We start from the raw sequence: 72089 nt of genomic DNA, 5'->3' as shown, positions 1-72089 counted from the left end.
GATTTCCTTATCATATGTGACTCACGATGACTAATTTTTTGGAGATAAATTCATTTTAGTCAAACATGTCACTCAATTGCCATTAATTTAATTGATTTCCAATTGACAACTTAAATACTGTAATTATTGTCAAATTCTGTTTTCTATTTTACATGATGTTCTTTTCTTAACTCAGACTATTTAAAAAGGCATACAAGTGGTGCTACTTCACCGACCTCACTCGTCCAACCTTCCTTCATACTCTTTGTAAAAAAATTATGGCTTAACTACACATTTGGTCCCTTACGTTTATTTTAGGTTTCAATTTGGTCCCTTACGTTTAAAAAGTATCAATTTGGTCCCTTACGTTTATTTTATGTTTCAAGTTAGTCCTTTCCGTTAGTTTTGTCACTAACACCGTTTGAACAGTACACGTGTCAGCGTGTCCAAGTGCCACGTGTCAGTCCACATATGCAAATTGACTGCCACATGTGACAAAATTGACGGAAAGGACTAACTTGAAACCTAAAATAAATGTAAGAGACCAAATTGATACTTTTTAAACGTAAGGGACCAAATTAAAACCTAAAATAAACGTATGAGACCAAATGTATAGTTAAGCCAAAAATTAAATAAATATATTTTAGTACTCACCCATAACCTGTACAACTGAGAAATATCAACCTTTCTAGTTCCCTTACATTTTCGGATACATTTAAGTGTTAAACCGTTCTTTGTACAAGTGATGCGTCGTTTCCTCCATACAATTAATATGCATGAATTTGGTTGTATTGAAATATTGTATGATGATAGCCATGTGTGTGTTTTTTTTTACAAATATTTATGAATACATGATTTTTGGAATATTTGTGATGGTGTGAGTAGACATGGCATGAACATTCATTTTTGTATGTGGTGCTTCAGCCTTGTGCGTAAGGGGTACGTGATTATCTTATTTTTGTGGTGCTCCAGCCTTGTGCGTAAGGGGGTACGTGATTATCTTATTTTTGTGGTGGTCCAGCCTTGTGCGTAAGGGGGTACGTGACTTTCCCCATTGGTATGGGTGACTATATCCGGATCATTTAGAATAAGACCATGCATTGTGTTATCCTATTCAACGGTGTTTATGTGTGCTTTGATTTATGCTCTATTTTATACGGCTAAGTTGTGTTTGGTTTTCTTGATATGGGCGATGGGAAAAGAATACTGACCCTTACCACTACAGGTACAAAGCTTGAAGATGAGTATTGTTGGTGTGATGAATCGTTGCGTGCGCGGGGAAACTAAAGAGGGTTTTTATTTAAATGTAATCTAAATATTTGACGTCGATGGCTTATAATATTTTTGGATCCAATAAATATTCTTTAGTTTTAATTCAATAATTTTGATATCTCGAAATTTTTAATAAAATATTACTGCTTTGTTTTGTGATAAATTATAAATATGTTTAAAAGAAAAGTTTATTTTCTAGAAATAATATAATTAGACGTAATGTCTTGGATCAAAATCCGGGGCGTTACATAGATGTTGTTATTACCAACTCTGCTCCTGAATCACCCCAGCATTCCACAATTCCCTATATCTCTACCACATCATCTGACCCTTTTGGTAACCTATCCAATCAGCTTTATGATGATCTTCTTAGGTTGTCTGAAATTAAGAACAGGTTCTTGGTCTGTCCTTCTGATGTGGATGTTGAAGTATCTGCTATCAAGGCCAAGTTTTGTAATGCTCTGGATTTGGTTGGTAAGGACATCAAGGCTGTGATTGGTAAGAGGGATTTGGAGGTCGTCAATCTTATGAGGGAAGCTCTTGCAAGGGTAAGTCTGAAGCGGTTAACCATGTTCAATCATGAAGAAGCTGAGAATGCTAGAGTTTCAGCTATATCTGCAAGAGAAGCTGTTGATGATATGCTACTCAAGATGTTCAAGAACTGCGGGATGGACTCCAAGTTGTTCAAGAGCTTAGAAGATCAGAGGATTGAATCTGAACGGATTGCTCAAGAAACTGAGAGGATTGCTCAAGAGGCTGCTTTGCTGAATCAGAAAGAAGTTCTTATGCTTGGTTTTTCAGAGGATGGTGGATCTTCCTCTGATAAAGGAAAGGCTCCTTTGGAAGCAGATGTGGATCATCTGAGTGTCTTGCAGCAAGCTATTGAAAAACAGAGGTCTGATCACCAAGTTCTTGAAACCAATGTGGATAAGCTGGACTCCAAAGTGGACACTCTGAACGACAAATTTGATGTCATCATAGCCCTCCTTAAGAAACCCTAGGATTCTATGCACTTTATTTGTCTTTCTTGTTTTACGGTTTTATGTTTAACTTTGTTAACTCTCGTACACTTGGTTTGTTATTTATTTTGTTCTTGATTTTTTTTGTGCTCGTCGTGATTTGTTTTTTCGTTTACATTTTTTCGTTTACAATTTTCTTTTCAACTATCACAAGAAAGAGACAAGGAAACATAAAGCAGAGTTTATTTAATTTTTTTTAAAATTGACTGAATACATTAGCAAAAGAAAAAGAACATCTAATCCTATTCAGATGGATTCTCAGAGGAAATCTCTGATTTCGCCTCAGAATCATCTGAAGAAATTTCTATAGGCTCTGGGTCTTGTTCTTCTTCTTCTTCTTGTTCCTCTTCAGGAACATATCCTGCTAAAAATTCAGCATAATCAGCATCAATCTCATCTTCTTCAGATTCAGACTCTGAAGATATGATGATTATCTCTGGCTCTTGTGGTTTCTTGTCTTCTTCTTTCTTTTTCTCTTCTCTTTCACGTTCCTCGTCTTTTCTTCTACGGAACTCTGCGATGCGAGCACTGAATCTCTTCATTCCTTCTTGCGTTCTTTTCTTTGTATATTGCGTTTAATTTTTTTTGTGAAGAATGTTGTTCAACCATAACCTTTTTATAGCCACTTTGGCGCTTGGTTTTATCTTTTGAAAATTAATTTCACCTCCGTAACAACCAACTCCTATCTTTGACTGTCTTGGTTTTCTCATTTTTGACTACTACTTTTTTATAATGGCAAAAGGGGGAGTAGTTACGCATTAATTGATATGTTTCAAAAAGCTGAAACCACGCTTAATGTTTGTTATGTTATTAAAGTTGTTTAGCAAATATTTGTTTTATTTGTTTTGATGTGGAGACTGAGTATTTTAAACTGAAAATAAATTTCATAAGTAAGGATAAGTTAAAAGTGCAATTTTAACTTAACCTTATGAGACTTAGGGGGAGAGCTTGCAAACCTCTCGTTCTGAAGAAAAATATGGAATTTAGTTTTATTCTAAACTACTTAATCTTATACTAAATTAAAATATCATGGATAAAACTTAAAGCTTAGACTTTATGGAGTATCAATCTTAGGGGGAACTTGCAAACCTCACAAACCTAAGGGAAACATGATAAGTTAATTTAACAACAATTGTCAATTAATACTTATGTGTGTCATCATCAAAAAGGGGGAGATTGTTGGAACAAAATTGATTTAAAAATGTTTGCCCCTAAATCTATTAAGGTTTTGATGATAACAAAGTATTAATAAACAATTGGAAGGACTAAAAATTTAATTTAAGTGTGCAGAACTTAGTCTCGGATAAGCTCTGAATGTAACGACCCATTTTTCATATTCGTATATTTTATTAAATGTTATTTTATTTATTAATTGGCTTTTATTATTTTAGTGAGCGACGAATAATTATTTAGCGCGAAAGTAAGTTATTAGACGCGAGAACCTTTGTTTTGGGCTTAATGGGCGTGAGAGGCCATATGGGCCTAAGCCAATTGGGCTTGGTTCATGACTTTAGAGAGTAGTATAAGTAGCAAGTCAAACCCATGAATAGTATCACAATTCATTTTCTTTGAGTTTTGAGTGAGCAAGAGCAAGAACAAGCTAAGCTAGGGTTTTGGCTAGGAGATTTACGAGAAAGAGAGAAGAGAGAAGGCTTGGATCATCACCAAACTTAAGGTAAGAGATTAGAATTCATGATTCTTGAGTGGCAAGGAGAGGGGAGATTGTCTATGTCTCCATTCCCGAACTCTCCCACTCAATTTCTTTTTAGACTTTTGATTAAGCTTTTGTATGTGAGTGTGATGTTCTTCATCATCACTTTGTATGTGTTAATCACTAGCTTGATTTCATGAAAAATATGTATGTGTTTGAATCATGTTTGAAAAGTTTATGAAAGTTGCTTAAAATCCAAGAAAAGGGCATGATTATGATTTTGTGAGGTATTTGGAGGTTTGTAAGAGATGATTAATGTTCCTTGATACCATATATGTTTGAAATTGCTGTTTATAAGAATTTATAACATGTTTGAATGAATTTTTAAGCTGATTCAATGTTAAACCGCCTTAGAAAACTCAAGAACAGATGTTCTTCTGGTGTGGTTCGCTACCTGCTCGCTACAGCGAACACGCTCGCTAACAGCTCGCCAGTTGAGGTGTTGGCTCTGTTTCCGTTCGCTACCTGCTCGCTATAGCGAACATGTTCGCCAGTTGCTCGCTACCTGCTCGCTATAGCGAACATGCTCGCCAGTTGCTCGCTACCTGCTCGCTAATTGGTTTTTGGCTCTGTGTCTGTTCGCCACCTGCTCGCTATAGCGAACAGCACTGTGACAACAACTTTTTGTTAATAGTTGTAAGTGTAATTAGGCACTTGTAACATGGTTTAAGGGTATCCTTACATGATTGTTGATACATGTTGATACTGTTAATGCTTATTGTTAATCGTTATATGATTGATAAACGTGTATGCAATAAGTTGTAGTTTAAAGTGAGTAATGTGATGTTTTGGCATTAATTTGTAATGTTAAAGTGAATGTGTTAGGATTGTGCTCCCGCATTCATAAAAAGAGTAGCTTCGAGCTAAGGAATATCATATGGTTGATATGTGCATACATACATGCATTCATGATTGTATGTGAACATTGGAAACTTGGGTTCCAATAACGAAAATGGATTATGTGTCAATAATGAAGCCGAGGATCGGATTAGATGAATCCATGAATCCAGAGTTGCTATCCAACAGGATATAAAACTGTGTTGGCTTATCCAAGGGAGATAAGATGGTTCGGTAAGTTCCGACATATCCAGCAAGATATAAAACTGTTCTTGGTCCACCGTTGGTGAGACACCTTGGTACCACATGCATTTAGTCATGTCTAGGGATGGCATGACAGTGAATTAATTGGCATTAGATTGCATCAGGGTATATGCACATTTACTTGGTAATTGTTATGTGACATTACTTGACTGGTTTTGACGTGTTTGCTGTAAGTAGCATACTAGTTAAATTCCTATGTATTTAATACTGTAATTGTATGGCGTGAGTTAGAATATGTATGATAGTTCGAAAGTGTAAGGTCTTTCTTATACTCATATGATATGCGATTATGTTTTTCTAACTCTCTGCTTTGTGTTATTTGCTGGACCTTTGGGGGTTCAGATATTCAGGCTGAGGACTGTGCCGACGATTAGACTGTTGTTTTAGCTTGGTGTTGAAGTATCTTTTGGTGAGGAGACTTAGCATAGATTTCTCCTTTTAGTACTAGCTTTTGGTTAGAGTTTGTAAATAGTAAATGCTCTGGTAATGTAACATCGAGTCGGGGATTACGCTTGGCTTTCATCGTATATCGGTGTTACCTTTTTGATATGCTAGTTCTTGTATAAATGACATCCTTAGGGATGAATATGGCTTATGTATATATATGTATATATATGCATGCTTGGTTTGATTGAATCCGCTGTTGCTTTTCATGTTAAACTTCATGACGCTCTGTGTATATGCTTGTGTTTTAATTACCGCGTGGCACTCTGCCTTTACACTTGTTGAAAAGTTTTTAAAATTACGTCTTTTAAGGGTAGTATGGGTTAGGGTGTTACACTGAAGAAAGCTCAGAAGACAAGTCCTCAGAGTTTCGCAAAATCTCAGAAGTTACATGCATCAGAGGATGAAGACATCAGCACTTCCTAAAAGACTGAAGTACATCTTGGAGTGTGTGAAGATTCGCTTTTGAAGGTCAACTCTCCTTCCAATGAAGAAAAGGACTTTTCAATCTTGATCAGAACAGCTACTTGCATTTTGTCTGTCCACAATGGAGAACGTGAGTTATCAGACTTCTTAGCTGAATAAGGAAAGTCTTCTCTGCACATGGTCAAAGTTACTGAAACTCTTACTCTGTTTTGGAAACGACCAAACTGCATCAAGACAAGCTGCTTGAAGACAAAAGGTTATCTTCATCAACGGTCATCTTTGCAACGACTCTTTCTTAGTCCTTTATATACTAGAAGAATCAGCTTGCAAAGAATCAATCAATTATTTACACGCGCTCGAACAATTCATATTTGCGAATACAAGCTCTGAACCTCTGAACTAGTGTTTTTAACTCTTAGTCCAAATACTTTGTGCTCACTGTATTTGTTTATTAAGGTTCTCTTAAGAGCAGTTATATTCATTCAACAACTTTATTATCTCTGTTAGTTTGAGAAGTCTTAAGCATGTGTGCTTAAGTGAGAAGTCTTAAGCTTGTGTGCTTAAGCATAGTTGTGAAGTCTCTTGCTTGTGTGCTTGAGCATTTGTAATCTTGTGTGATTATAGTGAAATCCCTTGGAAGTGCAAGGGGACTGGACTACTCTCGTTTTGTGAGAGGAACCAGTATAAATTGCTTGTGTGCTTTCTCTCTCTCTGATCTCGTTATTTTTTGTGTTGTTTATCCGCTGCTATCATAGCTAAGTTAAGAACTTGGAAAAAGTTTTAACTTGGCTAAAACACAATTCAACCCCCCCTTCTTGTGTTTTCACACCTTCAATCTCTCCTGACATTAACAATACGGCAAGGCATATAACATTAAAAAAATGGATACTGAGAAATAATGTTTGATCAGATGTTCCAACATTCAACTTAAAGAGAATGTCGTACTTAATGTTGAAACATCTTACGAAACATAATAAAATCAACAAGTAAATAAACTGCACAGGAAATTGTTAACCCACTTCAGCCAACCTGCCTACTCTAGGGGATACCAATCCAGGAAGGAAATCCACTAATATATCTAGTCACTAAGACCTCCAGCAAACCCTCGGATTTACGTCTTACACTAAGACCTCCAGCAAACCCTCGGTTTACGTCTTATAACCTCGACACTACTCATGCAACTTCTACCTAGGAACTCCTAGACATGAGATCCCATCTCACTTCCACTCAACCAACACAACATGTGTTGTTACTTGTTTATACAATGTTGAATGCAATGTGGTGACAATCACTGTGACAATATTTTACTCTTGCTTAAAAGCTTCGAGTAAATCACACACAGTTAACTCCGTACTTCAAAGCTTAGGAGTAACCTTAAAACATTACGACTCAATAAAACACCGTCCTACTCAAGTATTAAACCAATACGTGAGAGGCTCACAAACACTATCTCCTTGCTTAAAAGCTTCAGAGATAATACAATACTATACTCATTACCTAAAAGTTTCTGAGTGAGGACATAGTGACCATCTCACAACCCGAGTGGTTCACTTACACCAACTCTCCTAGAGAGTGGCTCAAAGACACAAAACCCTAAAGACTACATCTTTGATGAACAATGGTTTCGGTTAATAAAATCTTGGTCTTGAGTCTTCTTTATATAGACAGAGCTAGCACGCTCTTGATCTTCCAAGATAAGCTTCAGAACACAGTTGGTCTTTGAGTCACGTCCAGCTAAGCAAATCAGACCTTAATAAAAACTTTCCTAAAATGGTTGATCCTCTTTAGGAAATAAACAATGTGTTGAATTATTCCATTAAGTCTTGATAAGAACATATCTTCACTAATAACATCTTGAGCAGATCAAATCTTGATATACACGTTTGTAGAGTGGATTTCCATATATAGCAGATACGTGTAATAAATGCGCGAGATTTGGGCAATCTGACTGTCGTACCCAAACATGTTTAAACATCTGGTCCAACATCTTTTGTACCCAACATGTTGAAACATTTGCTCCAACATCTTGCTTGTATATTTGTTTTAGCAAAATGAGGCCAACACACAAATATCTAACAATCCCCCCCTTTGGTAATTTTTGGCTAAAACAACTTCAGCCCATTAATTATCATAGAGAGATTTAAAAATCTTACAATCCTTCAACTCAACGTGAGCACACAAATATGAAGGAAGGTAGAACATCTTCTATGTTACTTCCAAAAGAATTCCTCAAGTGAAAATAACGTACAAGGTAAAGAAATAAACTTTACCATAAACCATCAGAGGCATACACAACAGCGGAATCATAACCAACTTAGCTTCATCCTTCAGTAGAGAGAAATAAACTCTCACAAGCACACTTGGGAAAAATAAATTCCCACATCAGCATCAAGATGTTTCAACATTTTGTAGCGCATCATAACATCCATACATTAAGCACACATAGGCAGAGAACTTGATATTGCATTACTCCCCCTTAATATCAGATCAGAGAAAAAAAATACTTTTGCTCCCCCTGAAGACATCAGCTCATGCATTTTATCAGTCCATCGAAAAAAAATGGTTCTTACTCCCCCTGAATTCATGCATGTCACAGCACACACTACTACTTCTTCATAGACAGGCTAGACTAGCATGTCACAACATCAGATACAACATTGTAAAGTAGCAGACAAACACAAACATACTACTCCCCCTTTTTAGCCACAAAATGTGCCAAATCAGTGAAATAGAAATCTAGAGTACAAAATAACAAATTAAAGACCATGCACACAGTTGCCTCAGTGTTGTATCAGAGCATTTTGCACATGCATCAATCTTTGTAGGACAAGGAACCCACAAAACCAAATAAAAGTGCATGCAAACAAATAAAGTTATTACACAATCATTCTTCATCACTACTACTAGTGACATCATCCTCATCATTTTGCTCACCCTTATTAGCAACATCTTTCCTGGTCATAGGAGCAGCAGCAGAAGCAGACTTGCTAGATATTCCAACAATGTCTGACACATGTGCTTCACCAAACAGCTTGTGATGGAGTGTAAGGGCAGACTTTCTTACTATAGGGACATCACAGATCACCACTCCTTAAGCAAACCACGAAATAGCAGTTGGGAAGAGTAAATTCCCACATAGCTGAGAAAAATAAGTTCTCATGCATCCAGGATGTTTCAACATATGGTCGGACATTGCTCCACACTCAAGTACAGAATCTTCCAAAGCAATCAAGCAGAGCATTGCACAACAGAATAGTACCTGATTATTAGATTATGCTACTTCCCCTCAATTTTATCATCCATATCAGCACATAAGCATACAACAGCACAGATTCAATACTACACCACTCAGATTAGCAGATGTCTAAGCATCAGACACCACATCATATAGTAGAACACATCCAACCATTAAAAGAGCATGCATATGTTTCAACATCAGGTAGCACAACAGACATTAGCAGCAAAACATATCATGCCTACCAACTACTAAACTACTTCCCTTTTTAGTCAGAAGTTTAGACAAAATAGGGTCTTCATGCATTAATCAAAGAGTAGAATGGTAGAAATATTCAGGAACATAGTGCACAGAGCTACTACAACCGAAGACAACACCACGGGATACATACCTCATCAGATATAAATCAGCAGTGGAGTCATCATCAAATAGCCTAAACCAGATCACACTTCATCAGCACAAAATTTTCAACATGATGACCAAGATGTTTCACCATCTAGTAGCACATCAGATAGCACAGGTTCCTCCGGTATGGTATCAGAGCATTGATAACAAAGATGTTTCAACACATGTTAGCACAACACATAGCACATGTTAGCAAAGATGTTGCAACACATCTTAACACAACACACAGCACAAGTTCTTCCAGTATGGTATCAGAGTAAAAACAAATAAGTCACATGTTTAGCAAAGATGCTGCAACACATGGTAGCTCAACTTATATCACATGGTATTAGAGCATGTGGTCGTCCAATCAGAGCATTGAGCATCCATCTAGCAAAACTCCTCTTGTACACATGATCCCATCTTTGTGAAAAGGAAACACGATGAAAGGAAACATTGTCACAAATAGCAACAAACACATTCTGAAGGATCTTTTTCCCACCAGACTTTTTCTTTGAGGCAGAGGGTGTGATGTCTGGCACATCCTCCTCAACATCATACTTTGAGTCACTTGAAGGTGCTTCCTTTCTTTTCAGACTCTATCTCTTCTTACTAGCAGGCACAGTAACCTCATACATATTCTTTTCAGAATCAACCACTTCTTCATTAAGTGGCATAGTTTGATGACTTGCTTTAGACAGAGAGACCCTTCTTCAACCTCAGTAGAATTCTCTTCATCAGACCCTGTTTCTTCATCAGATGAGTCAGATGGGTCACCAGATGTCCCAACATCTTTCACCACATCAGTTTCTTGAACAGGTTTCTGGACAATTGTAACATCAGCCTTAGGTCGGTTCACAGATGTGTCAACGTCTGACACATCATCCTTTTCAGGAACAGTTTGTTTTTGGTTTATCAACAATAGAACCAATAACATCTTTTGTTTGAGATGCAGCAGCAGCAAGAACATTAACATCTACAATTGTGTTTGTGGAATCAGCAACATACACACCAGCAGAGATAATAATGTTAGGAACTAGTAATACTTCTCATAGCTTCTTTTTCCTTTAAAGCACAAAGGGAGAAATAAACTCTCATATACTGAAGAAAATAAATTCTCAAACATTAGAGAAAAATCAATTCTCAAAAATCAGATCAGGATGTGTAGACTTCATGGGTGACATCATAGCATAACATATTTTATGAGAACATAAAGCTAGAGGTTTTAAAAGAAGATCTGAAACTGTCACATATAGTAGTAGTAATCACATTTCTGACCATTATCACATCTGATCACAACACATTTGAACACATATAGTACTTCTCAGCAGAATTCCACACAAACAGTCATAGCATGACCAGTTCTCTTTCAATCATACTTTGATCAATAACTTGGTCACGTGGAAGATCATCAAGATCAGTTTCTTCCACCACAGTCTAAACTTCAATGCTCCAAACCACCATCCGGTTTAAGACTCTCAGAACCATATTAGCATCAGTTTGGGGAATTGTAGAACAAGTTTCAACACCACGAACATGTTGGTCCAAGATGTTTCAACATCTGATGTGACATCAGACTCAGGTTAGGTTTCTTTGGGGGACACAACCACAACTTTAGTGGGGGATAACAAAGTGACGGAATCAACAACTTTGAAAGATGAACCCACTTGGGGTTGGTCGAGTGGTGTTGGCTTGGGCCCTTGGAGTATGCTCCTCTCAAGGTCTCAGGTTCGATTCTCACTGGTGCCAATTTCGGTGGGCTAAGTTCATACAGAGCAAAAAAAACTCTGGCTTTAAATGGGCCCCCCGTAAGTGGGCGGTGGGATTGGTCCCCTTGGATTAGTCGGTCCTAAGGCCGGATACCAAGTTTTCAAAAAAAAAAAAACAACTTTGAAAGATGACACATGAAAAATTTCAAAAAAAATGTCATCAACAACCACAACATTCATACTAGACTGACCTATGGTTTTAAGAGATCTTGGTTTATCTAGAATTACAATTTCAGAGGCAGATCTCACAGATGTTTCAACACTACCCACAACATTTAAACTGACAAAAACCTTTAACAGAGGTAACAACATTTGATTCAACATTAGAGGTGACAACTGAATTAATGAGGTTATCAAAACGAGTTTGGTAGGTTCATTAACATCATCAACAAACAAAGATAGACTTTTCTAGGATCTGTTGAGAGATAAGATTAACCTGGATAATGGATTTAGAAATAGGTTTCCTAGATGATGCACATTTTGTTGACCAAGCATAATAGAAGTAGATTCAGATGGATTCAAAGTATTCACAGACCTTTTATGCATTCCCTTCTGACACGTGGTTGATCACACTGTCCATTTCACTTCCTTGTTGATCTTACAGGAAACATGTCTCGAATAATGTTCTAACATTCAGTCAGCCATTGTCTTCTTTTACTTGCATTGATCAACACATCTTCAAACATACTCCACTTGATTCTAAGTGTTCTCCTTTCACTTAGACTTAGTGACACATACCAAGACATCTGAATATCACATTTGTGGAATCTCTCAATAATGAAGACTCTTGGAAAGTCCTTCCAAAAAATCTGTAGAGAAAAATAAATTCTCCCAGACTCAACCATTTAACCACTCGAGAGATATGTGAATAACTGATATAATTATTCAGCTTTACATGACTAGAATCAACCATGCCTTGTTAATAATTTCATAATGTCACAACATGTTGTCTGAAATCATATTCTCATATGAGGCAAAGATCTCCAAAAGCTTGTACAACACTCTAGACAATATATATGTACCAATGCAATCCACATATAAACACATGACTCTACCTGTCATAGATAATCAGGGCTCCAGCTGAATATAATAATCCTGTCGAGGCACATATTCACATTCTCCCCCTTTTTGATGATGACAAACATCTCAAGGAGAATTGTGCTTAAATGGAAGGTTAGAGTAAAAAATATATAATCAGAGTTAAGCGCATACAACTCCCCCTCACTGTTTGCAAACAACTAAAATTACTCCCCCTAAATTTATGCAATCATAAAATATCTCCCCCTTTTGGCATTATCAAAAAGCGGGAAAAGCATTAGGCATAATACAAGTTTGATATGTGGAATTAGTCAAATGATTTATAGATAGAAAATATTCAAGGCACATAGATTAAGCTCATATACAGATGATCAGTGCATTTTAATGCACATTCTTCTACTATTGTACTAGTGTATTCCTATGGTTTAATTTACTATTTTCACTATTTTAAGGTGTTTTTATATTTAAGTTTATTTCTAACTCTATTTTATTTTCGCACTTAATTTATGAATAAATAGCACTTTGACACCCTTCCGGTCCGCAGGTCATAACTGGAGTTACAAATATCGGATTGAGGCGCGGGAAGATGCGTTCGAAAGCTGAGATCAAGAGCTACGACTTTCATGTTGAGGCCAAAACCCAGTTCGGAGCGCAAGTGTGTCAAATAATTGCGTTTATGTTCCAGACGAATTTAATTCAGCACAACTTTATATTTTTCGGCCCAATTGTTTTAAGGCCCGTTCCATGTATTATTTAAACCGAAAAAAAGGCAGCTAGGGTTATTCATTCACTGTTCACGAAATATTCAAACCCTAGAGCAGCCGTCATCTTCCATGGAGAACTAAACTTCTATTGATCCATTGGTGTAAGGAACTTTGTTCTCGAATCTTGAGGTTCGGTTTTAATAGCAAATCGTTATGTTTATGCTTATCATATATCAATTTTCTTGTCTCTCTTTTGTGTATGAGTTGATGCAATTGATGCTTAATTATTTTGTTTCACGTTCATAACATTGAGACTATTCAAATTAATTCACGCTTGTTCAAATTAATCTGAATAGGAAATTATTATATTATTTTCGCTTGCAAAATAGGGCTGCCGAATTATTGTTATGATTTTTAACTGTATTATTGGTGACGCTTGATCATCGCCATAGTTAGTCGAACACGCTGGTGCTTAATCAACGAATTCGTTATAAAACTGATTTTCGCTTGTTAAATTAGTTCTATAATCAGCCGAAGCATAAACTGTATGAATATTCATATAAGAACCTATGATAGATGATAAACAAAGTTGCCTAAAACCAATGGATTGATTGCTTTTATATTAATTAAATTCGTAATCTTTGTTATTGCTTCCACAAACAAAAACCCCAGATTTTATAGCTTTTGAATTGTGCCTAATATTGTTAAACTGATTGTGAGTCTTTGGGAAACGACCAAGGTTAACTACCTTGTACTACTTTTTATTTTAAAATTATTTTGATCACGAAACGACGGTGATCAAATTGGCGCCGTTGCCGGGGACTCTCAATTGATTTTAGCTAATATTAGACTCAGTTTCTGTGTGGTTGCGTTCTAGCCTTTGCTTTCTCGTGTTTTCTGGATTTTACGTGCCCTAATAATCAGTTTTCGTAAAAAAAACAGTTTTCTGGAAAATCTTTTCTAAATCGAGTTTTTCCTGTACCTGTTCATCAGAAAAAAATCAGAGTTTAAAATCCCCTATTTTGAAACAAAATAGGTGACGGCAACCTAAAAAGTCCAAATTCCGTGTTTTACTATTTTATTTTAATTTATTTCTGTTTTTATAGTTTCAGAAAATTCCAAACTAATTTCCAAAATTCTTATTTTACTTAATTAGACTAAATTTCGTGTTTTTATATTTTTTTTTTAATCTATTTTAACCATATCTCTTCTTTCTATTTGTTTCATTAACGAGTCTGATTCTGATTCTTACATAGTTTCTCTTTGCATACTTTATTTGATTCTAAACTTGCTTTTGATAACATGGCTGAACAAAGAACACTAAGGCAGCTTGCTGCTCCTGATGTCAATTACAATGGTCTATGCATTCAATATACCGACGTTGATATTCCTTTTGAATTGAAATCTGGTTTGATACATTTGTTGCCCAAGTTTCATGGTCTTGCAGGTGAGGATCCGCATAAGCATTTGAAGGAATTTCAGGTAGTTTGTTCTACACCATTGAGGCCTGAAGGTATAACAGAGGATCATATCAAGCTTAGAGCCTTTCCATTCTCGCTCCAAGGTGCTGCCAAAGATTGGTTGTACTATCTTGAGCCGAATTCTATCACAACTTGGAATGATTTGAAGAAGGTCTTTCTAGAGAGATACTTTCCCGCTTCTAGAGCTGCGTTAATCAGAAAAGAAATATGCGGCATTAGGCAGGGAAACGAATCATTGGCAGAATACTGGGAAAGATTCAAGCAGCTAGTTTCTAGTTGTCCCCAACACCAGATCACCGAGCAATTACTCATCCAATATTTCTATGAAGGGTTGCTACCAATGGATCGAAACATTTTGGATGCTGCAAGTGGTGGAGCACTTGTTGATAAAACTCCAGCTGCTGCAAAGGCCTTGATCGAGAACATGTCACTCAACTCGCAACAGTTTACAACCAGAAATAATTCTGCAAGTGTAAATGAGATTCAGTCTTCCTCTTCCTCCATCAAGGCGTTCGAAACCAAGTTTGATGCTAGAATTGATGAACTTACTTCCTTGGTGAAAAAGTTGGCAGTTAGCAAAGCTCAACCAGCAAAAGTGTGTGGTATTTGTACTTCTTCTGAGCACCCGACTGATACATGCCCCATTCTACAAGATGAAACAATAACTGAGCTTCCTCAAGCATATGCAGCAGCAGCAACCCTTTACAATCAAAACAGGTACAACAATCCTGACCTCTCCACCAACAAATATCACCCTAGTTGGAGGAATCATCAAAACCTCCAATATGGGAATCAGTCACAAGCTGCAGCCCCTGCTGCCCCACCAGCCACTTCTTCACTGGAAGACCTTGTCAAGCAACTGGCACAACGAACAGATGCTAGCATTCAGAACCTGACAACGCAGATGGGACAAATGGCCAATGCAATAGGCCAACTACAAGCCCAAGGCTCTGGTAACCTTCCTGCACAAACAGTGCCGAATCCGAATGTGAATGTGAGTGCAATTACTTTGAGATCTGGAAGAGTGTTAGAACCAGCTCCAGAGAAAAAGAAGAAGAAAACCGTTGCATCATCATTTGCTCCTGAACCTCCTTCTGTTACAACTGAGACCGAACCCGAAAAAGAAGGAGTATATGTGCCACCAATTCCTTTTCCTCAAAGGGTGCAGAAAAATATCAAGAAGACAGTTGAGGAAGACAAGGAGATTTTAGATGTATTCAGAAAATGTGCGGTTAACATTCCTCTCCTTGATGCAATTAAACAAATTCCTAAATATGCAAAATTCCTGAAAGACTTGTGCACACACAAGAGGAAGTTGAAGGGAAATGAGAGAGTCAGTTTGGGACGAAATGTTTCTGCTTTCATTCAGCCCAAAACTGGTTCCTCAGCTAATGTCTCAGTTCTCAGTCAGACCATGCCAGAAAAGTGTGATGATCCAGGAGTTTTTGGTATTCCCTGTTCCATTGGGGATCACAAGTTTGAAAATTGTATGCTTGATCTGGGAGCAGGTATTAATGTTATGCCTACTTCTATTTATAATAACCTTGATCTTGGTCCTTTGCAGCCTACAGGTTTAATCGTGCAATTAGCAAACAGGAGCAATGCCCGCCCTGCTGGGAAGGTAGAAGATGTCCTGGTGCAAGTTAATGACTTGATTCTTCCTGCAGATTTCTACATTCTAGACATGGAGGGAGAAACTAATTCCAGCAGGGCACCCATCATTCTAGGCCGACCATTCATGAGAACGGCAAGAACAAAAGTTGATGTTTATGATGGAACCATGTCCATGGAGTTTGGCGACATTGTCTCTAAGTTTAACATTTTTGATGCCATGAAACATCCCGTGGAAGAACATTCTGTTTTTTATATGGATTTAGTTACTAACACTAACCTTTGCTCTGTTTGTGCTAAGATTGAATCTGATTTGCAGGATAATAACATTCATACAGGTGAAGTTGTTGTCAATGAGGCAGTCTGTACGGTTAAAGTTCTTGACATTCCGGCTGCCCCAACCAAACACTCCCATGATAAAGAAAAGACTACGCACTTCCATGATAAGACGATTTCCAAAAAGAAATTTTCTGTTGGCCAAAAAGTCTTGCTGTTTAAGTCTCGCCTGAAAGATATGGTTGGTAAGTTTCGATCCAAGTGGATTGGCCCCTTTGTCGTGACTAATGTTTTTCCTTCTGGTGCTATAGAAATTAAAAGTACAGGTACTGGCAAGGTTTTCAAAGCAAAAGGACAGCGGTTGAAGCTGCTCCATAAAAGTGTGGAAGGGCTTCCACCAAAACCACCAGACATAGAAGCACCAGCACCAGCCGCTACACCTTAGCCCCTCGGGTGTGTTCCTTCCTTTACTCTCACTTTATGTTTAGATTACATTGCGGACACTGTCTGGTTTAAGTGTGGGGGAGGGACATTTTACATTTACATTTACATTTTTGTGTTTTTAAAAAAAATAAAAAATAATAATAATAATAAAATAAATCATCATGAGTAGTCACATGTTCTAAGGCTAGGGCAGATAGCTGTAGGGTCAGTGAAATTTTTGGAGTTTTTTGTTTTGATACTTGACATGATAGTCTTTGCAACTTAATGCACAACTGCTTGAACACTGTCAAACTTAGTAATGTCTAGATAAATCTCTGAAATATTTATTCTTTAGACTAAGTTCTCTAATTTGAATATAATGGAGGTATGATTAGAACTAAGTGTGGGGGAAAGGCTAGAGTAACAGATAGACCGATCATTGCTATTAATTGAGAAAAAGGGAAACTGTTTAAGAGCTAAAACTAATGAATATAATAAGTTCCTGTGCCCGAAACTGGAGGAACAAGTTCCTGTGCTCGAAACTGGAGGAACAAGTGCTGTGTAGGATGCTCTACTCTGAGTAACAGGTTGGACTTATTACAAGTAAGATCCCGTCAGGTGAAAAGGTGGAGTAGTACCTAAAGCTTAAAAACAATAAATAATAATAAACTATAATAAAGCTTGAAGGTAGTTGCCCCTGAGTTGATGTTGAAAAGCTTTTGATCTCTTGAAAAGAAATAGCCCCCCCTAGTCTGAAATTCTGGTTAAATCCAAAATTATAGGAAAAGAATGACAACTTAGCATCTAGAATGGTAGTTTCAGAGAGGGATCTTGACATTACTTTGGTTGACAGTGGGAGACAGTACACACACACACGCAAGATTATTATTGAAAGTTGATAGATAAGAATTGTGCCAATCTTTGAATTTTGACTCAAGGTTTGAAGCTTGAAACCTGGAATATGTTGACTGCTTGTGATTTGTTTTTAAATTTTTCATTTGAGTTTTGCTCGGAGTACAAAAGTTCAAGTGTGGGGGAATTTGATCAGTGCATTTTAATGCACATTCTTCTACTATTGTACTAGTGTATTCCTATGGTTTAATTTACTATTTTCACTATTTTAAGGTGTTTTTATATTTAAGTTTATTTCTAACTCTATTTTATTTTCGCACTTAATTTATGAATAAATAGCACTTTGACACCCTTCCGGTCCGCAGGTCATAACTGGAGTTACAAATATCGGATTGAGGCGCGGGAAGATGCGTTGGAAAGCTGAGATCAAGAGCTACGACTTTCATGTTGAGGCCAAAACCCAGTTCGGAGCGCAAGTGTGTCAAATAATTGCGTTTATGTTCCAGACGAATTTAATTCAGCACAACTTTATATTTTTCGGCCCAATTGTTTTAAGGCCCGTTCCATGTATTATTTAAACCGAAAAAAAGGCAGCTAGGGTTATTCATTCACTGTTCACGAAATATTCAAACCCTAGAGCAGCCGTCATCTTCCATGGAGAACTAAACTTCTATTGATCCATTGGTGTAAGGAACTTTGTTCTCGAATCTTGAGGTTCGGTTTTAATAGCAAATCGTTATGTTTATGCTTATCATATATCAATTTTCTTGTCTCTCTTTTGTGTATGAGTTGATGCAATTGATGCTTAATTATTTTGTTTCACGTTCATAACATTGAGACTATTCAAATTAATTCACGCTTGTTCAAATTAATCTGAATAGGAAATTATTATATTATTTTCGCTTGCAAAATAGGGCTGCCAAATTATTGTTATGATTTTTAACTGTATTATTGGTGACGCTTGATCATCGCCATAGTTAGTCGAACACGCTGGTGCTTAATCAACGAATTCGTTATAAAACTGATTTTCGCTTGTTAAATTAGTTCTATAATCAGCCGAAGCATAAACTGTATGAATATTCATATAAGAACCTATGATAGATGATAAACAAAGTTGCCTAAAACCAATGGATTGATTGCTTTTATATTAATTAAATTCGTAATCTTTGTTATTGCTTCCACAAACAAAAACCCCAGATTTTATAGCTTTTGAATTGTGCCTAATATTGTTAAACTGATTGTGAGTCTTTGGGAAACGACCAAGGTTAACTACCTTGTACTACTTTTTATTTTAAAATTATTTTGATCACGAAACGACGGTGATCAAATTGGCGCCGTTGCCGGGGACTCTCAATTGATTTTAGCTAATATTAGACTCAGTTTCTGTGTGGTTGCGTTCTAGCCTTTGCTTTCTCGTGTTTTCTGGATTTTACGTGCCCTAATAATCAGTTTTCGTAAAAAAAACAGTTTTCTGGAAAATCTTTTCTAAATCGAGTTTTTCCTGTACCTGTTCATCAGAAAAAAATCAGAGTTTAAAATCCCCTATTTTGAAACAAAATAGGTGACGGCAACCTAAAAAGTCCAAATTCCGTGTTTTACTATTTTATTTTAATTTATTTCTGTTTTTATAGTTTCAGAAAATTCCAAACTAATTTCCAAAATTCTTATTTTACTTAATTAGACTAAATTTCGTGTTTTTATATTTTTTTTTAAATCTATTTTAACCATATCTCTTCTTTCTATTTGTTTCATTAACGAGTCTGATTCTGATTCTTACATAGTTTCTCTTTGCATACTTTATTTGATTCTAAACTTGCTTTTGATAACATGGCTGAACAAAGAACACTAAGGCAGCTTGCTGCTCCTGATGTCAATTACAATGGTCTATGCATTCAATATACCGACGTTGATATTCCTTTTGAATTGAAATCTGGTTTGATACATTTGTTGCCCAAGTTTCATGGTCTTGCAGGTGAGGATCCGCATAAGCATTTGAAGGAATTTCAGGTAGTTTGTTCTACACCATTGAGGCCTGAAGGTATAACAGAGGATCATATCAAGCTTAGAGCCTTTCCATTCTCGCTCCAAGGTGCTGCCAAAGATTGGTTGTACTATCTTGAGCCGAATTCTATCACAACTTGGAATGATTTGAAGAAGGTCTTTCTAGAGAGATACTTTCCCGCTTCTAGAGCTGCGTTAATCAGAAAAGAAATATGCGGCATTAGGCAGGGAAACGAATCATTGGCAGAATACTGGGAAAGATTCAAGCAGCTAGTTTCTAGTTGTCCCCAACACCAGATCACCGAGCAATTACTCATCCAATATTTCTATGAAGGGTTGCTACCAATGGATCGAAACATTTTGGATGCTGCAAGTGGTGGAGCACTTGTTGATAAAACTCCAGCTGCTGCAAAGGCCTTGATCGAGAACATGTCACTCAACTCGCAACAGTTTACAACCAGAAATAATTCTGCAAGTGTAAATGAGATTCAGTCTTCCTCTTCCTCCATCAAGGCGTTCGAAACCAAGTTTGATGCTAGAATTGATGAACTTACTTCCTTGGTGAAAAAGTTGGCAGTTAGCAAAGCTCAACCAGCAAAAGTGTGTGGTATTTGTACTTCTTCTGAGCACCCGACTGATACATGCCCCATTCTACAAGATGAAACAATAACTGAGCTTCCTCAAGCATATGCAGCAGCAGCAACCCTTTACAATCAAAACAGGTACAACAATCCTGACCTCTCCACCAACAAATATCACCCTAGTTGGAGGAATCATCAAAACCTCCAATATGGGAATCAGTCACAAGCTGCAGCCCCTGCTGCCCCACCAGCCACTTCTTCACTGGAAGACCTTGTCAAGCAACTGGCACAACGAACAGATGCTAGCATTCAGAACCTGACAACGCAGATGGGACAAATGGCCAATGCAATAGGCCAACTACAAGCCCAAGGCTCTGGTAACCTTCCTGCACAAACAGTGCCGAATCCGAATGTGAATGTGAGTGCAATTACTTTGAGATCTGGAAGAGTGTTAGAACCAGCTCCAGAGAAAAAGAAGAAGAAAACCGTTGCATCATCATTTGCTCCTGAACCTCCTTCTGTTACAACTGAGACCGAACCCGAAAAAGAAGGAGTATATGTGCCACCAATTCCTTTTCCTCAAAGGGTGCAGAAAAATATCAAGAAGACAGTTGAGGAAGACAAGGAGATTTTAGATGTATTCAGAAAATGTGCGGTTAACATTCCTCTCCTTGATGCAATTAAACAAATTCCTAAATATGCAAAATTCCTGAAAGACTTGTGCACACACAAGAGGAAGTTGAAGGGAAATGAGAGAGTCAGTTTGGGACGAAATGTTTCTGCTTTCATTCAGCCCAAAACTGGTTCCTCAGCTAATGTCTCAGTTCTCAGTCAGACCATGCCAGAAAAGTGTGATGATCCAGGAGTTTTTGGTATTCCCTGTTCCATTGGGGATCACAAGTTTGAAAATTGTATGCTTGATCTGGGAGCAGGTATTAATGTTATGCCTACTTCTATTTATAATAACCTTGATCTTGGTCCTTTGCAGCCTACAGGTTTAATCGTGCAATTAGCAAACAGGAGCAATGCCCGCCCTGCTGGGAAGGTAGAAGATGTCCTGGTGCAAGTTAATGACTTGATTCTTCCTGCAGATTTCTACATTCTAGACATGGAGGGAGAAACTAATTCCAGCAGGGCACCCATCATTCTAGGCCGACCATTCATGAGAACGGCAAGAACAAAAGTTGATGTTTATGATGGAACCATGTCCATGGAGTTTGGCGACATTGTCTCTAAGTTTAACATTTTTGATGCCATGAAACATCCCGTGGAAGAACATTCTGTTTTTTATATGGATTTAGTTACTAACACTAACCTTTGCTCTGTTTGTGCTAAGATTGAATCTGATTTGCAGGATAATAACATTCATACAGGTGAAGTTGTTGTCAATGAGGCAGTCTGTACGGTTAAAGTTCTTGACATTCCGGCTGCCCCAACCAAACACTCCCATGATAAAGAAAAGACTACGCACTTCCATGATAAGACGATTTCCAAAAAGAAATTTTCTGTTGGCCAAAAAGTCTTGCTGTTTAAGTCTCGCCTGAAAGATATGGTTGGTAAGTTTCGATCCAAGTGGATTGGCCCCTTTGTCGTGACTAATGTTTTTCCTTCTGGTGCTATAGAAATTAAAAGTACAGGTACTGGCAAGGTTTTCAAAGCAAAAGGACAGCGGTTGAAGCTGCTCCATAAAAGTGTGGAAGGGCTTCCACCAAAACCACCAGACATAGAAGCACCAGCACCAGCCGCTACACCTTAGCCCCTCGGGTGTGTTCCTTCCTTTACTCTCACTTTATGTTTAGATTACATTGCGGACACTGTCTGGTTTAAGTGTGGGGGAGGGACATTTTACATTTACATTTACATTTTTGTGTTTTTAAAAAAAATAAAAAATAATAATAATAATAAAATAAATCATCATGAGTAGTCACATGTTCTAAGGCTAGGGCAGATAGCTGTAGGGTCAGTGAAATTTTTGGAGTTTTTTGTTTTGATACTTGACATGATAGTCTTTGCAACTTAATGCACAACTGCTTGAACACTGTCAAACTTAGTAATGTCTAGATAAATCTCTGAAATATTTATTCTTTAGACTAAGTTCTCTAATTTGAATATAATGGAGGTATGATTAGAACTAAGTGTGGGGGAAAGGCTAGAGTAACAGATAGACCGATCATTGCTATTAATTGAGAAAAAGGGAAACTGTTTAAGAGCTAAAACTAATGAATATAATAAGTTCCTGTGCCCGAAACTGGAGGAACAAGTTCCTGTGCTCGAAACTGGAGGAACAAGTGCTGTGTAGGATGCTCTACTCTGAGTAACAGGTTGGACTTATTACAAGTAAGATCCCGTCAGGTGAAAAGGTGGAGTAGTACCTAAAGCTTAAAAACAATAAATAATAATAAACTATAATAAAGCTTGAAGGTAGTTGCCCCTGAGTTGATGTTGAAAAGCTTTTGATCTCTTGAAAAGAAATAGCCCCCCCTAGTCTGAAATTCTGGTTAAATCCAAAATTATAGGAAAAGAATGACAACTTAGCATCTAGAATGGTAGTTTCAGAGAGGGATCTTGACATTACTTTGGTTGACAGTGGGAGACAGTACACACACACACGCAAGATTATTATTGAAAGTTGATAGATAAGAATTGTGCCAATCTTTGAATTTTGACTCAAGGTTTGAAGCTTGAAACCTGGAATATGTTGACTGCTTGTGATTTGTTTTTAAATTTTTCATTTGAGTTTTGCTCGGAGTACAAAAGTTCAAGTGTGGGGGAATTTGATCAGTGCATTTTAATGCACATTCTTCTACTATTGTACTAGTGTATTCCTATGGTTTAATTTACTATTTTCACTATTTTAAGGTGTTTTTATATTTAAGTTTATTTCTAACTCTATTTTATTTTCGCACTTAATTTATGAATAAATAGCACTTTGACACCCTTCCGGTCCGCAGGTCATAACTGGAGTTACAAATATCGGATTGAGGCGCGGGAAGATGCGTTGGAAAGCTGAGATCAAGAGCTACGACTTTCATGTTGAGGCCAAAACCCAGTTCGGAGCGCAAGTGTGTCAAATAATTGCGTTTATGTTCCAGACGAATTTAATTCAGCACAACTTTATATTTTTCGGCCCAATTGTTTTAAGGCCCGTTCCATGTATTATTTAAACCGAAAAAAAGGCAGCTAGGGTTATTCATTCACTGTTCACGAAATATTCAAACCCTAGAGCAGCCGTCATCTTCCATGGAGAACTAAACTTCTATTGATCCATTGGTGTAAGGAACTTTGTTCTCGAATCTTGAGGTTCGGTTTTAATAGCAAATCGTTATGTTTATGCTTATCATATATCAATTTTCTTGTCTCTCTTTTGTGTATGAGTTGATGCAATTGATGCTTAATTATTTTGTTTCACGTTCATAACATTGAGACTATTCAAATTAATTCACGCTTGTTCAAATTAATCTGAATAGGAAATTATTATATTATTTTCGCTTGCAAAATAGGGCTGCCGAATTATTGTTATGATTTTTAACTGTGTTATTGGTGACGCTTGATCATCGCCATAGTTAGTCGAACACGCTGGTGCTTAATCAACGAATTCGTTATAAAACTGATTTTCGCTTGTTAAATTAGTTCTATAATCAGCCGAAGCATAAACTGTATGAATATTCATATAAGAACCTATGATAGATGATAAACAAAGTTGCCTAAAACCAATGGATTGATTGCTTTTATATTAATTAAATTCGTAATCTTTGTTATTGCTTCCACAAACAAAAACCCCAGATTTTATAGCTTTTGAATTGTGCCTAATATTGTTAAACTGATTGTGAGTCTTTGGGAAACGACCAAGGTTAACTACCTTGTACTACTTTTTATTTTAAAATTATTTTGATCACGAAACGACGGTGATCAACAGACCAAAAGAAATGAACATGATGCATAAAGAGTGTTTGTTGTACATATATAAATCAACACAACATAGATGAGAAAAAGTAAAGAAAAGTAATCGTACCTGACCTTTTATACATGACCATAATCAATTATATAAGGCCTTGTTTTTCAAAGAGAAATATATATAGGCCTTGTAATCAGTTCTTTTCTTATGTTTGAAAACTGGGACAATGCGGCAGTATTCAATTACAGTATGTTGCAACGCTTATAACACTTATAATCAACTTGTGCAGAGCCTTTCAGATCTTGAGAGTCTTATTGATCAGCTGACCTTTCAAGGAATATATTCTGTGCAATGCCAATATCCTATCTTTTATACTTGTATTTTATTTGGGAACAGAACCTGCATAAACTTGTTAGCACACTCCACAAAAGGAATCAGTGATAATTCAATAAGAAAATGCAGTTACTCAATGCATGACTGATTTAATATTCCTAATTCAGTTCTTATGAAAAAGAAATTTTCTTTGGGCAAGGGTTTAGTAAAAATATCTGCTAGTTGTTTAGATGTTTCTACAAACTCAATCAAGCAATCCCCTTTTTGAACATGATCCCTAATAAAATGGTGTCTAATCTCAATGTGTTTAGTCCGAGAGTGAAGGATCGGATTTTTCGTGAGGTTTATGGCGCTAATGTTGTCACATTTTATTAGGACAATTTTTAAATTAATTCCAAAATCACTTAATTGTTGTTTCATCCAAATAATTTGCGCGCAACAACTACCTGCAGCTACGTATTCCGCTTCGGCGGTGGACAATGCTACACTTGCTTGTTTTTTGCTATGCCAAGAGACTAGAGAGTTTCCAAGCAAGTGGCATGTTCCACTGGTGCTTTTTCTATCCATTTTGCAGCCTGTAAAATCAGAGTCCGAGTACCCAACCAAAGTGCAATTTGTACCTCTAGGATACCATAAACCCATTTTTTGTGTGCCAATGAGATATCTCATTATGCGTTTGACCGCAGAGAGATGTGATTCTTTGGGATTAGCTTGAAACCTAGCACACATGCACACACTAAACATAATATCAGGACGACTAGCAGTGAGATAGAGAAGAGATCTGATCATACCTCTATACTTACTTTCATCTACCGACTTACCTCCCTCATCTTTGTCGAGATAGCATGAGGTGCTCATTGGTGTTGAAATTTCTTTGGCATTTTGCATACCAAATTTTTTGAGAAGCTCCTTACAGTATTTGGATTGATTTATAAATATCCCTTCCTTTGATTGATGAATTTGTAGACCAAGGAAGTAACGAAGCTCACCCATCATAGACATTTCAAATTCACTTTGGATAATATTAGAGAAATCCTTACACAAAGATTCATTAGTTGCACCAAATATAATACCATCGACATATATTTGAACAAGTAAAATGTCATGCTTTGATTTTTTGATAAAAAGTGTTGTATCAACTTTTCCTCTTTCAAAACTATTTTCAAGTAAAAATTTGCTTAAGCGGTCATACCAAGCTCGAGGTGCTTGTTTTAAACCATATAAAGCCTTTTTTAATTTATAAACATGATTTGGAAATTCAAAGTTTGTGAAACCGGGCGGTTGATCAACATACACCTCTTCTTGAATGTAACCGTTAAGAAAGACACTTTTGACATCCATTTGAAAGAGTTTAAAATCCATTATGCATGAAAAAGCAAGAAGCATTCAAATGGCTTCTAATCTAGCTACAGGAGCATAGGTTTCATCAAAATCTATGCCCTCTTGTTGATTGTAACCTTTTGCAACAAGTCTTGCTTTATTTCTTATAATAACACCATTTTCATCAAGCTTGTTACGAAAGACCCATTTGGTTCCAATCACTAGATTATCTTTGGGTTTAGGAACAAGTTCCCACACACAATTTCTTTCAAATTGATTCAACTCCTCTTGCATAGCAAGAGTCCAATGTTCATCAATGATAGCTTCTTTGATGTTATTGGGTTCAATTTGAGAGACAAAAGCCATATGATTGCATACTTGATTTAAAGAGTTTCGAGTAGTTACCCCTTTTGAAATATCACCTATGACGTTGTCAAGAGGGTGGTTCTTTGAGGTTCTCCATTCTTTTGGTAGATCGTGAACAGGTGTTTGAATTTCTTCTTCCTCACCTTTATCTTCTTCAAGACTATTTCCCCAAATTTCTGCAATGTCATCAACATTTTCTACAACATTTTTGGGGTTAGTTTCATCAAAGGTAACATGTACAGATTCTTCTATGGTCATGGTTTCTTTTATTATAGATTCGAAAAGCTTTACTAGAAGAGGAATAACCAAGAAAAATACCTTCATCAGCTTTAGCATCAAACTTACCAAGATTATCTTTACCATTATTTAAAATAAAGCATTTACATCCGAATACGTGAAAGTAAGATATATTGGGCTTCCTTCCCTTATAAATTTCATAGGGCGTTTGTTTTAGAATAGGTCTTATAAGAACTCTATTCATAACATGGCATGCGGTGCTTACCGCGTCCGCCCAGAAATACTTAGGAAGGTTGGTCTCATTTAGCATCGTCCTCGCTAGCTCTTCAAGAGACCTATTTTTCCTTTTCACTACTCCATTTTGTTGTGGAGTTCGCGGTGAGGAAAAAGTATGCTCAATTCCATTTTCATTACAAAAGTTTTCAAAAGCTTCATTTTGAAATTCACCACCATGATCACTTCGGATAGATGCTATATTTAAACCTTTTTGGTTTTGAATAATTTTGGCAAGTTTCCGAAAGGCAACAAAAGCGTCATTTTTATGAGAAATAAACAAGGTCCATGTATAGCGAGAGTAATCATCCACGATAACTAGTGCATAGTAATTGCCACCAAAGCTTTTAGTTCTAGGTGGACCAAATAAATCCATATGTAAAAGTTGTAAAGGCCGATTTGTGGAAATAATATTTTTAGATTTAAAAGAGGCCTGTACTTGTTTTCCTTTTTGATAAGCATCGCATAATTTATTTTTTTCAAAATTGATCTTTGGTAGACCAATTACTAATTCCTTACGATTTAGTTTATTTAAAAGATCCATGTGGATGTGAGCTACTCTCCTATGTCATAACCAAGTTTCATCCTCTTTACTAATAAGACAGCATACATCATTTGAAGGTAGATCATTTAGATCTAAAATATAGGTGTTTCCAATTCTTTGACCAATAAAAATAGTTTGTTTGTTAAAAGAGCTCACGACGCTGCATATAGAAGAATCAAATACAACTTCGTTACCTTTGTCACACAATTGACTAATACTTAACAAATTATGTTTTAATCCTTCAACAAGCAAGACATTTTCAATAATAGGATTAGGACTCTTACCAATTGTGCCAATGCCAATAATTTTACCCTTATTATTATCATCATAGGACACATACCCACCATTTTTGGGAGTTAATAAGGAGAATTTGCTTTTGTCTCCTGTCATGTGCTTTGAACAGCCACTATCAAGATACCAATTTGAGTTCTTGGCTTTCAAGCACACCTACATCACAAGATCAAGTCTTAATTTTTGGTACCCAAATCATTTTGGGTCCTTTTGTGTTAGTTATAGAAAAAGTGCAATTTGACATTCTTTCCCATCTATTATTTAAATATTGGTTCTTTCTCAAATTACAAATAGAGGAAGTATGACCATTTTTATTGCAATAGAAGCATTTAACAAAAGGGCTACTAGAAGTCTTGTTTGGACTAAAAAAATTTTTAAAGGGTAAAATGTGTCTTTTTGGTTGATAGCCCAAACCAGTTTTATTGTAGTTTCCCTTTTGATTGCCCAAAATCATGTCTAGTTTGTCTCTACCCATTGTGAATTTAGCAAGAACATTATTTAAATCTTCAACTTTATTTTTCAAAGTGTTGCATTCGTTACATTCAATATTTTCTTTCTCGCTTTCACAAGGAGTGCTTACAAAAATTTGTTTCTCTTTAAGATCATCTATTTCCTTAGTTAAAACATTTATTTTTGATCCAAGATCTGAAATAGTTTTCTTAGAAGTAGAAACAATTTTTTTAAACTTCCTAGACTCATTATTTAATTCTTCACAAATAAAGAGCAACTCATCATAAGTAAAGTTGGGTTTTACCTCGTTTTCTTCATGATGAGCCATGAGACATAAGTTTGCTTCCTCATTTTCAAGTTCGTCGGATGAGTCCATGTCATTGTCATCCCAAGCAATGAAAGCCCTTCTTCCTTTTGAATCCATTTGGAATCTTTTGTCCGATTTCTCATGTTTCTTTTGATATTGCGGACAATCTGGTTTTATATGACCTTTCCTACCGTAGTTATAGCATGTTGGATTGAAAGAGGATCCTTCGTCACTTTTCTTTTGGGAATTTCGAAATTGTTTCGGTTTACCTTGGTGTCGCATGAATTTTTTGAAATTTCGAACCATTAAGGCCATGTCCTCATCATCTTCATCGGAACTGTCACCACCTTCAAAGTCATTATTTTTGGTAGTTGCAGCTAAAGCAAGCCCTTTCTTTTTCTTTTCTCCTTCACTTTCTTTGAGTCGATTTAGTTGCATCTCGTGTTCCTGCAGTTTTCCAAAAAGAGTAGCCAAGTCCATAGATGCTAAATCTCTGGATTCGAAAATAGCGGTCACTTTGGGTTGCCAACTCCGATTTAGACATCCAAGAACTTTGTTAATTAAATCCTCATTATTGAAAGTTTTTCCAAGTGCTCGGAGATGATTAACTATGTGGATGAATCGTGTTTGCATATCTTTTATACTTTCTTCCGATTTCATCATAAATAGTTCAAAGTCACGAGTTAATGTGTTCATTCTTTCCCTTTTGACCTCTGGAGTTCCCTCATGGGTCACTTGAAGGGTGTCCCACATTTCCTTGGTGGTAGTACAATTTGAAACTCGGTAAAACTCATCCATGCTTAAAGCAATACTTATAATTGTTTTAGCCTTCAAATTGTATTGTACCTTTTCTTTATCTTCTTTGGTCCAAAGATTTCTAGGTTTGTTTGCCACTACATCATTAACGAGATGTGTGGGAACAAATGGACCATTAACAACAACATCCCAAACATCACAATCAATTCCCTCGATGAAAATTTTCATCTTCTCTTTCCAATAACCATACCCATCACCATCGAAATGTGGGGGGTTTGTTTAAGGAATCATTGTTTGAAGTTATCTTGGCTCTTGAGACGATTAGTCTGTAAACAAGAGTTCAAGCTCTGAGACCACTTGTTACACAAGTGACTCCAAACACACAAGAGGGGGTGAATTGAGTGATTAAAAAATTAATTAAAAAGCACTTTAAAATTTTTTTTGTTTTGTTTTTGTTTTGATCAAAAATAATTTAGGTGTAAACAAGATATAATGCAATAATTAAAAGAGCAGAAAGATAAAGACAAAAGAAAATAAGTTGCGGGAAATAAAGAGATGAAATGTATGTTCTTGATACAAATTGTATGCCTCGTCCTTATTATTCACAACTTGACCAAGAAAAATTTATTTATATCCATCAATTTCCATATTTTTCCTACAAATAATATAAATGTATTTTAAATGGTGTGAAAGAAAATAGATGTATAATTCTATGATGAAATAATATATGTACGGTTTATAACAATAATAAAGAAGAAAAAGAATTAATATGGACATTCAACCATGTAAATTGAAAGAAACATATAGAAACAAATATAGATGATGTATAAAGAAGAGAAGTATCCTAAGGAAAACGGTTCAGTTTTCTTCTTGTTTTGGTTTTGACGGCAACATGACAATTTAGAGGGAATAAAACTGCTAATAACAACCTAGTACTTAAGTTTTATTATTTCCTTATTTTTCAAGATATGTTAAGATTTGCTCTTATTAATACTCTATTAGTTATTTAGAATTATTTAATATATTAATGAGTTGTAATTTTATAATTGGTTGTGCCTAATAATTAATGCTTAGGTGAGGATTCACCTAAGAATTTCTCTTTTTAGAATAGGATTATTTTGAGAAACAAGTTATGGCAGTGATATAGCTTATTAAGAATAGATAAGATGTATGATCACATAGTCTACATATAGTCTTAATTGCCATATATACACTTACTTGCAAATCGGTGATACAACACATGATAAGATCAAAAAAACTTTCCTTTAATTCTTTTGACACATTGAAGAAAATCTTTCCACCGTAACCTTTAAAAAGATTTTAAAATAATTTTCTCACCACTTTTCAAAAATAATTTTATAGTAGAAAAATATATTTGTAAAAACTATTTTGTGAGTGTGTGATTTATTTTGATGAGAGCTTTTTCTACTTTACACAAAGTCCCTAAAAAATATATGGATCATAAAATTAATTTTATGGTCCGCATCTTTAAGCGCCGGGAATCCTTTGACTGATTTGTAATTTTATAATTCACGTCTTTGAGTGTCGGAAATCCTTTGACCGCTTTTTGCGTATAACATTTTTGCTTTGTCCATCATCAAAATATAATAATCCTGTCGAGGCACATATTCACACCGAAGACCCTGTTGTTGTTGTTGGTTCATTGGCGGTGAAAAGTTGTTGAAATTTTTGATGATTGACACGATTCACTTGAGTAACATTAGAGTTTTGGTGGTGGTGGTGGTGACCCATATTATCGATAGAGTTAGAGTCAAAGACAATGGTGTGATCTAGCATCGACCATGGCGGGATAACATTGGAAACAGGAACACGATCGTTCACCATCAACGGATGATTCACTGCCACCCTTCTTGTTGATGATCGTGAAGAAGACATCATGTTGTTGCCGACGAAAGAATCAAGGACCAAAGCATCATCAACCATTGTTGAACGCTGAATCATAGTACTGTCTCTGGTATTCAAACCCCTAACCACTTGATTCATCATTCTTCTGTTCTTACTGCAAAAATTTAGTTCACAATGTAGATGAATATTGAGAGAGAGAGAGAGAGACAGAGAGAGAGAGAGAGAGAGAGAGAAGACTGCAGTGATAAAAGAACAATTCATTCGTTAATGATTTATATAGAAGGGGATTTTATGACCGTTATATATGATGCGTGATTCTCAAGTTTATCTCACATAATTAACCGACACTACTAACTAAGCTGTCAAACAATTAAATGTCAAATCCTGAAAAGATTTAGTTTTTTTTCACAAAAGATTTAATTGTTTCCCGTAAACCGTAAAACATCTAATTAACAAATAATTAAATACTGTAAAAATCTCATTAATGTACCCAAAAAAACTCTCATTAATAAATACGGTAAATGTTTAGTTTTTTTCTTACAATTTTAATTGTTAACAAAAAAAATCTTATAAACCAATAGGTTTGGTCTAGTAGTGAGGAGTTTGGGTAGTACTCTATAGGTCATGTGTTCGATCCCCAGCTCATTGTAAACAAAAAAACAACAAAAAAATTTCTTATTATTATTTTTTTCGACACACTCGATATTTTTTTTACCAGCTTATTATTATTATTATTATTATTATTATTATTATTATTATTATTATTATTACTTACAGCCGTTTCGCGCATGTCTGTATGATTAATATTTTTCATTAAGCAAACTTATGTAAAAAAAAGAAGACATGTTTGTATTACGATGAGTTTGTTAATAAAAGATTTTTGCTACTAAAAAAAGACATATTTTATGATATGGTGAATTTGTTAATAACAGATTTTTGCTGCTAAAAAAAAATCAAGGGTATTTTTTTTTTTTTTTTTGAAATAATCAAGGGTATTGTTAGTATTATGAAAAGTCCATACAAAAAATTATTGTATAGAATATATGTATAGATTACTAGCAGCCAGACATGCACTTTCCACACCTGTATGTGTGATCCATATTTTCTATTAAGCAAATTTATGTTAAAAAAAAACATTTCTTATGTTATGGTGAGTTTGTTAATAAATTTTTTTTCCTGCTAAAAAAAATATGTCTTGTGTTATGGTGAGCTTGTTAATAAAGATTTTTGCGGCTAAAAAAAATAGTCAAGGTATTGTTGATATTATGAAAAGTCCACAATTTTTTTAACCTCTTTATATATAGTTATTAGAGGTGAGAATAGGCTAGAGCGAGCTATGCTTTGTCAAGCCTGAGCTTGGCCTGTCAAAAAATCGAAAGTCTGAGTCTAATAATGGCCTATCATAGGTTTAAAGAAATAGGTTAGCCTAACCTGAACCTATATAGGCTAGGTCATTGGCCCTTGTAGGGCGGCCTCAGGTATAAATATCATTTGTGCTTTAGGATCATTATTTTTGTAGCCAACAATGCATGTCTCTCACTATTATGTGTTTAAAGGACTAAAATAAAATGTTGAAATTTCAAGAACCAAAAATTTAAATACTCCCTCCGTCCCAAAATATAAGAGTTACTTTGACTAAATGATACTATTCAGTTATCTTGCTTTGACCATATTTTTTTTAATAATATATAGATATAAATATTAGCATATAAGATCTTGTTTGATTTGTTTTAATGAGTATTTTCAAAATATCAAGTTTTTATAATTTTTACTAATAAACAATTAAACATATTAATGATCAAAATTGTGCGTTGACATACGTGTAGTAGTCAAACTAGTTATTATATTTTGGGACGGAGGGAGTACAAATGATCCGGTGGGGGCGTATAGCGAAAAACAATTTCACATGGGCTGGCCCAATGGGTTGAAATATCAATAACAGTCGGTTTTGTTCCCTCCGTTCCATCACTCGAAGAAACTAAAACCCCGACTCATCCCTGTAACGATTCCTTCCAACCCCTGCTGCCGCAACTTCAACCGTCTGCCGCAACTTCCACCCTTTCCCGTCGAACATGGCGACGTCGTCACACGCTCAAGCTGTCAAGTCTCTCAATAAATCACCCGGCCGCCGTCGTTTTGTCGTAAGTTTTCACCTCTCTCAGTTCCGTGTGGCGGCATTGCTTAAACCCTAAACCCTACGTTGATGAACAATTATTTTATTTTTTGAATTGATATGCATCACTGTGTTCTTTTAGCTGTTTAATTTTGCTTAATACATGATTAAGTAACTATAAACTATAGTTATAGTTGAAATTTTGTTCTCTCTCACACTTTTTTCATTAATTGATGCACAGTTTAAGTCATTCTCTGAGAAACTAGATGATATCGAAATCAATGTGTTTAGAAGTCTTCATCAGGTTAAAGCTGAGCCATCTGAAGGTTCATCTTTTTTCAGAGACTGCCTTGTAAAATGGAGGGTATGCCTAAATTTACAATTCCTATATTTATTGCTATGAAATACTATTTATGTTTATTTATCCGATGTGTGCTATCGGTGTTTTTTTACTTACAATTCCTCTAAAAATTGTATACCGGATTATTAATATTTGTTTTGGTCTACACTACTATTCATTGTTTTCATTAATTGTCAAAATTCAGGAAGAGAATACTACAGAAGATTTCATCTCATTGTACGAAGAAGTCATTTCTTGTACACAAACACTGCCCTTGGTGCTGTTGCACAAGGAAACAATAATTTCAAAGCTACTTTCTAGGTTGCACATGAAAGCAAGGCTATCACTTGAACCAATTCTCAGGTATGCAAGTCATTTTAGAATTGCTTAATTTTGCTTGAGAGAGATGTTAGTGTGTTACATGATGAAATGGTATTAATGAATAAATATTACCGTAATTTGACAACATTTTGTACTAAACAGCGCATTGTAGAACAATTGTAGAACAATAGCGGTTTGTGCAAATTGTGCTACACTATAGCGTTAACATTGGTTTTATTTTACAATTTTATTTCCTCTTTCTTTTGATTATGAAGAGTACCTTGACTTTGCCTCATTGACAGTTTCGATGCATTCCTGACTTTTCTGTCCGGTCCATTTATATTTTGTTGATTTATTTGTAGATATATTAGTTTGGAATTGTTTTAGTGCTTGAACTCAGTTGTGAAAGTTTGTTACATCTTTTATTTTATAAACTATCTTTTAAGAAAACAATTTTCATTTATTTTTAAAACACTTTTTTTTTTAAATTTCATAAATGATTTTTTAAATTTTAAAACATCTTTTTTATTTTAAAAACATATTTTATTTATTTTAAAAATGTTTTTTTAACTTTTTTTTTTGAACCACAAAAACATGTTTTTTTAACTTTAAAATGCCACATAAGTAATTGTTAGTCAAAAAAGTCAATGGAGGACTAGTAAATGCAAAAGGGGGTAAACTTGGGTGGCCAAAATCGAGCAATTGAAACTTAGGGGGCCAAAATTGAGCAATTGTGAAACTTAGGGGGTTGAAATTGAACCATTGAAACTTGGGGGGCCAAAATCAAACAATTGTGAAACTTGGGGGGCAAAACTGCATTTAAGCCAAATATTTATTAGTTCTTTACTTCGTTGTAGTCTGTTTCGGACCTACTATCGACAAATGAAGGGTTGCACACTAGCGATCAATTTTATCTATTTCTTTATTTCTGCGTGAATCGCATGTTTGCAATAAATTGGACAAACTTTTCTCAAATTTCAATCGACAAGTTGTATTGTGGGAAGGCAATAACCAATAATTAACCTGTCGTGCCAGTTGACTGGTTCAAAAATTCAAATGCCGTCATCCCTATCTCTTACTATTAGGAATCAATTGAGACCGAATCAAATAGGACATGCATACTCAATAGCATTAGTTACCAAACTGAACTAAGAGCAAAATTTTTTGGCCTATCTATTAGTTTGCAGTTGCTGCGAATTAATCTCAACATTTTGTTTACAGGTTAATTGCGGATTTATCTAGAGATCTCCTAGACGAGTTTGTTCCGTAAGTTGTTTATCACTTTGACTAGATGATTATCACTTCTTAGAAATAATTGATGGCTTCCTTACGGGCATTTTTCTAACTTCTTTCATATTCACTGTGGATATGGGTTTTGCCAGGCTATTTCCAAGAATTGTTGATTCTTTAGCATCTCTTCTAGAAAGTGGTGCTGATAGGGAACCAGATATAATTGAGCAGGTATAGTGTATCAATTTGGCAATTTTCTTAAGGGATATGTTGTGCATTTCTCATTCGTTAGTTTCCTTTATTTAGTGCAAATTATGAATGAAAATGTTCGTTTTCATGCAGATCTTCACGTCATGGTCATATATTATGATGTATCTGCAGAAATATTTAATACACAACCCATCAGAGGTGCTTACGTGAGTGATATAGTCTATTTTTTGAAGTGTTATTTTTACTTTCTGTATGAGGTTAACTTTTAAGTGATTGATGTCCTACACCACTTTCAAGGATTGATTTGCATAAGCAGAGATTCGGACAAGGACTGAACACAAACATACACACTTTATCTCATTTTTTGGGTGAATTAGCCGAGAGATGTCTTCTCTGCCCTCTCCCTGATTAAACATGCATGCCTTATATTGTTATATAAGTAGTTCTCTGTAGTTGTGTCATATAGGATGCATAAAGTAGGTTAAAATCCAGAAACTGTAATTTCTACCAAACAAAGGGACAATCTAATATAGGTTTTGCAACAAAAATGTAGTAAAATCTCAATGGAAACCTAAGGATACGAGGAAACCATGAAATGGCCTAGTTTGGATCTACAGACACAGATTTCCATAAAATAGAAACAGTGTCTGAATAATTGAATGAAGAACAAAATTATATTGACATATGTGCTATGGTTTTATAAAATGATGATGCTGGCTTAGACTGACCAAGAAAATGTGTGGGTGTATAAGCAATATAGGACTTGGAACTTGAAATATAATTTAAGCAAGTCAGGAAGTATTAGTTATTGCTGTTTATGGCAGAAGATAAAAATGACAATTTGTAGAAAGAAATGGGAATTGGAATAGAAAATGGATGTTCCACCAAGGATTGTTGAACCCCTTAATCGGAGCTTGCTAATAAATGTTCTAATCACCTGATCTAAGCTCATAGGATAACTGCTCGTTTTGTTTAATTTAGCCAATTATGTGGCACCGACTACAAGTCTGATTCTTCTATGTTTCTTTGACTTTGATACTTCAAGGGTCACTTCAAAATTAAGGTATTATCCGAAGGAGTATGTTCAACAATTCATGGCAGAGGCAATGTCCTTTGTTTTGAGAAATGCTCCTGATGAGCAGCTGAAAAGAGGTATTGATGTCATTGATTGCTTTTCATTGTGTATATATATTTCCCTTCCTTTCTGTCTTGCCTTTTGTTCATATGTTTAATGAATATCACCAATTTTGTAATACAGCTATAATAAAATGCTTCATGAAACTTGTATTAGTTCCATACTTTTCTCTTTGATTTAATGATTTTATTAGTTTGGGTGGTTATAAAGCTTGTCATCTTGTTTGGTTGGACAGGAATTAGAAGAGTAATCGCCGAGGCAGTGAAGAAGCCATCTCCATGCCGAGAGTCTGGTGTTGAATTATTGCTTTATAATATTATGAAAGGTTACTCACCAAGGTTCCATTCGAAAGCAGAGCGTGTTTTACAATTATTAACAAGCGAAACAGTTCATTCCATTGGTAATGGAGCTGACCAAGGTAACCGATTCTGATCATAGACTATGTTTATTGTTGCTAGATTTAGTGTTTCAACAACTGTAACCATAAATAGTGCTATTATAGGCTTAGTTAACTTGTTAGTGAATAATGCTCTTGCAGTAATAGGTGATTCATGGCTGTGGCTATGGCTAGTAGGGCTATTTCAAAAATAGTTATAGTTATGTTATACAAAATATTATTTGATGTTGTTCCATTTCTAAATGATAAATATAGAGCTGTAAAAGGCGTATGCAACCGAGAGGGAAAATAAATTGGAACCAAACATGGAGATGGAACAGAATTGATTAAAAGCTGCAAAACAACCAACATTAATGAGTATGCAATAGAACAGAAGATAGGATTAGGTAATCAGAAGGACTGAAAACCATGCAGACTTATGGAACAGAAAATTTAGTTGAAGAGAAGAGGGAAGAGAAGGAGGGGTCAAGTATATAGAGACAAAACAGGCGTTTACCGTACTAAATTACTTTTCATGTCCATAGCATATTGAGTTGCTTATCACTATAAGCACACACTACAACAGGCTATTAACGCTTTGATGTGATCAATACCTAAATGCTAGTGGCTTGACAGTTTGATTGGAAGTTTATCAATTTGTCGACAATCAAGATGTCTTAAATCAAGATTTTGGCCAAACAATCATGTATAGATGCGAATTCAAACTAAACGCCTAACTCATCTCATATCTGCCGAATAATGTTTCTTACGTAAATTCTGCCCTGATTCTGAGATTATTTGTGTGCATCACCACAGTACAATGTTATCGGTGACTGAAAACCATGCAGAATTATGGAACAGAAAATTTAGTTGAAGAGAAGAGGGAAGAGAAGGAGGGAGTCAAGTATATAGATACAAAACGGGCGTGTACTGTACTAAATTACTTTTCATGTCCATAGCATATTGAGTTGCTTATCACTATAGCACACACTACAGCAGGCTATTAACGCTTTGATGTGATCAATACCTAAATGCTAGTGGCTTGACAGTTTGATTGGAAGTCTATCAATTTGTCGAGAATCAAGATGTCTTAAATCAAGATTTTGGCCAAACAATCATATATAGATGCCAATTCAAACTAAACGCCTAACTCATCTCGTATCTGCCGAATAATGTTTCTTACGTAAATTCTGCCCTGATTCTGAGATTATTTAGTGCATCACCACAGTACGTGTTATCGGTGACGAATGGCGGACCATGGAAAAAAGCCAAAAACCTGCCAAAAAGCGCCAAGGCAGTTGTCCAAAAAAAGCCACTGCAATCTGCCATGCCCGATATGTGGCAACACTGCTACAATAGGATAGTGGTAAAAATTAGGGGCCTAAAGTCCACAATAATAACCTAAATGAAAGCTTAATCAGCATAAACTCGAGAAATGAAAAATGATATTAAATTTGCTTTCACAAGATATTTATTTTGTTTATGCATGGAGTTTAGTGAACATTTTAAAGGCTAATTAATAAACATGATGAATTATTAAAAGCCAGAAGTAAGCCTTTGACGACAGATACAGACGATTTAGATGATCTAGCCTCAGCAGGGCAATTTATTTTAAATAGGAACTCGAGCATTCTTCGAGTAATTGAGAGCCTCAGCATGGACTCTTCAATCTCTATTAAAATGATTAGTTTTTTTAACCATTTGTTGTTATCTGTCACCTGATGTTGCTGTTTGTAAATATAATTGCTTTTCTACATGATTTGTAATGTATTTGATTGCAATGTTTCATATCTATATCTGCCTTTATTTCAGAGTCAAGAACCATTTTAAACATCATAAAATCTGTGTTTAAGAAATTATGTGAGACAATGGAGCCCGAAGAGTTGAATTTGGCATGGAGTTGCTTATATAAGAAAGTGCACGAATGTGTTAGTACTGGAAACATCACACATTTAAGACGCATTTTATCAGTTCTTGTCTCAGCTGTAAAGGTGCAAAAAGGGCAAAAAGTGTCTGGTAAGTTACAATACTTTATGTCGCTGAACTTTTCCTTTTCATCCGTTCAGTAAACTGTTGATGAATCGATATCTGATAACTAGATGGAATTTTAAGTTTCTTTTGGGAATCTTCAATGTTTACTGTTCTCTTTGTTATTTAAATTGAGTTTCCCCGAGTATTCCCACATTCTCTTTGTGTATTCCCATTCGGGCATGGATGATATGGTTAGAGCCATCAATTCAACTGGGAGTGTAGTTTGCTTAGCACTTTGTCACATCACCTTGTGGTTTACTTTTTAAAAAGAAACTCCTGGTTCCTTGAAATTCAACAACTATGATCAAAACTTTTTCACATTAGTTGGGGTCAGGTGCATGAGTCGAATGATGCTATTACTTCTGGTTTTCTTGATATATGCTTTTGTTTCGTGAGTGATGGGATGGGTTCGATTGCTATATGTTGGTTTGTTTTTGTTTCTTATATTACCATTTTTGTCAAATGTGTAGTGTCGCATCAATAAATGTTTTTTAGTGTAATATATCTTATTTTTGGATGCTACACGTTTTCTTCAGAAAGTTGCTTGAGTCATCCATGTGCTTTGGCACTAATGTCAACTACCCTTACATGTGGCAGATTATAAGCTTATGCTTGAACTCATTCTATTGCTTGTGCGGTCATATATCACACCTTTGGGGGTTACCGAGTCACAAGACGATACATGCTTAGTTGTTGATAAAATTTTGAAATTAATGTTGGCCACTCTTGATGGGCTCTGTAGTTGCAATAAATCAATGATATCCGAGTGTGCTACCCAGTGGGCTCCAATTTTTAAATCACGAAGCTCGAGGTAATGGCTGAGACAGACAGACTGTGTATTTTTTATTTAAGCATTCTCTTTAACTTATTTCAGTACTCTCTTGACATGTTTGAGCTTGGTTCCAGTTTGCTACGTTTCATTGAAAAACTGCTACAGAAGGATCTCTGTTTACATGCTTTCAGAAATAATGTTATAAGGTAACCTTTGAATCAAATGAGCGATTCATTGATCTGTACACTCTGGATATATTATATGACTTTTATGCTTGTTTTTCAGTGCAATAAATGAGTTATTGGAGATTTCAGAGGAAAAGGTCATACAGTTATTACAATCCTTCTGTGAGAAAATTCAATTGGATATACGAGACTCAGACTTTGTAGACGGAGATAGTAGAGAAGCATTAGCTAGGATATGCAATCATTTCAAAGGGACTATCCGTTCTTGGATTGAAAAAATAAATGATATTGCACGTTCTGATGTTTCTTGTGAAATTGATGAAAGAATGTCACTACTATGGGGAGTTGTGAACTGCTATTCTCATATGACTATAGTTGATACCGTTCCATCCTTGTTGGTGAATCTTATGGATGCAGTAGATCAGCTTCTGACTGTTAAAGCTGGTATTCCACCCTTCCTTGTTTCAAATATGAATTTTTTTATGACCAATCTTGTAGAACCTTATGTCTGGCTAATAATAAATCTAGTTTTCCATTTTGTCTAGATTATATTTGGCTTGCTATATTTTTTAACTGGGTTGGACGATACTAAAAAATGTAATATCCGAGTTGTGGGTTGATACTGGGATAATTAGATTGTTGTATTCAATGAATCGTTGCTTCTTCAATCATTTTTTTCCGAATCAGCACATGTTTCACACTGATGGATTTTGTAGGCTTTAAATACATAATTTCTTATTTTCTTTTTCTCTTTTTCATCTGCAGTCCTCATTGCAGATAGCTCTAAAAAAGCATGGGAAAGCCTTCTAGGTGCTTCACTAAGTTCTTACAGCAGATTGTACAATGACAGTAACCTCGGAGCTGATGAAACCAAAAAGTTTTTAAGTTTTGCAAAACAATACAAGTCATCTTCACACGTGTTGTTGGCTGTTGCTGGTTATTTGGAAAGCAAGTATGGGTAAGTGGATATAAGTTAACCGCATTTTAGTCATTTTTTGTTTTTCAATATTTAGTTATCAAATTGTCACTATTTTATCGTTAGTGCTCTGTATTTGAATAACCTCTCACTTGTATATATTACAGCCCTTCTTTAGAAGACACTGGGTGTAGAATGTATCATCCAGAACTTGAAGAAATGTCTGCAGAGGCAGTGACATCATTTTCTGGTAATCTGTGCGATTCAGACAAGGAGCTTCGCATTTCAACCCTTAAAATACTTTGTCATTACAAATCTTTGGGTGAGGAAAATTCTTCAGTGGATCAGTCAGCTGCGAAGAAAAGGAAAATCGAAGTTTCTCCAACTTCTGTTGTGGATAACACAGGAAATAATGTATGTATCTTTATATTATGTGACGTTTCCTTTTTTATTATTTGAGTTTTAATATGACTGTATTTTGGTGAAATAACAGCCTCTTCTGGTTCTCCTGTCTATTGAAACAACTCCAGTTTCAATTTCTACAAGTAGAAGTATCCAACGATTGATTTCCAAGATACAGATGGACCTATCTTCCGGACGGATTACTCATGTTTATGCACCTCTTGTTTTGAGTGGGTTGTTTGGCATCTTGAATAACCGATTTAGCTATCTCTGGAATCCTGTATTAGAATGCATTTCTGTGTTGGTAAACCTGCATTTTTCACTTGTGTGGGATACCCTTATCAATTATCTGGAAAAATGTCAAGCAATGAGAGAGACCTCTAGCAGCTTACATGATAGTGCCAATGGTGCATCGTTTGATCAGCCAGCTGGTATGTTACAACTACATTAACATCATATATTGAGTTCATCCTTCCTCCTCCCCCCCTTTTTTTTTTGTGTACACATGATGTCTTAAGACACGTGGACACGACATATGATTATTGTTCACTGGTTGGTTCTTGACTTGAGTTTAATCTATTTTGTAAAATTATAATCAGTTTATATTAAACTTAGTTGAAACAAGTAACAACCGTTGTAAGAAGTTTCTTGATGTATTCAATTTTGTAACATTTTTCTTTAATATTTGTATATTTCTAACATGTAAAATTCCTGTTTATATTATTGGTGTACCATTGTGCTGTTTTGGTAACCAGTTGATTTTGTTTCTCAGGTTTACATGGTTGTTTCAAATTATTTGTCCATCATGAATCTGATAGCACGCCATCCTCAACAATATTGACATTATTGCTGCAAGCTTTACAAAAAATTCCAACTGTTATAGAATCTCGCTCTCGGCAATTCATTCCTCTTTTTTTGAAGTTCTTAGGATACAACAATCTTGATCTTGCAAGGTAAGTATCTGTTCAATCCTTTTCTATGATTTTGAAATTCGTGAACTTCTAAAGCTTCACCTAAAGTGCCATGTTTTGAAATGTGTTTTGTTTGAAACCATGACATTGCAGTGTGGGATCGTTTGATTCTCATGCCTGTAAAGGAAAAGAGTGGAAGCTCATCTTGAAGGAATGGCTAAACTTGTTGAAACTTATGAAAAATCCCAAGTCATTCTACCTGAGCCAATTTCTTAAGGAGGTTCTGCAAAATAGGTTGAGATGCAATTTGATTATGTATCTTGTACATCACTGCAAAGTTATTTTCTTTTTAGCCTCATATATAAACTTGGTGGTCCCCAATTTTTAACATCTTCCGCCCCCCCGTTTTTTTTTTGGGTTTTTATGATAGGCTTATTGAAGAAGACGATCCCGAAATACAAATAAGAGTTCTGGATTGCCTATTAATCTGGAAAGATGATTTCTTTTTACCATATACCGAGCATCTGCGAAACTTGATTAGTTCCAAATTTACAAGGGAGGAACTAACAACATGGAGTTTATCCAGAGAATCTAAAATGATTGAAGAATGTCACCGAGCTTATCTCGTGCCATTGGTTATCCGTCTTTTGATGCCAAAAGTAAGAAAGTTGAAAGGACTTGCATCTCGAAAGGTATTCTTGAATTCAAACTTCTGAGATTGTTTTATATATCTGTCTTTTGTCATCCCTTTATACTTGCTAGACTGATAATATTGTCTATTCATTTTAACAGAAAGCAAGTATTTGTCATCGGAAAGCTATTCTGAGTTTCATAGCTGGACTTGATATCACTGAGCTGCCACTTTTCTTTGCTTTACTGATAAAGCCTTTGCAAATAGTAGAGAAAACTGATGGGCCTACTAACCTGTTTTGGACTTTACCTATAAGTTGCAGTAGTGAATTTCAAGCATCTTCTTTGTTAGAATATTTTACTTTGGACAATATCGCAACCTTATCCTGGAAAAAGAAATATGGCTTCTTGCATGTTATAGAAGATATTGTTGGGGTTTTTGATGAATTGCATATCAGACCATTTCTTGATTTACTGGTGGGGTGTGTTGTTCGGGTGTTGGAGAGTTGCACATCAAGCCTTGACAATGTAAAACTGGATGGACTTTCTTCAGATCAACACAATTCTAGCACCAACTCAAACTCTCTTGGTGAGGAAAGAGTGCCAGAAAATCAAATCCTGGTAATGGTTTCTTCACACTGAATGGAAATTTTGTGTCACACTATGTTTTCAAACCTGAGGATGAAATTAATGTTTCGGAGTGATGTTAGCTTAAATAGCGAGAAGCACTGGTGTGTGTGTGTTTCAATGTTCACTTTGCCATAATGCTGGTATACTATTCTAGGCCAAAATAACCTTTTAGTCCTTAATAAACAATGGTCCTCGTTGTATTGATTATAATCCTTCTAATGGTGGATTCATGTTGAATCAGTCCTTGAATTGTAATATTTGAACTATATTGAATTAGTCTCTAAAATATCTTAGGGACTCAAAACCAATATGGTTCACATATTACAAGAACTAATTCAACATGAGTCACTAATTACATGGATTATAATCAATAAAATATGACATTTTGACACAAATTTGATAACAATTTGTATGGTTAACTCCGTTCAAATGTGGTTAATTACGTTCGGCGGATTATTTATTAATGAATACTAATTAACGATCCATTGAACATAATTAACTACGATTTTGAACGTCAGTAACCATGATTTTCAGATGTTCAAATATGTATCCATTATAACCATATGTTATGTTGACATATGCTATGACTTCCAAGTTTTCAGATATATATGATATCTATTAAGTCCACTATTTGGGCTGGAATATTGCTATCTTGGGCCTCACAGCTGCTATTGGGCTTGCTCATAATACCGGCAAACTTTTTTTTTTTTTTTTGCATCGCATGATCTATGTTGTCTGTTTTATTCCATTTGATATTTTTTTTTTGTATTTATTTATGCAGATTGGCAATACTTCAAATCAGCTCAAGGATATGAGGTCTCTGTGCTTGAAAATTGTTTCCCTGGTTGTCAATAAATATGAGGATCATGAATTTGGTTCTAATTTGTGGGACAGATTCTTTTCCTCAGTGAAAACGTTGATTGAGAAATTCAAACAGGAGGCGGCTAGTAGTGAGAAACCAAGTTCACTGCTATCTTGTTTTCTGGCCATGAGTGCAAATCATAAACTCGTACCACTATTATGCCGGGAAGAAAGTCTCATACCTGATATATTTTCCATTGTTTCCGTCAATTCAGCTTCTGAAGCTATTGTATATTGTGTTCTAAAGTTTGTCGAGAACTTGTTAAGCCTTGACAATCAGTTGGATTATGAAGACAGTTCTGCCCATAGAGTTTTACTTTCAAATATTGAAGTGCTTATGGACAGCATTTGTTGTTTATTTGGAAGTGATAATGCAGCCAAGAGGTATTTAATTTTCATTTGCTTTCACAATTTTAGTCGCTGAAGTAATTGTTTTAATTTTTAACCATGTAATTTGCGTTACTGCCACCACTTCTCTGGAAACTGAATTTATTCCTCCATAAAATGAAGTGTTACCTCTTAACAATACAAACACCTGTAGTTCTTTGTGGTTTGAAGACCTTTTTAGAAAGCATTTATTTTTCGAAAATTCTGATAAAGGGGCAGGCAAGTGATGAATGGTAGCTTAAAGACCAGGAGATAAATAAATTTGATTTTTTAGACAAAAAGTATTTGTATAGGGAGATCCTTTGGTGTCTTACATTTAGTGATTCCCATCTGGACCAATTTTGAATGTATAGACCTGTTTGAAAACTTGCAACTGAATTATATGTCATTAATGTGTTCAACATTTATTTCATAAAACATTAGCTTGCTTCGTACTTGGTGAGGAACAGCTACTTTTTACTGTTGGTCTACGTTAGATGTAATTCATTCATGTGACATTTGCTCCGTGACCCATTATTAGAGCCTTCGACTAAGTAATTAGATGTTCAAAATTAGATATAGGATTGATTTAAGATAAACCACATATTGTGGGGACAAAAGTGTAAAATACTACATAGACTAAAACAGAATAACAAGGACGAAAATGAAAAAATAATAATTATAAGGTCCACTTCAAAATAAAAAACTCCTGGAACTAAGGGACCAAAAATATATTTATGTCCAAAATCAATAATGTACCTTTGTCTAACAGCTCAAGCATTTAAGTTGGTGATAGCAAAGGCAACACAAGGGCATAGTAAAGGGTGATAGCTCAAACCTAATTTATCATTAGGATTAGGATTGAAGGTGAAAAATATATATTAACATTATGTAATTTATAAGTTTCTGGTGCCCAGGGAAGGGAAGGCGCGTGGCTGAATTCAACCAAATTATGTGAAGAAATAACGAGATTAAATAAACACTTTGCATATTTGGAAAATGTTGGAGCATGATAATTTTTACCATATGAATAGGTGGACGCCTTGTCTGATTGCACTGATTCTATTTTATGTTGGCAAGAAACACCATGCCCATGCCTTATTTGTATAAGAACGTGTAGAGGGGAGTGGGGACTTGGGTACTAAATGTTGACCTGTTTTTCTTCATCTGGACAGAAAGCTGATCAAATCTCCTGGGGAGACAGTATTAAGAATTTTCAAATTTTTGCCCAAGTACATAAAGGAGGCAGAGTTTGCAAAGCGATTTGTGGACATACTGCTGCTGTTTTTGGAAAAGAAAACACAAGACTCTGGTGAGAGAACCTCCAATATTTCCAGTTGCTTTATTATCATGTTTTGGTTTTTTTTTAACTAATTAAAATCTATATTGATACTGAAGTTCTTGCTATATTCTAGATGTCTGTATTGAAGTTTTGCAAGTCATTCAAAATATCATACCCATATTGGGAAATGGAAGCACTGCTAAAATTTTGAGTGCTGTTTCTCCTTTATATATTTCGGCTGAGTTGGATATGCGTTTGAGGATATGTGATCTTCTTGATGTTCTTGTAGCATCTGATGCATCTGTACTCTCGGTGGTAATTTTTGCTTTCTTCATCCACACATATTACTTTCTGACAAATACATTGCATATTCTTTGTTCATTCTAATTTCCCCTGCTATCTTGTTGGGGTGCAGGCTGAACTTCTCCGTAAGCTGAATACAACATCTACTTTGGGTTGGCTTGATCATGGTGTTATTTTGAATGCTTACAGCATCATCAATATTGATTTCTTCAGAAATGTTCAAGTGGAACATGCTTTACTTGTTTTATCACACTGTGTACTTGACATGTCTTCAGAAGAAACAACTTTTGTTTGTAGTGCACAGAACTCATTGCTATCTTTTGTTGATTTTTCTGCACTCATCCTTTCACAACAAGGAAGCAGTGAACAAGAGTTGTCTATAATGCAAAACACTGATGGTTGTTGGACAAAATCAAGCATCCAGCGTATTACAAAGAAATTTCTTTTGAAGCATATGGAAGATGCCATGGATGGGCCACTTGCTGTTCGAAAGGTATTTGGTAACTCATGTTGTAAATCATATTTCAGAGTTGGTACTGTATGAAATTCTAGTTACTTATGAAATTAGACATATGTGTAATTATATATGCATATATTTGGACTTAATCCCTTGTCTAGTTTGACAAATAGTTGCCATTCCTATTTCCAAGCATTGAAAGGATTTTAGAATAGTATACTGACATACTACTCTGTCCCAAAATATAAGGGAAAATTGGTCAAAGAAAGTTGATGTATTTGGTTAAAAATTTGGACTAGATACATCAACTTTAGTTGACCAATTTTCCCTTATATTTTGGGACGGAGGGAGTAGATACTAAGTTAATTGTTGATTAAAAATGTAAATATAAATTACATAAAAAATGACTGTAAAAAAAAATCCTTTATGTTTGTTTATATGCTGCCTGATGTCGTTGCAGGGATGGATGAAGTTGTTAAGTCAAATAGCGTCGAAGCTTCCAGATGTGTTAAACCTTAAATCACTCGAAGTTCTGTGCAATGACGATAGTGAAGCAAATTTTTTTGACAATATAAGCGACTCAGTGGTAGGTTTATGATTAACCATTAACCTATCTAAGTAATTTCCCTTTTTGTTATTACTTTTAGGTTCCTCAGTGTCATCTGTGTGTGTGTCTATATATATATATATATATATATATATATATATATATATATATGTGCAGCTTTTTATTCTAGACATTTCATTATGTGTATTTCTGTGCCTTTCCTTATTGTAGTCAGAAATACTTCCAAACTTGTCTTGTTATTTTAGTAATTAATTTTGGTGGAGTTATTGAAATAGCTTGCGAAACATCTCACGGAAGTATATTTGGTGTTGCAGATCGGTAAGAGAGTGAAGGCATTGTCGCTGTTTAGAAATGTTATCAGTACGAACAAATTATCAGAGGTAGCGAATTTAACTTCGCAAATTAAAATATATTTCCTAGTGACGGATATTTATTTATTTATTTATGGTTTGTTTTCAGTTTATCACTGAAAAAGTGTTCATGCGACACTTCTTCAACATGTTGTTTGATGAGAAAGAAGTAAAGGTTGACCATATGAAAACTGCATGCATTGAAACTATTGCTTCTGTAGCTGGTCAGATGGGATGGAAGTCATACTATGCACTATTGAACAAATGTTTTCAGGGAGCATCCAGGAGTCCAGACAAACAGAAACTCTTTATACGTCTCATCTGTGCTATTTTGGATAAATTTCACTTTTCAGAACTTTCTCACACTGAAGAACCTAAGAAATCTTTGGTTTGTGTTTCTGACACGGGGGTAACCAACGTTGTTTCTTCAGTTATTTTAGGCAACTCTGGTGCTTCTGATGTGAACACAGATATACAAACATGCCTCTATAAAGTTGTGCTTCCTAAGATACAAAAGCTGATGGATTCTGATTCAGAAAGGGTTAATGTTAATATCAGTCTTGCTGCATTGAAACTACTTAAGTTACTTCCAGGGGATGTGATGGACACGTATCTTCCAACTATCGTTCACCGAATTTCAAACTTCTTAAAGAGTCATCTAGAAAGCATTCGTGATGAAGCTAGGTCTGCGTTGGCTACTTGTTTGAAAGAACTTGGATTGGAATACTTGCAATTCATTGTTAAGGTTTTACGGTCTACCTTAAAGCGAGGATATGAACTTCATGTCCTAGGGTACACACTTAATTTCATTTTGTCCAAGTGTCTTTCAAGTGCAGTTAGTGGAAAGATAGATTACTGTTTGGGGGATCTCCTTTCTGTCATAGAGAATGACATTTTTGGAGATGTTGCTGAGCAGAAGGAAGTGGAAAAGATAGCTTCAAAGATGAAAGAAACAAAGAAGAAAATGTCATTTGAAAGCTTGAAATTGGTGGCCCAAAATGTAACATTCAAAAGCTATGCACTAAAGCTGCTTGCACCAGTAACTGCTCATTTGCAGAAGCATGTCATACAATCTGTAAAAGGAAAATTGGAAACTATGTTGCATAGTATAGCTGCTGGTATTGAAAGCAATCCATCTGTAGATCAGACTGATCTATTTGTCTTTATTTATGGCATTGTTGAGGATGGCTTAAAAAATGAAATTGGTTGGCATGAGAATAAGTTGATAAAATCGGAAGATAAGGATAGATGTACTAATGCTAAAAGAATTTTTTCAGGCCGTGTAGTTTCTAGTGGCTTATTATGCTCTCACCTTATAACAGTGTTTGGTTTAAGAATATTGCATAAACGGATGAAGGGTTTGAAGCAGGGCGTAAAAGATGAAAATATCTTATCCTTATTAGATCCTTTTGTCAAGCTATTAAGTGATGGTTTGTGCTCAAAGTATGAGGATATATTGTCTGCTTCCCTTGGATGCCTTACTGTACTGGTGAAGTTGCCTTTACCATCCCTTCAAGCACATGCTGAGAGAATAAAGTCTACTGTATTGGATATTGCCCAAAGTTCAGTAAACTCTAGCAGTCCTTTAATGCAGTCATGTTTGACAATGCTGACTATGCTTTTGAGGAACACTGAAATTTCTCTCACCCAAGACCAGATACAAATACTAATTCAGCTTCCAATATTTCTGGACATTGAAAGGAATCCATCTTTGATTGCGCTATCACTTCTAAAGGGTATTGTCAACCGCAAGCTGCCTGTAGCCGAGATATATGACATTGTTACTAGGGTTGCTGAATTGATGGTGACAAGTCAAATGGAATCTATTCGTAAGAAATGCAGTAAAATTTTGTTGCAATTTTTGCTTGATTATCGACTTTCAGAAAAGCGCTTGCAACAACATCTGGATTTCCTGCTCTCAAATTTGAGGTAAGTTCACAATGATTGTTGATTATTAACAATATAGTTCTCTTTTTCCTTGTTTGAAGATTGATTTTAGGCTAATGTGTTTTTTAAATCTTGCAGGTATGAACATTCGACTGGACGGGAATCTGTTCTTGAAATGATTCATGCTATTATAGTCAAATTTCCAAGAAGTGTTTTGGATGAGCAATCACAGACATTTTTCATCCATTTGGTGGCTTGCTTGGCAAATGATAATGATAATATTGTTCGTTCTATGAGTGGGGCTGCTATAAAGAAGCTCATTGGTTCTGTTAGTCCCAATGCACTTGATTCTATTCTTAAATATGCTCTTTCTTGGTATTTGGGTGACAAGCAGCAACTATGGGCTGCTGCCGCACAGGTAATGTTCTCTAAATTGATTAGTAAGCATAACTTGAGTATCATATATCATCATCACCTGTATTTTGGGTCTGATTGTAATAAGTGGTCATCTTAGCAGATCATGGTTGTTTGGGACTTTGAGTTGGGGTCTTCTTTTTGAATAAATTAGTGTAGTTACAGTTGAACTTTAGTAGTTGTTGATTATCTGATATCCACGTTGACTAGAGATATGTCCAATACCTCATCATTTCTCCTGGAGAGACTCCCTAAAATTACAGACAGTTGAAATTAAAGAGTCATGAATGAGCAACTTCCACACCTCTTCATTTTTGCTAGAGATACTCCTTGAGGGTGACCATAGGTGGAGCTGCTGAGCAGCAGATGACACACTTATCCCATAGCAACGGCATGGATGGGACGTACCCCTGCAAATACAAGCATTTCTTTCCAACCAAATACCCCAAAGAACAAAATAGGTGCCACATTGGCATAAATGGTGTCTTCGCTTCTATTGACAAATTGGAAAGGAAATGCTCTAAATTCAGATGAAACTTCCAAGACTCATCAAAATATTCCAAATGACAGCGGTTGCTGTTCATTATATTATATTTGTTGCTGTTTAGAAATTAGAATCACACATAGTGCAATCTAATGAAGAAAGAGATTTGTTGGCATGTTTATAGTCATTAGTATTATACTCCCTCCGGTCCTTTTTATAAGGAACATTTTGAAAAAATCACACAGACCAATGAAGCACATTTAACATAGTTATTTTCATTTAATACACTTAGAAATTTAAATTTATTCCATGTATACCCTTAGTTAATTACTCTTTATTCAACTAACTTACTTATTTTTAAATTCTCTCTCATAATAAATAAGGGCATAAGTGAAATTGAACATTTAAAACATTTGAAAATTGGTCAAAGTTTCTTATAAAAAGGACCAAATTTTTTGCCCTAAGTGTTCCTTATAAAAAGGACCGGAGGGAGTATTATATTGTTGAGAGCTGGTGCCCAAACAACAAATTTGACCTAAAGAATTGCAGTGTTAAGAATTGAGAACCAATCAGTTCATTGTTTTTATTTTTTCTGAAACACAAATTACCTCGGCATAATTTTGTCTTTATGTTTTTTATTTTTGAAATTGCTGATACAGGTTTTGGGGTTGCTGATTGAGGTAATCAAGAATGGATTTCTTAAACATATAGACTGTGTCTTGCCGGTGACTCGTCGCATCTTGCAGTCTTCTATACATGCAGTCACAAACAGGCAACAGGGCTTTGAGTCCGAATCCATCGTTCCCCTTTGGAAAGAGGCATACTATTCTCTTGTTATGCTGGAGAAGATGATTCATCAGTTTGATGATTTATGCTTTGCAAAGGATCTGGAGGTAAATTTCTTTGTACTGTCTATTAAGTATACATGGACTTGAGATTTCTTTGGCGGTGTGTGGCGTAGCGGTGGTCTGAAGCAAAGCAATATCTTTCCTGCCCTTTATGTGAACACAAACATCTAATTAATCAAAACTTTCCATCCATCAATTTCCACGTTTTAGCAAGCACACTGACACTAATTTTACCTACATTTCAGGATATATGGGAAACAATATGTGAGATGTTGTTGCACCCACATTCTTGGTTGCGCAACAGATCAGTTCGTCTCATAGGTCTATACTTTGAACGTGTAACAGATGTCAACAGACAAAATCAACAAAGCTCCTTTAGTAGTTATTTTATGATGAGTCCTAGTAGATTATATCTAATAGCCACTTCTCTTTGCTGCCAATTGAAAATGCCACTCATAGATGATGCTGACAGCAACCTGATGACCCAGAATATTGTCTTTTCTATTTGTGGTGTCCATTCTTTAATGGGGCAAACTGCCTGCATAGACCCCCCTGCATTCTGGTCTAAGCTTGAGCAACATGAGCAGGACCGGTTTCTGAAAGCTTTTGACTTAATGAATGCAAAAAAAGGAAAAAGTATGTTCCTGTCTTCATCTCTTACCTCCTCCGTATCTGAAGACAATAGTCAACTTAATGTTAAGAATACCCAATATACACTTGTCTCGTTGTTGCTCAAGAAAATTGGCAAAATTGCCCTTCAAACAGATGCTATTCAGGTTGGTACTCGATCTCATTGCATATACGTTTTTTAGTGTTGATTAATGTGCATAGAGGTAATGTTTATTTATTTTGCTTGTTTAACACAGATGGGAATAGTCTTCAACAGTTTTGGGAAAATTATGGCACAGATACAGAGCAGTAAGGAAGATTGCTATGCTGATGTGGTCCTGTTACCTCTGTATAAAGTTTCTGAAGGGTTTGCGGGAAAAGTGGTAGCTGGTATTTTCTCGTTTACTCTCTGAAATTTTCTTAATTTCTTTTATGTTAGATAAATGCCAAGTCTGATAGATATCCATTTTACTGGATTGGCGTTGCTTGGAATTGACTGCCCTATCTGGTTCAAGATCCTCTCATGCCACTAACAGTAACACAGGATGGTCATATGACGGAATAGACAAAAATGCAAAACTAGTGGACATCTCAAATAAATATGTCCTATAATTTGTTGTGTCTTTTTTTTTTTTTTGAACAGGAATTTGTTGTGTCTTATATCCCACATATCCTGATATCCTAACCTTTTTATTAGATATTTTTACCTATAGATTTTCTGTTTTTTTTTTTTTTTTCATTCCTTAAATTTTTCTTTTGGCGTTGGGATGAGGGTGACTAACCATAATGTCTAATGTTCTATTATATGCTTCTCTGTGCGACTTTTTCTAAGTTTTATCTTTACCAAGCCCTCCTTTCATGTCATATTTTTAGTTTTACCACTCCTGTTATTTGCTGCCTAACGAGTATGGTTGTTCTTTTACCAGATAATCTCAAAAAGTTGGCAGAAGACACATGTGGAAAAATAGAGCATATTTTGGGTACTCAAAAATATGTGGCAGTTTATAACCTTATAAGGAAAAACCTCAGCTCCAAAAGAAATAAGAGGAAACAGGAAGAAAAGGTCATGGCTGCTACCAATCCAATGCGAAATGCCAAAAGGAAATTGAAAATGTCTGCCAAGCATCGTGCCTACAAAAAGAGAAAGATTACGACTTTGAAAATGGGGAAATGGGGGCATTGATTGAAGGGGGTGGTGTTAGTAGAAAGGCCTGTACGTATGCATCTAGTTTGTTGCTTTTAGTGCTTGTGTCAAGGTTTCCCTTCAACCACGGTCTTACCATGAACCTCGATACTCTCGTCCAATGCTGTTCATTAAAATGAGAGATGCCATCTTATAGTGATTCATTGTACGCGGTGTTTTCACTGTTACCTGCTTGTTTGAATAAAAACTAGTGGGTTTGGAGTTTTTGAAGATCATGCAAAAATCAGTGTATACTAGCATGTCTTAGGAGGCAGAGGATAGACTTTTGACTAGTGTGATAAATTTGAAGTATCACTCCCACAACAGGATGTAATGAACTTGTTTTAAATAGTAAGGTAAAGTGTCCATTTACAATTATGCTGGTTAAGTTATTGATCAGCTGAGGGAGACCTTTGAAGTATGAATGCTGAGTTTTCTTTCTGAAGATTGGTGGGTATTTCCAAGTTCTTGCTGTAGATTCTTAAGCATTGGATAAAAGAAATACAAACGGATAGCATTGGGGAGGAGTATATTTTGATGTATTTTTTAAAGGAAATATTTTGATGTATTTGTTAAGCTCATTGAGCCTATCCTTAAATTTTGACGTTTAAGAAAAATAGGCACTTAATTTTGTCCCAATTAATGGTTGGAAATACGTTGTTTTATTTTAATTTTTAATTAACTTTACTTGCCAACTACATAACATATATGTATTTTTTTAGACATTAACTTGTACTTGGAAAGCAGTAATTAGGTATTCATTTAATACATGAAAAAGCAAACATACTAAAAATTTTAGGAGCAAAAAACTACTCCCTCCGGTCCTTTTTATAAGGAACACTTTGGAAATTTTATTTGGTCCTTTTTATAAGAAACACTCTTTAAATTTATTCTTTCTTAAATGCACAATTTCATTTGTACCCTTATTAAATGAAATCAAATACTTTATTCCAATGCACTAGCATTAATTAGAAAGACATATTCCCCATGTTAGTCCAAGGTTACTTTTGGAATACAATATAAAACTTTAGAATTATTAATGAGAAAATTAGCTTTAGAATTATTAATGAGAAAATTAGCTTTCTTGGTTCGTGTGTTTTTTTCAAAGTGTTCCTTATAATAAGGACCGGAGGGAGTACTTGGTCAAATTGTATTTCGAATACAAGGATGTAAGCATCTTTATATATAAAACTATGATAACGGAATATCTTATATATTCTGCCTACAATCCAGATACAAGTACACATTGAATATCTTACATATGACGAGGGACATCTTTTAATATATTCTATTTACAATCCAGATGTGTAATGGAATTGTACTGTGTACATGATGAATAAAATTAATACACCAATTGAGCCCCACACAAGACAAGATCATAGAAACTGTTTCTTTCATAAAAAAGAGACAAAAAAATATATTAAAATGAATGAAATATTCTTCTTGATAACTATGTTCCAGGTAAAAAATATTGACATTAACTTTACAATAGAATTATATTATATTTTTCTCTATTTATTTTTAGGCTTAAATGCAGTTTTGGCCCCCCAAGTTTCACAATTGCTTGATTTTAGCCCCCTACATTTCAATTGCTTGATTTTAACCCTCTAAGTTTCACAATTGCTTGATTTTAGCACTCCAAGTTTCAATTGCTCGATTTTGGCCCCCCAAGTTTACCCCATTTTGCATTTCCTGGTCCCCATTGACTTTTTTTGACTAAAAATTGCTTATGTGACATTTAAAAAAAAAATTAAAATATGTTTTAATTAAAAAAATTAAAAAATAATAATATTTGCTTTTATAAAAATGTATTAAAAATTGTTTTTTTTAATAAAAGGTTTACTAATTATTTTTTATTTAAAAAAAAGTTTACAAAGTTTTTAAAAAATAGTTCATAAAATGTTGTTTTTACTTTTTTATATAACAAAATTATTCTACAAACTACATATAATAAGAAAAATATTTTATAATTTATTTTTAAAAAACAATTTGTAATTTATTTATTTATTTTAAAATACTTATTTAATTTTAAAATGCTACATAACCAATTTTTAATCAAAATATTCAACGGGGGGCTAGCAAATGCAAAAGGGGGTAAACTTGGGGGGCCAAAATTGAGCAATTTAAACTTGGAGGGCTAAAATCAAGCAATTGTGAAACTTAGGGGGTTAAAATCAAGCAATTGAAATGTGGGGGGCCAAAATCAAGCAATTGTGAAACTTGGGGAGCCAAAACTGCATTTAAGCCTTATTTCTATACACACGACCAAATGATTGATTTTTTATCCTATAATTTTTACACGTATTTTAAAAATACTCATACAAATTAAAGAACGTTGCATTTAACATCAAAATTTTATGTCAAATATTATTTCACATAAAATTAAAATATTGCACATACATGTCTATTCTATTTTCTTAATGAATAAAATTTCTCATAAAATTAACCATTTGGTCCTGAGTTCGATCTCCGGCCGGTGCGTATGAAACATTTGTTGAGAGAGGTCAACCCTTTAAATGAATCTTAGTTACCTCGAAAGAATTAATCTATCCAGTTGCACACAGATGTACTTTTGGTTTACAAAAAAAAAATTCTCATAAAATTAAAATATTGCACATTCATATTTTCTTAATGAACAATGCACACTACTAACACACAACGTGCGTGTAACAAGTGAGTTGAAAATGAAATGAGTAGTTTCTTCTAGTTGTACTTAAGTTATGTTAAGATGAAGAAAGTTGAAAAGAAAATGATATAAATATCCAACTCACACAAGAAGACAAATAGAACATGATGCGGTGGACATTTTTGATTTGCACAAGGGAAAAAATTAAATAGATAGATTTGTTTGTATTTGCCATTTGTTTTTTTGGGTCACATAGGTAACAAATTTAACGTTGCTACTTTTTAGTTTCTCATTTTCCAATCTCTCTCTTTGGAGAGAACGCCCTTTACATCACAACCTAAAATTTTTCATACCCAAAACATGACATTTTTCGATTCTATGAAAATGGGGTTTTAGCCATAAAACTTGTTTGCAGGGTGCCAAGAATTAAGGTAAATAAAAATTAAATTTTTAGCTTTCCCTTCTTTTCTTACGTTACGTTAATTTACATTTGTAACTTTCCCTTTTTTTGATGATGATTTTTGTTTTTTTATGCATGATCAATGTTAAGGGATTCATTGTATTTGACATCTTGGCCCTGCAAAGGTTAATTTGTTAGTTCCAGAAGAATCTTTTTGGGTACAATTTTTAATATTGTGGTGTGAAACATCATCATGGGGATGTCTTCCGACAATGTTATTGGTCTTGTTTTGGCTCTATCTTCAAGCATTTTCATTGGTTCAAGCTTTATAATTAAAAAAATTGGTCTTTTAAAAGCTGCAACTAATGGGAACAGAGCAGGTTCATTTTTTATTTTTTTGGTCCTACCCTTCATTTGGGTCATTCAAAGTTTTGAACTTTTCTTCTTTTTTTTTTTTGTAACATTTTTACTGTTGTATTGTGTTTTACTTTGATCAGCAACTGGAGGGCATTCATATTTGTATGAACCACGGTGGTGGGTCGGAATGAGTTCAAGTGAGTGATTTTCTAACTTATGGAACTGAATTATTAAATATTCATCTCAACCAATTTTGGTGCATTGCATGTGGAATGATTTACAATTATGTAATTGTTAATCCTGTGTTTTATTTAGTTTTTTATAGGTAAATTTTAGTAAGTTAATTGTTACGTCAGTTTTTAGGGTTTGAACTCTGAACCTCCTTCTTAAAACTCGTTCGGTATCTTTTAACTCACCAACTATGTGGGACCAATTATGTGGTATATTATATGTAGCTATATCTCTCTCTGCCTTCTCAATGTGCAGAATTCCTATGTTTAGCTCATACTCCCTCATTCCTTAATATAAGAAAAAGTTTACTTTTTAGATTCGTAGAATGATTGATGTATCTGGTCTATAAAATAGTTCAGATACATCAATTATTCCATGAATCTAAAAAGCAAACATCTTATATTAAGGACTAAGGGAGTACAATTTTGTGTTTCTTGAGAAAATTATCAAGACATAGCTGATTTTGAGTAGATGATGTTTAATTATACGCAAAATTTTTTTTGCAGTGATTATTGGGGAAATAGCTAATTTTGCAGCTTATGCATTTGCACCTGCCATCCTTGTAACTCCTTTGGGAGCTTTAAGCATCATTGTCAGGTAAGCAACATAACATAGCTTTTTTCACAACATTTTCATTTGTGTGATTTAGAAACAACTACAAACTCGTATCGATGATGCAGTGCAATTCTAGCTCACTTCATCTTGAAAGAGAAATTGCACATATTTGGCATGCTTGGATGTGCTCTCTGTGTGGTAGGGTCTACAACTATTGTTCTTCATGCACCACATGAGAGAAACATTCATTCTGTCAAGGAAGTATGGCAACTTGCTACAGAACCAGGTACTTTTTGAAGCCTTAATTGCTCTCGAGTTTAAGTAAGATGCATTATGGTGTTTTATTTCTGGCCAATGAATTTGAAAGCCTAAGGTTCCATTTTTCCTCTCATGAATGAACAGCTTTTATTGTATACTCTTGTTGGGTGGTGGGACTCGTTCTAGTTCTTATTTTCCGTTTCGCAAAAAGTCATGGACAAAGCCATATGATTATTTATATTGGAATATGCTCTCTCACGGGCTCAATTACGGTATGTTTCTAATTTTCAATGCTCAAATGTATGATGAATTAATGATCCGAAACTTGCCCTCTATAAACTCAACGACACTGATCCTAGTTTTTGCATATATATATAGGTTATGAGTGTCAAAGCACTAGCGATAGGTTTGAAGCTTACATTTGAAGGGATGAATCAATTTATTTACTTTCAGACATGGTTCTTTACATTAGTTGTGATAGGATGTTGCCTTTTGCAAATCAACTACTTGAACAAGGTATGTATTGTAGAGTGTGGACCCCGAATACCATGTTGTTTGTAATGTTTCTTATTTAATTTAATTTGGGAAACTATGATTGCAGGCTTTGGACACCTTCAACACTGCTGTCGTATCACCGGTTTACTATGTCATGTTTACCACATTTACCATTATCGCCAGCATAATCATGTTTAAGGTAACTTGTTACATTCCATGGTACAATGAAATATTGCACCTCAAGTTATTTATAATATCTGCATTGTTTTATAGCATTGTTAATTTTTTCTGCATTATTGGCAATTTACAATTGCATTATAGTAAAGATTTTACTCCCTCCATTTCAAAATAAGTGTCGTCATAGGTTTTTCCATGCATATTAAGAAAAGGTATATACATGAAAGAATGCTGCAATTTTACAAAATTGTCCTTATTAACTATTGATTATTAATCATTATCATAAATGTATAGAATATAACTACTTGATAGTGGTGCAATCAATATTAATTTAGGAGTAGAATGGGGTAAAGTAATTGATGTCACGTTAAAAAAGCAAAATGACAATTATTTTCGAACATTTTTTACATGCTAAAACGATAATTATGTTGGAACGGAGGGAGTAAATCGCAGTAATGGTTGCATTAACCCTCGAGAGAATTGCTGCCGTATACATATAATGCAGCCTAAATTAGGGTTGCATCGTTCGTTATAAAGACATGCAAAACTTTGATGTCATGGCCCTCATAGTCACAGATCTTTTTTTAAAACCTAGATAATAGTTATGACAACAATTGTGTATATTATGGTTGCAGGAATGGGACACACAAAGTGGATCTCAAATTGCGACAGAGTTGTGTGGTTTCGTGACAATTTTATCCGGGACCTTTCTCCTTCACAAAACTAAGGATATGGGAAATAGACCCGCAGAAATTTCTGATCCTTCAGGTCCACAACTACAACTTACTATTAACAATACTAAGTCGCCAGATAGATCCGAAATCTGAAGCCTGTGAGAAGCATTTTTCTTTCACCTATGTTTCCTCCCAAGCTAAACACCTTAAGCTTGCTACTTTTTGGTTCTAACAAGCTTGTAACATTTTCAAAAAATAGAAAGAAACATGAAAAAGATGTAAATGTGAAAGATGAAATCAAGTATATCTTATGACCTTAGAGGATATGATGCTAGATTCTTTGTTAGATTAGAAATCTTTCTCTTTTTCATGTTCCCCTATTTCTGCTAGTTTTTTTAAACATGTAGAAAATGTGAATCATCAGAAGTCCTAAAATTACATTTATCAAGGTTGTTGAAACACCATTTTTTTCTATGCACAGTGCTATAACCTACTAGGAAGATTTTATATATCATTTACTATAAATATCATTGAGATTTTTATTTTAGAAAATAGAACTTGTGAATTAGCTATACTTGTCGTGAGGGCAACTGATGGATAATTTTCGCAAGTGAACGAATTACCACGTAGTAATAAAAATATCGATCCACAGGGATTGTGTGATTAAACGAGTCTAAAAGTGTTCATAAACATGATGCAAAGAATACACATAAATTGGGGGTTTGGTTTGAATGATGTGTTTGTACGAAAATGTTGAGAAATCAATTGATTAAGAATGAGGTTGGATCGTCGACAATTCCCTAAACAATAGTATTCACATGCAATTCAATTGTATCGTAATGAATCACTCGAATGTTACAACTAGATCAACAATATGGTGAATCGCAATCTCTTGTCAAAATCCACCCTATCCTCTACCGATACTTCTCCAATCTCTTGGATGGAAGCTACCGGTAGCGGAGTATTTGAAAACGCGTTGATCGTATGCTACATTCTATGTTTCAATCTCTCGACCGGAAACACTCAAATGCACAATGAATTCAGTTCTGATTTCAACTCATACTCTCGTACATAATTAAAATCTAAGTTCATTGCAAGATTGATCAGAAATTGTAAAGCATTAAGGATAGAATTTCATTGAATAACATTCATAAGAGAGAGATTCAATACAGATACAATTGATTACATGGAATACATTAGTTTAGTTCCTCATCATGATCCAACCTCAATGGAGATCTAGCCTCTCATCGTGAAGTAGCTCAATTCTTGCTTCAACTTCAAGGAATCCACTCCCATGATGTTGAATGCTTCCAATCTAGCCACCCTTAGCCTCTGGAACACAGGATCAGTCTTCAAATCGTGCCTGGAACTCCAAGATCAAGATCAGATTACCCAATTTTTCCAAACGTTTTTCAGAAAAACAGAATTCCTTATATAACATCGCAACCACGCCGCGCGTCAGATCTATCACGCCGCGCGTGGTTGCAAATCCATCAACTACGCCGCGCGTGGTAACAGTATCACGCGGCGCGTGATCAAGTCAGAGAGCAAACCAATTCCTGAACAAAGCTTCACGCCGCGCGTGGTCAGGTGTCACGCCGCGCGTGATCAGAGTGAAAACTTGGCTCCCTGTGATCTCCATCACGCGGCGCGTGATGGGCTACGCCCCCAGCGTAGTGAACATCAGTAATTTCCTGCAATTTTTCCTGTTTTCTTGCAAAACAAGTAATCAAGTTTCTGATTAGATTTCTCTTATATTTATTGCTAAAAACCTACTAAAAAGCATTTAATGTTGCTAAAATAGGCATGGATTAGAGAGTGTGACGATCCGTCATCACAACCCCAAACTTAAACCTTTCCTTGTCCTTAAGGAAACGACTTTTACCTCAAGCTTTTGTGTCAAGACCTTGGCATTTTCCTTAAATTCACTCGAATCATACATACGTGAGAATCACCTGATGATTAATGATCCACCTGCAACATCGCTCAATTGCACAATCGTTCCCGCAAGACATTTTCAAGTAGTTCACACTTTTCGACCAAGGCTCTATGATTTCATCACACTACTCACATACACTCTTCAGTTTTGGTAATTCACTCAAATCAACACATCAATGCAAGTCAACAATAATTTTGCAAGTAGTCTAAGAATTCATTCAGTTCACTTTGTGCACACACATTAGAGGTCTTTTAGGGTTATAACGTGGCTTGGCTAGGGTGGATGGTGACATTTTGGATAAGTAGTAGAAAAACTTGGAGTTAGATCCCCCTATTAGTCAAAGAAAATTTTCATAAACCAACCCTTATTCTTTTAAAACATAGTGGACTAGAGAACATTTTCATTTCAACACACAAGTTTGCAATTCTTTTTGTACTCAAGGCTATCACTTCTTTTTGCATTTCTTTTCTCGTTTTCTCAATATTCATTTCTTATTTTTTTCTTTATTCTTTCTTTTCTTTCTTCCACATAAAGCCTTGTAACTTTTTGAAAATTTTTCTCAATTTTTCAAATCAAACTTTTGTAAACTTTTGTAAGTTCTCTAGTACCCTCACCCCAAACTTTATTGTTTGCTAATTCCAAAAAGCAACCCCAAACTTAGTGGTGAGCAATGCGCATCAACCACTAATTAGGTGCCTAACCTCCAAGAAAGTCGTTCCTTTTTTTCATCAAAATTTCTTAAGGTTGTGCAAAATAACATATTCTTTTCAGCTCAAATTGGTTAAGCAAAGGATAATTATATGTAAGGGTGGATAGAAAGGCTCAAAGGGACCAAGGAACATGCCTCGTGTGTGCTACAAAAGTACCAATCAAATAAAAAACGAAAAGCAAAATCGAGAGACAATACATGAGTGGATATCACACATAGAAGAAAAAGGAGTGTTTGGCTCAATACCTCTCGGTTGGGTCGAATCAAAGAACCGGTCAAAAAGTGTGCGTTCCCTTCCTTTGCCTTGATCACATGAGTGCAACAAGCTATTGCACTGCAGGTTTCACATATCACACACGGAGAAAATCAAGCAATTGATACTCAAGTAACTAGAAGGAACATGCCAAAGTATTGAAACAAACTCTAAAAGTAAAAACCATTCCACAATCAAACAAGACAAAGTTCAAATTCAAGGTTAAAATAGTACATCCAGCCAAATCCAAGCAACATCAAAATATTATTACAAACCAACGAAAGTAAAGTAAACGAAAGTAAAAGGTAGAGATAGAGTAGTAAAGTAGCAGCAGCAGAGAATCATAACCAAAGACGTCAAACGGTGTCATCCGGCTGGCCAGTGAAGTAGTTTGTGAAAGGGCTATTCAAGTTCTGATTCAGCCCGTCCACATCCAGCATTTCCCTCTCCATAGCAGCTGCCTCATCCTGCTCAATCCGGCGGCGCCTCTCGATCTCAGCCAACTCAGAAGTTCTCAAACCAGAATTGTAAACTTGTCTGGCCTGGAATGAAGTCAGCTCCCTCGCCTGATGTGCCTCCCAATCAGCATCAACTGGATACAAAGCCCCAAAAGTAGGAGGAGGGAAGGTAGAACGGTAAGTCATCGCCTCGGTGTACATGGAAGAGGCGGTATCAAAGTAAAGATTAGGAAGCCCGGAGTATTGTGAAATCTCCATCTGATGCAACATAGAAGCTAGCTGATTAACATCATGAGAATAAAGAGGAGGAGCATGTGCCGGTATCTCTTGAGACTCATGTACCGGATCCCCCTGTTGGTCCGGATGATCACCATCTTCAAACCTATTGATTTCTTCTTCATCCCTCATAGCTTCCTCTCTCACAGCATTCCCCTCTCCCCGGGGCACAATAGGACCTCTCTCAAATTTCTTCTCAAAGTATGATAAAGATAGTGGACGGATAGGATGTAAGTCACCTTCTTGCACACACATAGGGACATTGTTTGCTCTACACAAAGCAGCAATAAGGTTGCAATGCCCCAAAGTAAAAGTCGGATTATTATTATTTGCCATTTCATGTAAATCCTTTTGTAACCAATGACCAAGATCGACATAACGACCCTCAGCTAAAAGTCGAACAGCAGCAACATTATCAAGCTGGATTTCAGAGTTATTACCAACCACTCTCACATTCTTCAGCCAAAACTCACCCCAAGCACGGTGAATAGGGTTAAAACTCGTCAAACTCAACCTAGTAGGAAGGGATGAGGGCGAGTGTGCCAACCATCTAGCACCAGGCCTACACACAACTTCCTTCAACTCTTCCCTCACCATGAGACCACCATTAGCAATTCTTTCCTTCTCGGATACCAATTCACAAGCACCTCTCACACGACAACCCAACAATGTATTAATGTGAGCTGCGGAATAGTACACTCTAATTCCCCTAACTGTCGAATAATACTCCGAAACCGACGACTGGTCAGGTAAGTAAGCATTTGCGAGAAATTCCCTAACCCACATCTGATTACCAGGATTAGCTTCATCTTTAATCATCAATTTATTAAACTTCCCCCATTTTCTAGACTTAATCTCATTTCCTATCTCAGCAACACCCTTTAACAAGTCCTCTCCAAAACCTTTTTCTTGATTAATAGTAAAGGTTTGGATTTTTGTGTACCTTTTCTCATGAACTGCGCTGATGAAGTGGGGGTGGACCTGTGGTTGAGTCACATTGCTCCGGCGAGGAGGAGATGCTTGAGCGGACCGCGAAGATTGGCCCTTGCTTGCACTCATCTTTGTCCTTTGTTTCTTTGGTGGTTCTGGTGGGGGATTAGCGTCACTCTTCTTCTTCCCCTTCCCGGTTAGCCGTGTCAACATGGTGATATTATGAAGATTGAAATGGGTTAATTTGGGAAAGTGGTGAAATGAGGGATTTGGAGTGAATTAGGAGTGAGTGAAATGGGTTGTATGTGAATGTAAAGGAGTGGGATGATTTGGAGTGATTGGAGATGAAATTTGAGAGGTTTGGAAGATGAAAAAGGGTTAACAATGGAGTTTACCGTGTGAGCATAAGAGTGCATTGATGTTGGTGGTGGTGAAGTGGTTGAGGGAAGAGGAAGAAATTCAAATTTTACACGTTTTCCTGTGCAGCCACGCCGCGCGTGACCCCTGCTACGCCGCGCGTAGTACAAATTGTAACGGTCAAGAACTTCTTTCATAAAGGCCACGCCGCGCGTAATCACCATCACGCGGCGCGTAATCACTAGTCAGAGAGTCCTTCTTTCTCCAGGCTTTGCGCAGCGCGTGATGCACCCCCACGCCGCGCGTAGTAGATTCTGAAAATTCCTTCCTCTGTACTGAAAGAGCACGCCGCGCGTGATTGTGCTGCGCCCCCGGCGTAGTTAAGCTCTATTTTGCCCTATTTTGCTTCAGTCCTTGCTTCTGCTGCATACCTACCTACAATCTTCAAAAACAAAACAACTAAAACATTAGAAACCGTTGGGTTGCCTCCCAACCAGCGCTTGTTTAACGTCCCGATGCTTGACGTTCCATGCCCCTAAGGGTTAAGGAAAAGTAGTGCCACCATGTGGCAAGTAATGTGCATTCCAAGGTAACTTAAGGGCATCCTTAACAATATGATCATAAACCTGGATTTTAAAGCATTGTGGGTCTCCATCATCACACTTCATCTTATCAAAGACATTGAATGTAACCTGCTGATCATCGGTCCTTAGCATGAGTTCACCCATCTCTACATCGATTAGGGCACGGCTAGTTGCTAAGAAGGGTCTACCAAGGAGTAAAGGCTCCCACTCCCTAGTTTCTTCTATGTCCAAGACCACAAAATCTGCGGGAAACACAAATCCAGCAACTCTAACCAACACATCATGGAGAATACCTTCCGGGTGCACAATCGATCTATCCGCCAAAGAGAGACTCATCTTTGTCGGCTTTGCTACCGCTCCCGGTATCTTCTTCATCATTGATAACGGCATCAGATTTATGCTAGCACCCAAATCACACAAAGCCTTTTCAATAGTGAGAGTTCCAATGGAACATGGAATTGTAAAGCTCCCCGGATCTTTCTTTTTCTGAGGTAGCTTCCGTTGGATGAGGGCGTTGCACTCTTCCGTCATACTTACCATTTCATCATCTAGCGGTTTTCTTTTCTTTGTAAGCAGCTCCTTCAAAAACTTTGCATAACTTGGCATTTGTTCCAATGCCTCAACTAATGGTATAGCCATCTCAAGCTTGTTCAACACCTTCATGAACTTCTTGAACTCCTTCTCTCGCTCAAGATTCTTAACTTTCTTTCTCCTAGGATAAGGCATCCTAGCATATGGCGATTCATCAATTCCCTTACCTTTCTCAACCTTCTTGCTTTCTTTTTCTTTAATCTCCCTCTGTTTTTCAACTTCTTCTTCCTCATCCTCACTAATCTCCACTTCCTTAGACATATTTTCATTTTCCACTTCTCCCTCATGTCTCTCATTTTCAACTACAACCTCTTGCTTATTTTCAACCTCTCCCTCAATGACCTTCTTTTTCAAAGGCTTCTCCACAGCTGGCCTTTCCGGTATCTCTCTACTCCTCAAAGTGATTCCATTGCAAGTCTCATTTTTCAGATTATCATGAGTATTTCCACCGAAACCTCCTTGGTTTTGCAACATTGAAAACTGTCTTGAGAGTTGACCCATTTGCACCTCAAGATTCTTTATAGAAGCTTCATGATTCTTGTTAGAGGTTGCTTGACTCGATTTCATTGCTTCAAAGTTGCTTTGGGTCATGAGCATGAACTGATTTAGAGTCTCTTCCATCCTTGATGGAGGCCTTTGCTGCAGTTGCGGTGCACCTTGACCTTGCATATTGTTCCCCCACCCGGACCCGTTGTTATTGTTGTTGTACGGCTTCCGGAAATTGGCTAAGTAGCGAGCCTCCTCTGAACCCTCCGGGAAACATCCGCCATTTGGGTGGTCCTGCAAACAAAAATCACAACGCACATTGTCAATTTTACCTATTGGAGAAGTTTGAACTTGTGGATTGGACAGCAGCTTCATCATTGCTTCCATTTGGCTAGTCATTAGCTTTTGCTGTGCTAATAGGGCTGTTTGAGTATCCAATTCCAACACTCCGCCTCTCTTTTTGGCTCCTCTATCATTAGTAGCTCTATACTCGTTTTGAGCCATACTTTCCACCAACTCTCTTGCTTCAGTTTCGTCACGGTTCTTCAACGAACCACCGGCTGATGCGTCAAGTATCATGCGCGTTTGCGCCCTCAAGCCTTGGGTAAACATTTGCATCTGATTGTGGCCATCGAAACCGTGATTCAGACACCTTTTAAGACAAACTTTGAACCTCTCCCAAGCATCATACAGCGTCTCTCCATCCATTTGTTCGAAGTTACTAATCTCAGCCCTTCTTTCTAGAAACTTGTGAATGGGAAAGTAACGATCTAAGAACTTCCGCTCCAGCTGTCTCCAAGTCTCAATCGTTCCGGCGGGTATCGTATCCAACCAATCTTTAGCATGGCCGGTGAGAGAATGCTTGAATAACCTCAGTCTTTTGTCCGATTCACTCACCCCCGGTGGATCGGTATAGTCGCAAGCTTCATAGAAGTGAGACAAGTGTAGGTTCGGGCATTGAGCTTCCGATCCTGAATAAGGATTCTCTTTTAGGGCGGAGAGGACCGTGTTCTTGATGTCAAATGAGACAGGATTCGCCGGTTGAAAGCCTTGATTCGCCAACGCGGCGTTGTCTCTTCTCCCATAATCGCCAAGAGTACGTCTTTGTGGTTGAGGAACCGGTGGAACGTGGACCGGTGGATCCTGCTCTTCTTCCATTGTAGCTGAACTCTGTCCTTGACAGTCCGGTGTACCACCTAACAAAGCTTTTTCTCTTGAAGCTTGAGCTTCCCTTGTTGCCTTCCGAATTGCGCGAGCTGTCTTTTCAATTTCTGGATCGAACTGTAGCTCAATGGGACCTGTCCTCCGCATGCACAAGGAAACACACAAGTAGAACGCTCCGGTAGAAAAATATAAAACAGAAAAATAAGGAAAACACAGAAAATATGAACACTATTGCCTTGTCGAATCAATCACAATCCCCGGCAACGGCGCCAAAAACTTGATGGATAATTTTCGCAAGTGAACGAATTACCACGTAGTAATAAAAATATCGATCCACAGGGATTGTGTGATTAAACGAGTCTAAAAGTGTTCATAAACATGATGCAAAGAATACACATAAATTGGGGGTTTGGTTTGAATGATGTGTTTGTACGAAAATGTTGAGAAATCAATTGATTAAGAATGAGGTTGGATCGTCGACAATTCCCTAAACAATAGTATTCACATGCAATTCAATTGTATCGTAATGAATCACTCGAATGTTACAACTAGATCAACAATATGGTGAATCGCAATCTCTTGTCAAAATCCACCCTATCCTCTACCGATACTTCTCCAATCTCTTGGATGGAAGCTACCGGTAGCGGAGTATTTGAAAACGCGTTGATCGTATGCTACATTCTATGTTTCAATCTCTCGACCGGAAACACTCAAATGCACAATGAATTCAGTTCTGATTTCAACTCATACTCTCGTACATAATTAAAATCTAAGTTCATTGCAAGATTGATCAGAAATTGTAAAGCATTAAGGATAGAATTTCATTGAATAACATTCATAAGAGAGAGATTCAATACAGATACAATTGATTACATGGAATACATTAGTTTAGTTCCTCATCATGATCCAACCTCAATGGAGATCTAGCCTCTCATCGTGAAGTAGCTCAATTCTTGCTTCAACTTCAAGGAATCCACTCCCATGATGTTGAATGCTTCCAATCTAGCCACCCTTAGCCTCTGGAACACAGGATCAGTCTTCAAATCGTGCCTGGAACTCCAAGATCAAGATCAGATTACCCAATTTTTCCAAACGTTTTTCAGAAAAACAGAATTCCTTATATAACATCGCAACCACGCCGCGCGTCAGATCTATCACGCCGCGCGTGGTTGCAAATCCATCAACTACGCCGCGCGTGGTAACAGTATCACGCGGCGCGTGATCAAGTCAGAGAGCAAACCAATTCCTGAACAAAGCTTCACGCCGCGCGTGGTCAGGTGTCACGCCGCGCGTGATCAGAGTGAAAACTTGGCTCCCTGTGATCTCCATCACGCGGCGCGTGATGGGCTACGCCCCCAGCGTAGTGAACATCAGTAATTTCCTGCAATTTTTCCTGTTTTCTTGCAAAACAAGTAATCAAGTTTCTGATTAGATTTCTCTTATATTTATTGCTAAAAACCTACTAAAAAGCATTTAATGTTGCTAAAATAGGCATGGATTAGAGAGTGTGACGATCCGTCATCAGCAACATAAGTGAGGATTGACTTGCAAAGTTTTGGTGAGTATCCTTAGAGAACTTTAGAGTCTTTTTGTTTTGGTGAATTCTTCGGCACATGTATTATATGAATATATATATCGGTACATTTGTTGAGGTGGATGACTCTGATATGTTTACGAATAGTATTTATTAATTTTTCTATATTAAATACAATACTATTTATGAATCAATCACAATCATCCACCTAAACTATATAGTTGTACATATCCACATAATATGTGTACCAGAGTGTTCACCTTTTGCTTTATTTTATTTTATTTTTAATTTTTTTTTGGGGGTTTTGCCCTCTTGTACTAAAGAAAAGGGCTAGTTGAAGGTAACATTTGGATAATCCTTAACATGTTATTTAAAAATTTATTCTATAAGAAAGTAGGTGCAAGGGCAAATGTAATTTTATTTGTTTCCTAGGTCTATAGATGTAGTTTCAAAAGGATTGATTTTACCATCCAAAAAGGATTAGCGGCGTAGCTTGTTGCTTATTTACCTTTGACTCATGTGTAATTATTTAGTCTTATAATTTTATTTAATTTTTCAATTTAGTGCTTAACTTTATTTCCGTTAATCAAGTTAGTCATTCCTATCAAATTTCGACAAATACATGTTGATGTGCACAAGAAAATAGTTAGTCATTTCTCATTTCTTCACCAAAATTAGAGTTTTATTGTTCATCTTTCTCTTAATTCTTCTTCTTCATCTTCTTCTTCTTCTTCTTCTTGTTCCTCATTCCCACTATGCACAACACTTTATAATTCTAAAATCCGACGAGACATGAGTTAGTCATTTCTCATTTCTTCTCCAAATTAGAGTTTTATTGTTCAACTTCCTCTTAATTCTTCATCTTCTTCCTCATTCCCACTACGCACAACAACACGTTATAATTCTAAAATATGACGAGACATTAGTTAGTCATTTCTCTTTTCCAAATTAGAGTTTTATATTGTCCATCTTTCTCTTAATTCTCCATCTTCTTCTTCCTCATCCCCACTACGCACAACAACACTTTATAATTCTAAAATCTGCGACATGCACACTTCTTCATTCCATTGGCAGTGCTGTGTATATCATGTCGTTGTTCTTCCTCATCTTTATATATAAGATCATTAGAAAACTTTAATTAATAAGTGTTTTCTCCGAATTCTCTCTTACATTAGTCGTCTACTAATATAATAAAATTTATTACTACCAAGTTTACTAATTTTTCCTTATTAGTTTTAAAATATTTCAAATTTTATATCCTTAATTATAATTTTACTCTATTAAAAATATATGCAATAAAATATAAACAAAAGATTATTATTATCGAAAGTTTAGTCGATAGAAAAAATAATTAAGACGAACACGCATAAAAATAGGGAAAGGTAGTGTAATAAAGCATTCATATTCAAAATTTATCCTTATATGGATGAATATATTCCTAGAATAAACGAATCAAGAGATAAACAATATTACTAACAAGTTTATTAATTATAGAAAGTTTATAAGTAAGAAAAAATAGAACATATTAATTATAATTTATTTAATATAAACGGAACAATAATTTTAATAAAACAAATTTATTAATTTAATAAGTTTTACAAAAAAAAATCACAATAGTTTAGCTTATATTTTAATAATATTTTTTGGCAAATTTTAAATTTTTATATTAATATAATAACAAACTTAATTGAATAAAAGTCAATAAATTTGTGCGAATACACGAATCTATAAACTACTTTTCAATAAAATATCATGAATTACATCATCATAGAAAGAGATTGAGTGAGCACTTGGTAGCATTTCCCTAAATTAAATCCTTTTATTTAATTATTTATCTATTTAATTAATTAATACTATTCAATCCTTTTATTTAATTATTTATCTATTTAACTTCAGTACTTTATTTTCCTTTTATCTATCTACTAGGAATAAACCCGTGCGTTGCACGGGTTCGATTAAAATATATAATTAAAATATTTTTATAAATAAAAAAATAATGATTGTGATAACTATAATCACATATAGTTAAATAATATATATTATTTTAAAATATGATTATGTTTAATATTAGTATATGAGTAAAAAAAAGGTTGTTTAGAAATATTCGATTTTTTATTATATTTAGTTTGTTTATATTTTAATGTAATAGATCTCTTATAATATTTCATAAGTTTGAAATGATGTATCATTTTTTATTTTATTAGTGTAATCATATAAGATTTTAGTTTTCTTTATATGAGTTGCAATTTTATAGTCAAATGTCACTTTGTTTTTTATTTTTGATGTATTCCTTATTTTATTATTTTCAATAAGAGTTGGAGGCATACCTAATTATACTTGTAGACAATATTGCTCATGAGAAATGTTAAAATAAGTTTTGATTATAGAATATGATTCATATATGGTGGCTTTGCCTATTTGTTCCGCGTGATCTCATTTTTTGAAAATTATGTATCAAATAGTGTATTTGCTTACTACGTTCTATGCAATTTAAGGTTCCAAATAGCTTATCTACTTACTCATCTCTCGTTCTCTTGGAGTTTATTCTCACTATTCACTTGGTGAAATTTTATTCCAACTTTATTAGTCCCAATTTTTTAGTTTATTGTTTGGTTCACATTTTTTTTTGCTTGGTCCTTTTGTTTTTGGTTTGTTTTTCTTTTTCTTGGCGAGGTTTGTGTCTCTTCAAAATTATTGTTAGTTTTTGTCCCTCTTATTTAATATTTTCTTGAACATTTATTTTATTTTTCTTATTATATTATATAAACTCGAATATTTGTTGTTGTTAATATATAAGTTTGGACGAAGATTTTATATATTTGAATTTAGGTTTAGTTATTTGGTTAAGGTAAAGAAAGTCTTATAGATGAATTTAAGATTTAACATGTGTCATCTTCTTATTTGCTTAAAGAAATGTCATCTTATTCTTATAAATATTCCACTATTTTATTTTCAGCCGTAACGTAAACAATCTTTTAGAATATGTACTTAATTTATCCAAAAAATTATATTATTATGTAAATTAAATTAATAATTTTTGAATTCTTGGTGAATTTTAGTTGTGTGTAAATATGTTTAAATATATGTGTGATTATATTTTCTAAATATATGTAAATATATTTTAACATCTACTGTTTTAATAATTTCTAAAATTTATTTTGACAAATGAGCATCAACAATTTTTATTTAATAATTTTTGTCTTTTTTTAATTTAATTTAGAAAGTTTTTAGTACAATTCTAAGTGGGAGGAAAAAGTATTTAGCACAATTCTTTTCATCGATTCATTTTATGGTTGTAAGAATAAGATGACATGCGTAGATTAAAATAGGACCGTCTATTAAAATTCAAATATATTCATATTGAACCATCCAGGATTAGGCAAATGTTATACGATAAATGCATGAAGATTATATATTTGGACAACCTCTAAGTCAAGTTGAATCAATATACTTCTTGCATGTATTACAATTATAAGAACCGCATGACTTGAGTGTCAACTACAAAAAAAAAAATTATTTTAATTTCTACTTTGTTTTTGTTTCTATATTTCTCTTGATCGAGATCAAGTAGATCACCTACACATTGTAGACAATATAATATTTAAAAATGAGACACATATTTATATTTCTAAATTATTTGGATTGTCCTCTTTTAATTGAATGCCTCCAACATCAATATACCCTCGATCTATATAAATTTTAAGGCACTTCAAAATCAATAAATAGAAGTCTCTTTTATCCTCTTCAACTTATTCACATGAAAAAAAATAATTATATTCCTATTAATCAACAATTTTTTATACAAATCTTCTACCTTATATAAAATAATAAATGAAAAAGAAAATAAGAAACAAATAAGCTAAAACATTAGACTAATAAAATAATAAATGAAAAAGAAAAGTTGTCTAATTACAAACATTATATCAATAAAAAAAATGATGGTTTACAAACTCCCATTAGAGTTAAATACACATCCTTACATGAGGTGTCATTTCATAGGCTTTATAAGGAGCAAGGATGCAACGTAAGGAAAAATAGAAGTATGTTTTATCCTGTTCTCCTCCTTCACATGAAAAAATAGTCATATTCATATTAATCGATTCAACTCAAAGTTTAATTAATCATCGAACAAAACACCGGTTGATATTTAAAAAAATATCCAACCTAAAAAAGAAATATAAAAAATTATTAGAGATGTTCTAAACTCAGAGTAGTAGAAAAATTTCAATTTACAAACATATTAATAGGCAACTATCACATATATGTATATCAATTT

The 72089-nt window shown here is 35.4% G+C and overlaps 3 protein-coding genes across 4 annotated transcripts; 2 read left to right on the top strand and 1 right to left on the bottom strand.

Moving 5' to 3' along the window:
• Nucleotides 1–30708: 30708 nt before the first annotated feature.
• On the bottom strand, nucleotides 30709–31023 carry LOC123904894. Its single transcript, XM_045954500.1, has one exon. It carries the CDS (start codon nucleotides 31021–31023, stop codon nucleotides 30709–30711), a length of 315 nt encoding a protein of 104 aa, XP_045810456.1.
• A 1822-nt stretch (nucleotides 31024–32845) lies between these two features.
• LOC123905582 (small subunit processome component 20 homolog) lies at nucleotides 32846–53454 on the top strand. Of its 2 annotated transcripts, XM_045955248.1 has the most exons (31): nucleotides 32846–33086; nucleotides 33300–33422; nucleotides 33604–33761; nucleotides 34941–34985; nucleotides 35102–35180; nucleotides 35292–35365; nucleotides 36205–36311; nucleotides 36530–36712; nucleotides 38483–38686; nucleotides 39299–39512; nucleotides 39608–39679; nucleotides 39759–40102; nucleotides 40424–40616; nucleotides 40742–40988; nucleotides 41068–41407; nucleotides 41749–41929; nucleotides 42041–42181; nucleotides 42318–42579; nucleotides 42680–43138; nucleotides 43929–44392; nucleotides 45550–45686; nucleotides 45790–45971; nucleotides 46072–46452; nucleotides 46877–47002; nucleotides 47299–47364; nucleotides 47444–49263; nucleotides 49360–49639; nucleotides 50779–51012; nucleotides 51213–51743; nucleotides 51834–51966; nucleotides 52503–53454. In XM_045955248.1, exons 1-31 carry the CDS (start codon nucleotides 33018–33020, stop codon nucleotides 52757–52759), a joined length of 8106 nt encoding a protein of 2701 aa, XP_045811204.1. In that variant the 5' UTR covers nucleotides 32846–33017; the 3' UTR covers nucleotides 52760–53454. The 2 variants fall into 2 exon arrangements, with proteins under 2 accessions (XP_045811204.1, XP_045811205.1); XM_045955249.1 differs by lacking the exons at nucleotides 32846–33086; nucleotides 33300–33422; nucleotides 33604–33761; nucleotides 34941–34985; nucleotides 35102–35180 and having other exon boundaries at nucleotides 35339–35357.
• A 2168-nt stretch (nucleotides 53455–55622) lies between these two features.
• Nucleotides 55623–59006, top strand: LOC123905581 (probable magnesium transporter NIPA1). The gene is made up of 9 exons (XM_045955247.1): nucleotides 55623–55816; nucleotides 55936–56165; nucleotides 56283–56339; nucleotides 56880–56970; nucleotides 57054–57214; nucleotides 57331–57458; nucleotides 57565–57702; nucleotides 57788–57880; nucleotides 58494–59006. Exons 2-9 carry the CDS (start codon nucleotides 56039–56041, stop codon nucleotides 58683–58685), a joined length of 987 nt encoding a protein of 328 aa, XP_045811203.1. The 5' UTR covers nucleotides 55623–55816; nucleotides 55936–56038; the 3' UTR covers nucleotides 58686–59006.
• Nucleotides 59007–72089: the final 13083 nt, after the last annotated feature.

This window comes from Trifolium pratense, linkage group LG2 (assembly GCF_020283565.1).
Source record: "Trifolium pratense cultivar HEN17-A07 linkage group LG2, ARS_RC_1.1, whole genome shotgun sequence".
NCBI lineage: Eukaryota > Viridiplantae > Streptophyta > Magnoliopsida > Fabales > Fabaceae > Trifolium > Trifolium pratense.
This window is presented reverse-complemented; position numbering and strand designations above follow the sequence as displayed.

Bases quoted from the DNA above. Each gene is read 5' to 3' on its own strand.
- LOC123905582 (XM_045955248.1), top strand. From the start codon at position 33,018: ATGGCGACGTCGTCACACGCTCAAGCTGTCAAGTCTCTCAATAAATCA. The intron at 36,312-36,529 runs GTATTGATGTCA...TTGGTTGGACAG, and splicing joins TGATGAGCAGCTGAAAAGAG to GAATTAGAAGAGTAATCGCC. The intron at 51,967-52,502 runs GTATTTTCTCGT...TTCTTTTACCAG, and splicing joins TGCGGGAAAAGTGGTAGCTG to ATAATCTCAAAAAGTTGGCA.
- LOC123905581 (XM_045955247.1), top strand. From the start codon at position 56,039: ATGGGGATGTCTTCCGACAATGTTATTGGTCTTGTTTTGGCTCTATCT. The intron at 56,166-56,282 runs GTTCATTTTTTA...TACTTTGATCAG, and splicing joins AACTAATGGGAACAGAGCAG to CAACTGGAGGGCATTCATAT. The intron at 56,971-57,053 runs GTAAGCAACATA...TCGATGATGCAG, and splicing joins GCTTTAAGCATCATTGTCAG to TGCAATTCTAGCTCACTTCA.
- LOC123904894 (XM_045954500.1), bottom strand. From the start codon at position 31,023: ATGGTTGATGATGCTTTGGTCCTTGATTCTTTCGTCGGCAACAACATG.